The following is a 72,089-nucleotide window of genomic DNA, read 5'->3' on the forward strand; positions in this document are numbered from 1 at the left end:
CGGATTCAATAGTACTCCCAATTCTCACATCTACAAGTATTGAAATTAAATAATGTTGTTATTAAAAGGACTTTCTTAAAAAAATACATAAATATGAGAGACAAATTGGATTTGAGTCTTATATTTAGGATCAAAATAAAAGTCAAATCAGATCTTATATTAAGGACCAGAAGTAGTATTTTCAATTTCTTCTTAATAATAATTAATTCTTTATTTTTAATGATTTTATTTTCATTTTTTTTACAATTATCACATTACATACATTTAACATTAAATATGTACTCCATTCGATTCTTAATATATGAGTTAATTAATTAAGTTAAAAAAATTAAGTTAGTTAAATTAGTTATTTATAATAAATAAGTGTTGTTTTATATTTATAATCAAAGTTAATGTTAAACTAGCTCTTATATTAAAGACTGAAGGTAATATTACTTAATGAAATTCATATCTTTTATTCATTTTACATATAAACTAACTTTTCTATTAGTCGTCTTTAGTCTCTCAAACGGATTTTTTTACAAAATCTAATCTAAACATAAATCATATTATACAATCTGACTTTTATAAAAGTCAGGTTGAAAAAACTTATTTCTCTTACCGTTAATCCAAACACACTCTTAAAATGTACAACTCGTATCACATGTTGGCCAAAAAAAAATTTAGAAATTGTTGCAAGGGCTGAGGTGAATCATCACCCCAAAAATAATTTTTTTATACATCTAACATTTGAAATATTTTGTGATGTATTTATTATTTTGAAGTTTTTTTACTTACTATTAGATGCATTAAAAAATATTTTAGATTACTGATCGCATAAAAAAATATATATTCTAGAATGCTAGATGCACCAAAAAATAATTCAAAGTGTTGGATATATTTAAAAAAATTTTAAATATTAAATATACTATAAAATATTTTAAATTACTGAATGTGTCAAGAAGATACCTAGGCGACAGTAAATTCACTTTAAGTCTTGTTCCACTCACTTGGCCTTGTAAGATTTCACCTTACCTTCGCTTAGTTAAATTTTTTTATGCATATTTTCCAAGTAATGCATGAATTAGGTTGGGTATATCTGGTCAAAAAAGGGTTGGGTATATTAATATACTCCCCTCGAGTCTCTTGGAATTATATGGTTTGGACTGGTCACATATTATCAAAACATTTAATTATTATTCATATGGTGCATGGAAAAGAAAGAACGTATAAAGCGATTGAAATTTTGTAAGATTATACTTAAAATTTTTGTTAGGAATTAAAAAATATTTAATTAATTTCAAATACATGAATATTACTTTTGATAATTAAAAGCTTTTATTCATTCGACAATAGAATTGAAAATTATCAATAATTAAATTATTCTAATTTATTTATTCCCAATATTAAAAATCATTATTATACTATTTTCCCTGCATACGAATGATTATCTGGTAACCATTTTTTCATGAAAAAACTGAACCATTTTTTTAGAGTGTGTATTTTAAAAAGAAAAAAGAAAAACACCTTGCATATATAAGAATATGTGAACAAATTTCCTTTAAAAAAGTGTGACCAAGAGGCTATGTTTCCAAAGCTCATAAAAAAAATTCTAGGGTTAATACAATTTTTGACCATTTTAAATTTGTCTTCATTTTAATTTCAGTCCCCAAATTTTAAACCACAGATTTTTTGGTTTTTCAAGTTTCTTTTTATTTAAAATATTAGTCTTTATAATTCAATAAAAATCTAGACCATTTTATCTCTTAAATGACCAAAGCTTATGATATGAAATTTGATAGACCAAAATTAAAATGAGAGTAAATTTAAGGAATCAAAATATTATATTAACCCAAAACTCAATAAGTATTATTGAAGGCACATTGCAAAATCCTCAGAATCATCTAAAGAATCTTAAAGCTTGATAGCAGTCATATTATACAAAAGTGTCAAGTCTGAGTAGTATTATACAACACACAAAGGCGCTTGAAGAAATTATAAAGTATATGTAGAAATCCTTCCTAAGATTTTTTCAGGGCAAGCTCCAGGAAATTTCCTAATCAATACATGTTATTTCTAAATAAATTTTGTCATTTTTAAATGATGTACATATTATTTCCTGTTATGTATCAAGAAAAGTAGCGCTGTTAATATCAAATTTAGACTTGTCATTTTTCAATTAAGACTTGTAATTCTTAGATAAATTGTTGTCATGAGCTAGAACTAAAGTAAAAAAGTCAACTTATATTCTTTTTTGTATTATAAAGTTCACAAATTATTAATGGTTCAATAGTCATTTTCTTTTTGTTGGCCCAAATAACCAAAGGTTAGTAGGATCAAATCCTACCCCTACTATTTTCTTTAAATAATTTCTCATGTTGTCCAAAAAAAAAATTCCATTAGCAGCCACCACACCTATAACACCTCATTTGACTAACCAATAAACTTATCTTTTAATCATTCAAATCACACAAATGCTCAGAGACTTCGTTCCAAACTATACAGGATCTCAATTGATAACATACCAAGAAGTGTTCAATATGGAGGTCTTGAAACCCAAGAAATGATCATCCAGTTAGAGGCCCAACCAGCCCTCCAAAGTGTTCAAAGGATTTATAGCTTCAAAATGCTTACATGGAGGATGATATGGATCATTGCTTGGACAATGACATAGATACATACGGAGCTTAACGTGACATATGGAAGGCTGTCCCGAAAACCACCATGATATATAAGTCATCGGAATATGAACATTTGGACTTTGAGAAAGATAAGAGGACATTCTAAGAGATCAAAAGGAGCATTTGAAGCCAATTTTCAAGTTGTTAAAGGCCCAACACAATTATATATGCATGGAGGAGTCCATTGGAGCTATAATCTCTTAAATTGAGGCCTAAATGTATTGTGCTATGGACCGTGAGGATTTCAGAACGTGATTCAACCACATTCAAGCCCAAATAGATGTCTAAAAGGCCCATTTATGCTTTTGGACGTGAATAGCAATGAAGGTCCAAGAAAATTCAAGAAGCATCAAGAGTGATATTATTGACATTAATTAGAATTCTATTTGTTTTAATTAGTTTCCTATTTTCAAATAGCAGACTTATTCTTGAAATTTAAGTTATTTCCTTTTATTTCTATATAATAAATGATGTCTCCCATTGTCAAATAATCATTAATGAGGCATCATCCCTAGCATTTATGTCTTAGGATGCTGATTCTAGAGTGTTCTATTGTTGCTTATATATAGGTTATATTTTTTGTGATTGAATTAAGATTTAGATAAATGAGAATTGAGTTTATTTCTCTCAGTGTGAGCTTTGCTTGCATCCTTGTATTCTTGTGAGAATACTCGACAGTATCAAGGGATTGATCAACCTTGTGGTGTCTTCATGGCTAGGGTTGTAAGAGACAGGTTCTCTTAAAGTCCTACCTAGATCAACAATCCATTCGTTACTTGATTTTAGCCGGTCCGTACATCCCCCCATAGCATCAATACTCTTTGCCTTAGGGGTCTCACTTCAACACAAATTATAACTACAAGTACTAATATAAAAAGTAGCCTTAAATAAAAAAAAATTAATGAAAACCTACTTTTTCGTTTTTTTTTTTTAGAATCAGTCCCTAATAGCATGGCAATTAAATATAATATAACATAACATACTGAATGAGTACATTAGAGCTTTTAAGGCTCACCATTTAGTACGTTCTCTTGATCCTTATGAGACTGTTCACCCGAAAAATATTAAATAAATGGGATAAACACTAACGTCTCAGTAACCCTGAGTTTAACCATGTACATACAAACCATCAGACACAAGTAATCATTAACTCACTTATGTACAATTACAAAAATAATTTAAATAATCAATAACAAATAATATCACTAAAGTTCATAATGAGCATATGCATATCATGTCTAACATGCAATAGATGCTCCCTCCCTTATTGCTCCATCTAACCTTATTCTGCTAACTGGAGCCATAAGCTTATTTGTAGGCCGGCCCACACACTGAACCAACCAAAGCTACTCTAGTATTCAAGATGTACCCGGCCAAAAGTACAGAGCCCAAACCCAGACTATGGTCCCCCTCCTTCAAGAACTAAACCATGAGGTGTCACTGTCCCACATTCCCCTCTACAAACCTGGCCAAGTAAGTATTAAGGAACAAGCCCCTAAAAAGGCCAACCATTGTGCGCATAGTGGAGGCAGACCATATGGTTACTATATATCATATCGATAAATATCATAAACTCCTCAACTCAACCACTAATGCATGTCATGCATAAGCAACAATTCCAGTACATGCAAGCATGCTTGAAAGAAATAAATTACCATAAATTTTAACAACTACAATCCTAACATAAACATGCTTAACAAGAGAATCCAAATAACACATATAGTGATACAATCGTATCCCTTTATCTTTTTATAGTCTCAACAATTTACCTGCATTTAAGCAAATAGAGTTATATATATATATATATAAATCAATATACATTTGATCATGACACACACACAAGCCTTGCACACACATGGAAAAACCTAAATTACTTGGTCTTCTCAAGTTCCCAAGCAGTCAAATAGCAATTTCACAATAAAATCTCTCAATAAGAGTCTACAAGAATAACACATATACAAAAAAAAAAAATTAATTTATAACTCAACACTGACTAGAATCATCTTAAGGCTATTCTAAAGTAACTCAATTATTCTATTGTTTCACTGCTACTCTAGAGGACCCAAGATAAAAATCATTAATTTTTTGTAATTAAAATTCTATGAATATTACTACCCGTTTTTTTTCAAACAATTCTAAAGTTACTTTGAAACTTCAAAATTATTTTGAAAGATTAAAATTTCATTATAACGTCAACATTACACGCACCCACGTGTGTGTGTAAATATCTATATTAGCTATTTCAAATTAAATTGTTTCCTATTAAAAGAATATCAATTGAATATATAAATTACCTCAGGAAGATCGACATCGGAGCATGAGAAAAGTATGCATATTAATGAGTGAATGACATTCTTGTGGGTTTCTGATTGTTTCAAGACCAAAGGAAAGAAGAAAAACATGAGGAAAAAGAACGGATGGAAAGAGAGAAGGAATGATGGTGTGAAATAAGATGGAAGAGGGTTGGTATATGTGTATATTTATTGTTGAAAGGCAACCAAAATGCTGACAAAGAAAGAAGAAGATATGAACGATATATACATAATTGAGAAAGGAAAAATAATGTATTTGGTAGATACGCACACTTCTATGATCGAAAGGAAAAAAACCTTGAATTGATCAAAGAAAAAAGAATATGAAGGAAAGCAAAAGAAAGAGGAGGAGGAGGCAGTTGCAAGGGGAGGAAAGAGTTATAGCACGGTAGATCTATCTTTAGGTTCTCTTCATTAGGTTAATTGAAAATGGATGTGTGTGTATAAACAGAGACAATTATATTTATTTGTTATATATATATTTATAAAATTTTGAGTGTATTGATTTTAAAATTCTCCATTTGTGCAGATAGTATCTACTAAATTTATCTAATTCTTTTGAAAATCTTAACAATCTTCTAATTATTACCCTAATATAATATTTACTTATTTTTCATAAAATAACGTCCAAGTCTATATATATAAGTATTTGCTTCAATAATATTTTATTTGATATTTATTTTTTTACATACTAAGGGGTAAAAATTAATTTTACAACATATAAAACTTAGAAACTATAATGTATATCGTTCTTATATTTTAAATTAGACTTAATCTCTAAATTTGAAAAAAAAAAAAAAGGATGTTACAACACCGGTGGATGGTGCCAGCAAGGGATTGAGCCTTTAAAAAAAGAAGGAAAAAAAAGAAGACAAAGGGTATTTTTGTTATTTTTACTGAATTTTAAAATTTTAATTTGGAAATAACTTCCTTCTCCATCATTTCCAGCCCTTAACTTTCCAAATTGGGATATCCTAATTTCAGTCTTCTTTACTTGTCATGTTCCCTATTAATAAAGATGATTATAATGCTTTAAATATTTCTTATACTTATCTAAATTACTTAACTTTTTTAATATAATCAAATTAACTAAACAGGTTTTATATTAAGAATCAGAAGAGTATTACTTAACCCCTTATTCTTACGAATGATCCTAGTCCCATTCGTTTCTTCCTGTTTCTTTTCCCTCATTCTGTAATATATAAAACTAAAAAGCTAGCTTTATAATCCAAAGAATATGTTTTGCGGATAGTTCTCTGATTGATGCAGGCGAGACTGATTTATTCTGTGAATTAATTTAAGCCATTCTGGTTAACGTCATTGGAATAAAAACATTAACTAGGCCTAAATGACCTTTCAAGCTCAACTGGCAAAAACAAAACAAAAATGTTCAGCTTACTCATTTCTACCTCTGAAGTTCGAATACCTTCATTCTTTTAACTACTTTCAAATAATTCAATAACATTTAGCAAGGACAACAAGCAGCTTTATCTCTTTAAGTCAACTAGATGGATAGCACAACACTGCTAAACTTTAATATCTCATTCATCATAACATCTCATTCTATAATTTCTTTAAGTGCTCTTCTTGGTTTCCTTTTACATCCTTTCAGAGTTAAAGACCATCAACTCAACTTTTTTCACCTGCACTTCAAGTGGCCTTCTTTGCACACGGACAAAGTAAGCAAGCTAGTCTTTCTTGAGCAATGATGATACAAAGTTTCAGACGTAAGACTTCTTGAAAGTTTTTCCAGGCCCTCGCCAGTAGAGCGAGCACATTGTTCAATATTGATTCGGTATGGAACCAGAGTCACATCAGACACGCTTCAAATCAATCTTTTGCAAGTATAAACTGACTTAAACTTCAATGCAAGGCATTATACTAATGAAATAAAAGAGGGAAATTAGAAATGCAAAGCCAGGGTTTTTTTAATTCAAAAAACTTTTATATTATACATCTTCTGAATGATGATCATGGTAAAAACAGGAAGGTTTCGTGGTACATCATTCAGGCTTGTCAATGCTGCTTGATCTAAGCATCCAACGAGGATTCAGGGTCACCTGCACTGTGAACAGATAGATTACAACAGATAATGGTCATTGAAGAGTGAGAAGGGACCAATGCATATTAACTTCAAAAGGCATTATAAGTCGTCCTCTGTTGGGACTGAAGAGCCTTTACTTGCAGTGCTTACATGCAATGCTTTGGGAAATACAATCAAGAGATCTAGCCTCTCTCCCAAAACAAACAAAAGGATCATGATCAGCAGCCTCGTACCCTACTACTTTTAACAACATTGGAATAGCATGAATAGGAAACCAGTCACTCTTATGACAATTTTCAATCCAAATGATAAATGAAGGGTAACTTACTGATACATATCATGCCCCATTCAGGCGGCGATGAATTTTCATCTTGAAAAAGTCTGAAGCACAGAACGATTAATGGGCTGCTGCTATTGCATCATATTTGTGAAGCAGTGAGAATGAGCTCCTATTTTTGTGCAGATCCGCCTAAAATTCTTGCCTTTGCATCCTCTTAGAGATAAATGCAGCTTTATCTGATCTTCCTTCAGCCCCTAGAGCAGATACTAGTTCATCTAGACATGTCAATTCCAGATGTAAGCCTTTCCCCACCAATAAATAGCATGAACCAAAAGATTCTGAAACCTTGCTCCTTTTACAAACACCCAAAATAACAGCATTGTACAAATCAAGATCAACATTTTGATGATTTTCAATACAAAATGCCAACACTTTGCGTGCCTCTGATAGCTTCCCTCTGTGTATAAGAAATTGAACTAGTTCATCTATTTTAACACACTATCCATGCTTATAAAGCAACTCTAAAACCTCGAATGCTCTGTCCTTTAGTCCACGGCCAAAAAGTAGCTGTAAGCTCATGGCTGAAAATTTTATATTTTGTCTAATATTTTTATCTAGCATCATGACCATAAAACTGGCAGATTCGTGGATACAACCTTTTTCCAAAAGCTTTGCCAGTATAGAGTGCCAAGTCAATGTTTTGGGAAGATAGGAACTCCTTATCATTTTCTCCAATGCCTCTTTTGCAAGAAGAGGTTTCTCCTTCTGAAGAAAACCATCAATCAAAGAATCATATATCTCAACATCTGGAAGAAAATTTTGTCTCAATATCCACTTCAAAAGCTCATATGCGTCTTCATAACATCCTTCCTTACAGTGCCCCATAATCATTGTCTTGCAGGAGGGGGGCTCTTGTGTTCCCCTTTTCATTAGCTGTCTAAACACCCTCTATGCCTTCTTAGTCTTCCCATGTTTACAAAGATACTGAAACATAGGGTTATCAGCAGCAGCAAGAGGCTTAGAGCCAAAATTACTCAACAAAATTTCCTTCTCATACAACTCATCAGATAGCTTTTCTGCCATAACGTAGTCCTCTCTTTGACACAGGCTAAGCAACAGAAAACTGTATGTGGTTGAGTCTGCACCGACCTGCAAGTTTTTCATCCTCTTAAAACACCTTTACTGCCTCGTCTAAGTTTCCTGCACTGCAATGTGCATGAATTAATGTGTTGAAGGTACATGTGTCTGGACTGAATTCCCTATCCCCCATGGTTTGTTCCAAAATATCTTTTATCTTATCTAGGTTCTGGGCTTCACAAAGTCCTTTTATTAGAGTATTGTAAGTAATTTTATTTAGCTTGAGCGCTTGACAAGGCCTCATCTAATTTTTGTTGCATACAATGCCCTCCGATTAAAGTTGTACAAGTCACAACATTAGGATTCAAATTCTTACTTTTCTTACTCATACCCTTCGCTAAATCATGTGCTATTTTGACCTTTCCTGCTTTACACAAGCCATCAAGAAGTGTATTATATGTAATAATATCAGCATCACAATTGAAACGTGACATTTCATTGAAAAATCGAAACCCTCCATCAACCATGGAATTCTTACAAAACCCTCTGATCAAAATATTATATGTGCATGTGTCCGGTGCTACTCCATACGTTCTGAGCATTTCATCATAAATATCGTTTGTAATATTTGTCCGACCTATAGACAAAAGACTGTTGAATGTGATCACAGAGGGTGAAACGGCCATCGTCTTCATAGTCTGAAAAAGCTGCATTGACTCTTCAAACAACCCAGCTTGACCATAACTCCTAATTGAGCTATTAAATAATCGATCATTAAGCTTTACAGAACCATTGGATCTTAGCTCAAGTGAAAACAAAAAATTCCGAGCTACATTAAAGTTTTTGCCACAGCCCAAAATTACAAGCATTAAGAAGTATGATTGGTCATTGTGAGGGAAACCCATATCGTGTACCCACTTGAAGAATTGAAAGGCTTTGGATGAATTTGTGAGGAGGCGAAGAGTTTGAAGCACCGTGGTTTTCGACAGAGCGGGAGAAAGTGAAGATAAAGAGGATGCCAGTTCATTTGACAAAGGTTTGCTATTGATAAGCCTAGCCATGGCTTTGGCTGTTTTCGATTTGGTGGATGATTTGGGTTTATCATCTTTGCCTATTTCCGTCATCCTCGCTAGTAGTTTCGCTTTGATTCGAGCAACATTGCCTCAATTTCAAAGGGGATTATGAGAACCCACTACACTAGGCATACAAAATGGAGGAAAGGGAAAATAAAATAAAATAAAATAAAATTCTCAGTAGTGTGCCTGCGAGACGAAGAAGGCAATCAATCAATTATCAACTAATCAATCAACTATATCAACTATATTTTTTAAATCTTATAATACCCAATCCGTTTAATCAACTATCATTATCAACTATATTCTTGGAATCTTATAATATACGAATGGGTCAACTATAACCTTTACAATTTGAATATATTCAATTAATAAGATTTGAATAATATTTTAATTGAGATTTAAATTAATCAATCAATTATCAACTATCAATCAATCAATTATATTCTTAAAATCTTGTAATACCTGATTCGTTAAAAATGAGTCGAGCATGACAATATGCAGTTTGAATACATCAATCAATAACTATCATCAACTATGTTCTTAAAATTTTATAATACCCAATTCGTTTAAAAATAGATCAGGTATGATAATGTGTAATTTGAACACATTCAATTAATAAGATTTGAATAATATCTTGATTAAAATTTAAATCAACTAATTAATAATCAACTATCAACTATCAACTAATATCCTATTCGTTAAAAATAGGTTGAGTAAGACAATGTACAATTTGAACATTTTCAATAAATAAAATTTGAATAATATCTTGATTGATATTTAATTATATTGAATTAAATGGGGAGTATTATAATTAAATGAGATTTCAATTGGAGCCTCAAATAAAAAAATTAATAATTAATTTTAGATTTGAATAATATCTTAATTAGGATTTAAATATATTAAATTAAATGTAACTATTGTCTAATTATAAATCTAATCAAATACACTAGTTCATGCGATTTATAGGGAAAAATTTTTAGTTTTATCCAAATGCTGTGAAGAGTAAAAAATAATTATTCAAATGTTACACCATGTGAATTATGCACTCACATACTACCCTTCTTTGAAACCCGTTCGCCTTACGATGAATTTCTACTCTGACAATCTGTTTTCTAAAATGAAAAAGTAGAACTCCTACAGGCCATGAACGAGTTCAACTCTTTATTTTTATTTTGGCAAAAATTACAGCTAATTTCTCCAGCTTCTGTCACGTCTCCAGATTTGACTTTTGAAAAAATTATAATTGATATCCTGTCCCTTCATATCTTCTAAAACTTTATTTTCTTTTATTCTGCATCTTTTATAAATAGAAGTATGTTATGAATATTATAACATATTGATGTCCATTTCCCCTTCTTCCTCTTCCTCTCAACTTCATCATCAAACTCCCACTACTTCTACTAGGCATTAATCTTCTACTATTCCATTACCTTTCCATTAAGCCTTTAATCTTATAACTCTCCCTACTTATATTCATGTGGTTTATTGTCCACTATCTATCATTTAAGTTCCAATGTAACTTATGTGTAAGACTATGCCTATAAATAAGGCATGCCATTGTATTGTGAGGCAAGTGAAGCAAGTGAAGGAATACAATATCATTATCTCATTTTCTTGTTTACTTCTCTTCTCCAATCTAATTTCATTATTAGTTAATTTCATAACACGTTATCAGCACGAGACTCTACCATCAGAATTCATGGCTCCTAGTTGATACAAGTTGAAGTTTTGTTTGTTGAATGAAGATAGTTTGATCCAAATAGTTTGGTAAGATTTCTCTAATTTATTTAGAGGAAATGGTGGTTTTGTATATTAATCTTATTGATTCATTGGTAGCTGAATATTTTATTTATCGTATTGAGATATGAAAATTTTTATTTTTATTTCTTACTTTTCTTATATTGTTATGATCCTACTATTCTTATACTTCTTGATTTGCTATGAAGTTTATGTTCATCTATAATATTATTCTATATGATTATCATCCTCGATATTAGTAAATTATTGTCTTAGAAAGTAAAATGTTAAATATATAAATGAATAGCTAATAGCCATTGTACTCTTGATTTTGTAATTAGATGGCCAGAAGCCACATCACATTTTGATGATTATTTGATAAAAGACCATCATGTAGTTGTAACAGATGGCATAACAAGATTGTCATAATTTGATAATCTATATCAAAGTTCTAAAGAGTGATGGTTTAAAAAATTAAACAATACAAAAGAATTTCGTAGTTTTGAAAATTTTGTTATAGTCCTGAAAACTAATATTTGAGAAAAATGATGGTATGCTATTGAAAGCAAGGAATATATCCATAAGAGTGATAAAGAGTATGATCACATTGTATCAGTGGAACTGATAACTAAAAGGGCAATAATCTTAGGGCTTGACTATTGAATCATAACAGAAGAATTAGTAATAGCCTTATGATCAATATGATAAAATTATGAACAAATGTTATAATATGACCAGAAGTCATATAGACAAATATGTATCAATTCATTGAAAAGCATGTTAAAAAAATGGTTGTGGAATCAAAAAGACCATGTAATATTATGAAAATATCAAAGGTAATTATAATGCCTGAAGGTGATAAGTTGTGAAGAAAGATAGATATCCAAAGTGTATATAAAAATATAAAACATATAAGTATATGCCTAGAAGGCTATATGTATAATGTTTAATTTTTATCAGTCTTTAAATTTATTGTGATTTGTAAAAAAAAAAATTTGTTATAAGAATTTGATATTATGATATTCATAAGTGTGTGATATAAAACTAAATAGATCAAATAGACCCAAAAGTTATTAGTTATATTTTGTTTATTTATATCTTATTTATATGATCTGATTCAATATTAGTTTTGAATATTTTAAATGTCTATAGTACCTTGATTAATATTGAGAAGTTTTGAATATTAAGTCTTATTTGTACTTTATTTTTTTAAAAGTTCATTTTAAATGTTCTTCATATTTTTGTGTGTTCTCTACGTGTATTGCAAGTTAAATCTGTGATATTCATAATTATTTGTTATTATATTAATGATATATTGAAATAGAGTTGTCTTTCATATTCCTCCTAAATTATATAGTTCTTGAAGAACTAGATGTAATAGTATTAATATAGTTCTGGAAGAACTGATACTGATTTTTCTTTATGAGCAGACGAAGTATTGATGGTGGAAAATATAACCCATAGATCCACATCACAACTTTAGTTTTCCAAAAAGTGTAAATGTTATAGCATAATTAAAATAAAGTCTGTAACTATAGATGAATTAGGAAGTACTTGGACTTCCAAGTAAAAGATAGGTTATTGGCTTTAACCTATTATATGCTAGCAACTGTTTATGAAATATATGAATAAAGAAATCATGTTTAAATGACTCGATTTTAAGGGGAAGACTATTAGAATATAACTATGAGTTGATATTAGATATATTTTTCATATCAATTTCATAAATGGATATCATCAATCATATATTATATTGAAAAAAAATTTATTGTTGGTAATGAAACATGGTACAGTAAACCAGAAGTTTACTGATATATTTAGATTTATTATTGGTATGACTTGTTTGATCATCTTAAACTATATGATCAACAAATTATTAAAGATTATGTATTGATATCCATTGAAGAACCAGAAGATTCTTCCGAATAACCAACATTTTTAAGAATTCATATGTGCTAATTAATCTATAAAAAATTAATTATAAAATATCACTAGTTATGTTTTGTTTTCGAATAGTTCACTATATTTTTGGAAATATATATAGGCCCATTTAGAAGCACATAAGCGATACAAGCATTCACTATTTGATAGACGCATCTATATAAAATGGTAAGATGTGTGATTGACACTAATTTGCAACCTGAAGTTTGCAAGATTATTTAGATAAATATTTCCAGACTATGTGACTCCCAAAACTTGATTTTAAAGATGCTAGTGAATTTATATATCAAGCTTTTAATGTTGAAAAGCCTGCTTAACAAATTGATCTAGCAAAATCATTTGTTAATGCCTCTGTGAATAGCTTTATCAATATTTATGAGAACAAATTTTTTTCATTTTAGTGTTGGCATATTTGATTTAATATATTGCAGCACTTATAGATATCAAAGCAACAAAATTCTCCTAATAAAATTGGCTTTTAGTCAGAAGTCAGATATTTTTCATCTAAAAAATTGAAATGTGCAATATTTATGCCTACCAATCCACCACAATGCACATAAATGAATATTAAAAGAAAGTTGGGACATATGTGGGGTAAGAACCTCCTTCTTCTTGTTTGTCTCTAAATAGAACAAAACAATGTTCCTAAATGAAACAAATGGATTTAAGAGGCTTATACTGCATAATTAGTTGATTGTTATTCGACAAAATTTTCCTAACATGAGGGGGAGAAACTGAGTAGTTGGAAAAGAGAAAGCATTGAATGCATTATTACTATCAAATATAAATCTTCAAATATATCAGTATAGACTAGAAGTTCAATTAGTATGGACTAGAAGTTCAGCAAAATTGCATTCATGAAATGCTACAAAATATTTTACTGACCTGAATGAAAATTTTTAAATCTCTTATTCTAGCTGAAAATACTCCAATTATTATAAATATTAAGACATGCCAGAAGCATGAGAGGTTAATCGGTTCCAATATAAATATCTTGAATAAAAAGGAGCATACAACTTAGAAGTTGTATTGAGGAGGCATGTACTCTAGAAGAGTGTCAAGAGATAACTAATTGTAAAACCTCAGAAGAGGTTTAGGTACCTGAAAACGAAGAAAGAGATCTCAACAAGTTATGTCATAAAAGAAAAAATAGAACCAAAAAGATAAAGTTGTTGACAATAATTTTCATAAGAATATCATGTGATAAAAAGAGGATCTTACACATAGATCTATCATACAAAGTAGATATAGATTTGGCCAAGAAGAAAAGGAAAAGGAAAAAGATGTGATGAAACTATTATTTCGATATGTGAAAATAGGCTTGCAGTCCCAACACATGAAATATAAAACTTCTATAGAATATATGTACATTTATGTGAAAATATAGATTTTCACAAATAATTATGATGAGACATATTACTTTGTAGTGGATATAATTTAAAATATTTGAATAGTCTGGCAGTTATGAAATGTGCCTGTTAGATATTATTATGACCCATGGATGAGGATCATTAATAGTGAAATTTACATAATAATCCTTAAAGGATCAAAAATATGCCAGGAGCATATATAAGAAAATCTTTTAGTATATAAAATATTATGAAGATTAAAATAATTTCAGTATGTATGATCCTTTTTATAGTTTTGAATCAAAATATATGAAATTTCCTGAAGGATTTCACTTGCCAGAAACATACAATCCAAGTTCTTGAGAACAATATTTAATTAAGTTAAGTAAGTTGCCAGAAGCAATCAGGACGTATGTGGTATAACTGATTAAGTAAATATCGGTTGAAGAAATGATATAAAAATAATCTAATTCACCCATGTATTTCTATGAAAAACTTTTTAAAATGGGTATGTTATAATTTTAGTTTGTATTGATGACATAAATATCATCAGAACTCCTGAAGAGCTCATAAAAGTTATATATTGTTTACAAGAAAGAATTTGAAATGAAAGATTTAGAAAGAACAAAGTTTTATCTCGGATTGCAAATTGAATGCATTAGAAATAAAGATTTTTGTGTATCAAATAATTGATATAAGAAAGATCTTAAAGTGTTTTTATATGGATAAATCACATCCATTATATACTTTGATAGTTGTGAGATTTGTAGAGGTAAATAAAGAATTTTTTAGATTTTGAGAATGTGATGAATAACTATTTAGTCCAGAAGTACCATATGTTAGTACAGTTGATGCATTTATATATCTTGCTAGTTACATATGACTTGATATATCATTTGTTGTTAACTTACTAGTAATATATAGTTCTTCACCAATACAAAGACACTAAAATAGAGGTTGTGAATTCCTTTTTGATCCACATGTTGGTAATTCCAGATAAAGTATTTCATAATATTCAAAAGATAGTAAAATATATATCTAGCAAATCTGTTCAAATAAAAATCTAACAGATTTGTTCACCAAGTCACTTCCTATTACAATATTTGAAAAGTTTATTCATGATATCGGATGTCACAGACTCAGGGATATCAATTGATGTTATCAAGAGGGGGAGTTAATACATGCTGTACTTTTTGTTCCTTGTCTATGGTTTTTTCCCACTGGGTTTTCCTAACAAGGTTTTTAATGAGGCAGCACCAAATAGTATATCAATGAATGTGTACTCTTTTTCTTCTACTAGGCTTTTGTCCCATAGGGTTTTTCTTAGTTGAAATTTTTTAATGAGGCACATATCTTATATAATGGATATCCAAAGGGGAGTGTTATGAATATTATAACATGTGGATGTCCATCTCCTTTTCTTCCTCTTCCTCTTCCTCTTCCTCTCAACTTCATCATCAAACTCCCACTACTTCCACTAGGCATAATTTTCCATTGGGCATTAATCTTCCACTACTCCATTATCTTTCCATTATGCCTTTAATCTTGTAACTCCCCCTACTCATATTCATGTGGTTTATTGTCCACTATCTATCATTTAAGTACCAATGTAACTTATGTGTAAGACTATGCCTATAAATAAGGCATGCCATTGTATTATGAGGCAAGTGAAGCAAATGAAGGAATACAATATCATTTTCTTATTTTCTTGTTTACTTCTCTTCTCCAATCTAGTTTCATTGTTAGTTAATTTCATAACAAAGTAGATTTTTGTAGAAAAATTACTTTTTATCTTAATACTTAAATTTAGGAGAAAATATGTAACTAAATTAAATAAATATAAAATATTTACCAATCTTCTATAATATATCTAAATCAACACATATTTAATTATAAAATATACACTTATCAATTTTTATCTTTATTATCCCAAAGATATTAATTTTCTTATTTTTCTTCAATACCCATCCTTATCTATTTCCCTTTTTTTTTTTCCTTTTATTGTTTGAGGTGACATGAAGCTCTCACTATGAAAGAAGGCTCAATCTTTTATAGTAACTTTTACTTTTATGTGATTAAAATAATAATTAAGAAATATCACTTAATAAATTGATTAGTTTTCAGTATTTGTTTATTAAATTAATTTAAGTGATTTTGTATACATAAAGTTTTCAATATTTTTATTTAAAAACTATTTCATAAATTTATGAAGCTATTAAACTTTTTTTTTTCAATAATACTCTTGATTTAAATATTGCTGAATAATTAGCATAAATATAGAAATTAATAAGTATATATTTTATGATTAATATGTGTGGATATGGATACATTAAAAAAACTCATAAATATTTAATATTATTTAATTTATTTATATATTTTCTTCTAAATTTAAGTATCAAGATAAAAAGTCATTTTTCCGCATAAATCTACTTATATTTAAACTATCTAGAAGAAAAAGTAGAATAAAAGAAGAATGAAGTAGTAGAAGATATGAAGGGACGGGATATCAATTATAATAATTCCTCCAAAATTCAAAAGTCATGGACACGGGACAGAAGATGAAGAAATGGGATACTTAGCTGTAATTTTTGCCAAAAATAAAAATGCAAAGAGTTTGAACTCGTTGGCATTTTCCACCTTTTATTTTAAAAGACAGATAGTCAGAGTGAAAGCTCATCATGGGATGAACAAGTTTAAAAAAAATGCAGCATATGAGTAAATAGTTCACAAAATATAGCATTTGATTAATTATTTTTACTGTTTACAGCATTTAGCAGCATCGAAGACGGCGACGAGGTAATGCTTTGCGAATACTACTGATGAACGGCTACGAGACTGCAAAACGAAGGCCATCAAACTTGCTGCTTCAGTCCCTTTCGGCAAATTACTTCAAAATTTTCACCCACTTCAGTTCGTCCAAAGTTACACTACCTGGCCTTTCCCCCCCTCGTACGCAACCCAAATTTAGATGAGGGTAAGGGTATTTTTTTTGGTCAATTTCACACTTCATGACAAACTGAAAAATAAATTTAACAAAATCATTCCCTCCAAATATGACTTCATACCAAATATAATTTTAAAGTCTCAATCCCAGTTTCAATCTTCCGTCCCAATCCATCAGAATTCAGGCTTAGGTACCCACCATGTTATATGCAATAAGCATGCATAATATTTAACAAGGTTCTGAAAATTGGGATGGTTCAAGACTTAATTAACCGGTTTGATCGATGGTTTGATGGATTGTGATTAAAATAATATAATTCAATTAAAAATATCCAAAACTATCCCAAAAACAAATTAATTTAATATATTACATAGCAGCTAATGTAAAATACACAACAAACCAGAGTTGATCATTATTTTTACCCCACCTACGCACGACCGGTTCTTTTTACTTTTGGCTATCAGTGAATGCAGTTGAAGAATACTCTATCACAGAGCAGAGGTTCACTCCGATCTTATATTTAAAGTTCATATATCGAAATTATTAAGAAGGGAGAGCCTACCTGGGAGAAGCCACACAAAGAGGGAAATTGAAGATTGAACTCTGAAGTCTCTGATTCTCTGCAAATTGACAGAGTTAATTACCCGAGCTACACGATAGGCAGCAGACTGCGAAGCACGAGGATCAAAAAACGGATAAGGAGCACGAGGATCACGATAGTGACAGGGTGGGTTTGGGGGTTCAGGGAGACGCAAATGGGGTGAGGGTGAGGACAGAAGTAAAGCAGTCAGTGAAGGAATTGCGAATCAGAGGATACAAGGTAGGACGTATGAGAAGAGTAAGAATGTCATTTAAATTTGTTAATATGATATTTTAAAAAAAAATTCTAATTATCTTTTTTAGTTTCTTCCTTCGCTCTATTGTTATTGAGAGAATATTAATAGAATTAATGTGAAAAAAATTCATAAGCATGTAAAATAGATGTTATACTTCTCCGGTTCTAAATATAAGACTCTTATACACGTGTCTTATATTTAGGACCGGAAGAGTATATAATACCAATACCAACTTTCAAATTAAGTCTTACATTAAAAACAAAACAAGTAATAAGAGGCAAACCCATGTTGTTTCCTCGTTTGCCAGACTGAAAAATATAATTGGAGTCAAAGTAATGTCAAGTTTAAGATTTATTTATATTATTCCTCGTCAGATTATTATTTTGCTGCTAGATTTTATAGCCAGCGTGAGTGGTTGATGTACACTTGTTTAAGACTCGTAGGAGAAATATTTATTTAGTGCAAGGTTTTACAATTTCATGATTTTATATGTTTTGATAAATATATAACTTTTTCTTTAAATAATTGTTCATTAAGAACTAATCTGCTATGATACCAGAAATGTATCTAAGTAGCACTATATTATTCCCATACTAACCAAATACACTCGTACAGACTCTCATGACTGGAGCTTATACATATTTGACCTCACAAATACACATCAAGTAAATAAGACAAGAAGAAACGAAGTCATGATATCTCTTTTGTTCTGGCAAAACCAACAGAAGAAAGTACAAAATTTTTTCCAAGAATGGACTGTCCCAGATGCTAAGCAGTTTCACTTGTATCAAACTCCTCATTGGAGAAAACTTCAAGCAACATGCAAGTTTAGAGCAGCCAGCTAGATTTAGGACTTCCAACGAGTTCAGACAAAACATGGAATTAGGGATACTGACAAGATTGATGCAACCTTTCAAGTTCAAGAATCTGAGCTTTGGAAGTTGAGCAACAGATGGATCAAGTTGCAACAATCCAGTACATCCTTCGAGCTCTAGCTTCTCAAGATTTGGAACCCCACCAAAATCTGGCGTCTTTGTCAAAGCTTTGGAGCCACTTAGATTCAGTTTTCTCAAAGTAGGGAGCATCTGTGAATAGAGAATATATAGTACTTTTTGTATTAAAACAAGACACTTGGGGGATATTTAACAACAGGTAAAAGGTATCTATATTTGTTTAGGAGTTTGATTGAATAATTTCTAGTCATTTAAATATTTAAAAACTAAAAGAAGAACATGAACATACCATTCTGCCCTTCCACACTTCTGTCATGTTGCTTTCAGCCATAATCAGTTGAACAAGTGTGTCAGATTGAAAACCCGATGGCAAAGAAGTGAAAGGATATTGATGCCACGAAACATATCGCAACTTGCTTGAAAGATTACTAAGGGTTCCAGAAAATTCCACGTTATGGAATATCAGCAATCTGAGGTTGATCATATCTGATAAAGCATCAACCCTCAATGAGGCCATTTTTGGCTCTTCCAAATCCAAGGCTATAGCTTCAACTTTTTCCACCATCTGGGATTATAAATGCATTTGTATATAGAGATGCTGAAATGTCAGATTATTACTGTAACTTCTCATTTTGTAATGGAGTGCTAAAAAGGGTTATCAAAACCTACCCATGTGTATCTATATCTCTCAAAAACAGCGTTGACGTGAACTGGCAGAGCCTCAACTTTCATCACCTGGGAGTATAAATGCATTTGTACACAGAAATAATGAAATGTTAGATTATCATTTTAACTTTTCATATTGTCATGTGCTAAAAAAGGCTATCAAAACTTGCCCGTTCGTATCTCTCTCTCTTAATATCAGATTCGCTGTCATTTGACCAAGCTTCAACATTTTCCGTCACCTGGGAGTATAAACGCATTTGTACACAGAAATAATGAAACGTTAGATTATTATTTTAACTTTTCATATTGTCATGTGCTAAAAGGGCTATCAAAACTTGCCCACGGGTATCTCTCTCTCTCAATATCAGATTCGCTGTCATCTGGCTGAGCTTCAACTTTTTCCATCACCTGGGAGTATAAACGCATTTGTACACAGAAATGATGAAATGTTAGATTATTATTTTAACTTTTCATTTTGTCACGTGCTAAGAAGGGCTATCAAAACTTGCCCATGCGTGTCTCTCTCTCTCAATATCAGATTCCTTGTCATCTGGCTGAGCTTCAACATTTTCCATCCCCAGGGAGTATAAACGCATCTGTACACAGAAATACTGAAATGTTAGATTATTATTTTAACTTTTCATGTTGTCATGTGCTAAAAAGGGCTATCAAAACTTGCCCATGCGTGTCTCTCTGTCTCAATATCAGATTCGCTGTCATCTGGCTGAGCTTCAACATTTTCCATCCCCTGGGAGTATAAACGCATCTGTACACAGAAATAATGAAATGTTAGATTATTATTTTAACTTTTCATGTTGTCATGTGCTAAAAAGGGCTATCAAAACTTGCCCATGTGTATCTCTCTCTCTCAATATCAGATTCACTGTCATCTGGCTGAGCTTCAACATTTTCCATCAGCTGGGAGTATAAACGCATTTGTGCACAGAAATAATGAAATGTTAGATTATTGTTTTAACTTTTCATGTTGTCATGTGCTAAAAAGAGCTATCAAAACTTGCCCATGTGTATCTCTCTCTCTCAATGTCAGATTCGCTGTCATCTGGCTGAGCTTCATCATTTTCCATCACCTGGGAGTATAAACGCATTTGTGCACAGAAATAATGAAATGTTAGATTATTGTTTTAACCTTTCATGTTGTCATGTGCCAAAAAGGGCTATCAAAACTTGCCCATGTCTCTCTCTCTCTCCCCATATCAGATTCACTATCATCTGGCTGAGCTTCAACATTTTCCATCACCTGGGAGTATAAACGCATTTGTACATAGAAATAATAAAATGTTAGATTATTATTTTAACTTTTCATAATGTAATGTGCTAAAAAGGGGTATCAAAACTTACCATGTTTCTTTTCTTCTCCATAACAGATTTAATGTCACTATAAAGGTATAATCGGCTTTGTTGATACGGATATTGCTGTCGAATAATATCTCGCCCCATTGCTTGCAGCATACTATGCATTTGTATCCTCTCATTTGCAATTGTGATGACCGACTTCTGAAAAAGAATTTCTACATCAACAGAGCAATCGATGCAATCATGTAAAATTTCCTTCACACAGTTAATGTCCTTCCCAACAAAGAAGCATGCTATGTCCAAAAACATTTCCTTACTCATGTCATCGAGTTCGTCAAAACTTTTTCTAAGCACCCTTGTGATCTCATAGGGAGGAATAATTTCTTCCCTATCCAGGAAACTTCTCCATTCTGCAACGCCTTTTCCAAAAAAGGATGAACCCAATATTTCAATTGCTAATGGAAGGCCATTAGCATATTCCAACACCCTATATATCATCCCTTCGAAATCATCAATCGGATATCCCCCTAGAAAAGCTTTAGAACAAAATAGTTTGAAACCTTCGTCCCTGGACAAGAGTTTAGGTCTATAAATGGTATTAACCTCATATTTTTGAAGGACTTGTTCATCTCTAGTTGTTATAATGATTCTACTGTCCCCGCCAAAACAATTGGATTTTTCAACTAAGTTCAACTCCTGTAGATGTTGTACAAGATCAACACCATCAAGAACTATAAGAAACTTGTGCTTTCTTAGCCTTTCCCCTAGTAAGAACTCTTTGTCTAGAAAATCCTTCATCTCTGAATTTTCTGTCCTCAAATGTCTATGCAGAAGTTCTTGTAGGGTTATGTCACCATGCTTTAAACGTCCACTCAGATTGGGAAGGAAACAAAAGGCATCAAAAAGGTGAAAGGTCTTAAGATATAAAACAGTAGCAATAGAAGATTTCCCCAATCCACTCATACCACAAATGCCAACAACTCGAACTTCATCATCTGCATTCAAATCCAAAAGCTTTTCTACTTCTTCCACTTGAGATTGCATCCCAACAAATCCGAAGAAGTCATAAAATAGTTTATCTATTTTAGACTTGACTTCTTTAACAGTTTTTGGAATAACCTGTAACCCTGAGCTGAAAAAGAGAAAGTGGAACGCCCAATCAATCAAATTTGTTTCCTCTTAAAGATCCTCTGCTATAATTGGTGTGTGGCTTTTATCAAGACAACTTAGAAGTGACATCTAAAATTTTTAAAGTAGATATATATACACAAATTATATAATATCCATATTGCATCTGGAGTTGAGGTCTGCTAGTAAAACAGTTTGTTGTTTCTGATATATGTGTATATATATATATATACTCTCCTCCTATCCTTAATATATGACCTAATTGTTAAGTTGATTTTAATCCTAAATATAAAACCTATTTCTCATATTTATCAATTTTTCCTAAATTATCCCTATAAATACTCTCTCAACCATAATCAAATAGAAGAGAGAGGGAGGATATTATGGTATTTTAGGAAAAATATGTCATATTTTTTTTTATAATTAACTAACTTACCTAAATTTTTTAATCTAATTAAATTGGTTAAATAGGTCTTATATTAAGGATCAGAGGAGTATATAAGAGTGTGTGTAGATATATATATATAGAGAGAGAGAGAGAGTAAAATTACGTACTCATTCCGCACTTGCCAGCCAGGGGAACTGGCCACTTGTTCGATATCTTCCCATTGGGTTATCTCAAATGAATCTTGTGTGCATGCTTGTTGAATATGTTGAGGAAAGGATTTTGGATCCACATCGTAAAAAACTGCTATAACCCTATCTGATGCACTCCAGCGCCCAGAGACACGGAACCCTCGTTTCAGAGCTTGCCTCCATCTGTTCACCTTGTCTATGTCTGCTTCGCACATTTCTTGTCGTTCAGCATCGACAGCGTACAATGGATGCGCAAAAACTGATGATGATGAGTCCGCACAAGACAATTGAGATTCATCCTGAGAAAGAATGATGCGCAAAACCTGTGACAGTTCCTTTAAACACCAACATGAAGAAGCATAGTTCTTGGAGAAGACAACAATCCAAATCCACGACTCACGAATTGCTTGAAGAAGGTGAGGTGGAAGATTGGAGCCCGGCGTTTCAAGCTTCTTATCATCTCCAAAGATTCTGAAGCCTTCTGCTTTCAGAGCAGCCAAAAGGCTATGCATGAATTTACGAGTCTCTTCATCACCTCTAAAGCTGATATATACATGACTCGGTTTCAACGATGAGGAGCTGCTCTCCAAATACTCCATGGAATAGAAATCGTTATCATCACCCTGTAAGTAGTCAACAATAGAAGCAACAAGCAAGTCATAACCGACATGAAAGCTCCATGCAAATAGGAGGTAGCGACTGGACCCTGCTTGTGACATCAGGTAAACCCATTACATTCCACACTTAGCTATAAACCCTTCGATATATATTTATAATCATTAGTTACCATAGGTTACAGTCTAAAGCTTTATGCCTAATCAATGGTGCATGTCTGGGAGAACTTTGAAAACGAAAGTTAGGATTTTCCCCAAATCATAATTTCAAAAGCAGAGGACGACTGGGGATGAATTCTTAAAGTACAGTAATAGCTTCCCAAATCAACACTGAAAAAAAAAGGGGTTAAATAGCTATGTTTTGAGGGCCTATTCCCCCACTCAAATTATCTACACAAGATTCAATTAGGTCCTATTTTGTGAGTCAAAATCAACATTTTAATGCCGTCTATAACACCTTAGCAAATTTAACACCGTTATACCTCTAAATTCTAAAACATTAAATTTTAGAGACCAAAATCACCGATTTGCAATTTGATGAACCCAAACTGAAATAGGAACAAATTTTAGTAACCAAAAATTATATTACCCTGATTTTTAGTTCTCATATTGTCATTTGTCCCGGAATATTATATTGTTACTAATCATAGTCGGCTTTGTTGGTATTTTTTTATTTAGAAATTCCAACTTATACAAAATGCACTAAGATTAGATTACTCGAAGCACGCTATGTCATGCCATAGGCATGCCTAATATATAGCAAGGTTCTCAATGGGGAATGTTCGAGAGTCTCCGGTAAGATCGGCAAGGATTAAAATAATATAATATAATTAAAAATATTATTTATCTGCTAATGTATACCGGTACTGAATATAAATATAAGCCCCATTTTGTGTGGGGTAATACATAACAGACCAGAGTTAATCATTATTTTCACCTCTGGCAATGAGTGAATGCAGCTGAAGAATACTCCATCACAGATCAGAGGTTCAGTCACATCTTACGTTTACAGTTTAAAAATCGAAATTATTAAGAAGGGAGAGCTTACCTGGAAGAGGGAGCTCTCTGCAAATTGGTGGAGTTCGCCGAGCTACGCGACAGACGGCGGACTGAGGATCACAAAGCAGCGATGAAGGACGGCGACGGGTTGAGGAGCACGAGGACCAAGATGGCGACAGGCCAAGGAGAACGTCAACCAGTCAAGGAAAAAGGTAGTGAGGGGATCCATCTGACATTTGCCTGGCCCGTTTCCGCGTTTGCCAGATTAATTAATGGTGTTTGGATAAATCCAAAATTATTTTTTAAAAACTTTTTTGTATATTTATTTTAAATATATCATAAAAATATTTTTAAGACTATAATTTTATTTTTATTCAGACACCATCTAAAAGGTATAATTCGAATCCATGTTGTGACAAAAAAAGAAATTGTTTGGAGGTTAAAATGCATCACCAACGCAGACTATTTTCTTAAATATATCTAACATCTTGAAAATATTTTGTAATATATTTGGTATCTTAAAATATTTTTTAGGTATGTCTGACATTTTAAAACATTTTTTATTTGATATTAGATGTACCAAAAAATATTTTGGGACATTAAATACATAAAATATTTTAAAATACTAGATACATAAAAAAACTTCAAAATATTGTATATACTTAAAAAGTATTTTAAAATATTAAATACATAATAAAATATTTTAAGATACAGAATATAATATGCCCCGGACGCAAACGCACTTTAACTCTTGTTTCACCCACGCCTCGTAAGATTTTCAACTTGCCTTCGCTTTACTAGATTATACACACACATACGCGCGCGTATACAAACACTCTTCTAATTTTTAATATAAAATCTAATTGTTAAATTAATTTTTATCTTAAATATAAGATTTATTTATCATACTTATCAAATTATTTCTAAGTTACCCCTATAGATTTCCCCTAACCATAATCAAGTAGAAAATAGAGAGAGAAGATATTAAGGAAAATGATTATGGTGTTTTAGAAAAAAACATATTATATTTATTATAATTAATTAATTTATTTAATTTGTTTAATCTAATCAAATTAGTTAAATATGTCTTATATTAAGAATTTTTTTTTTATATTCCAGGTTAAGCGTGAATTAGGTTGGGTATATTAATATACTCCCCTCAATTCTCTTGGAAGTATGTGGTTTGGAATGGCTACGCATTATCAAAACATTTAATTATTATTCATATGGTACATGAATAACAAAGAACGATTGAAATTTTCGTAAGATGATACTTAAAATTTTTGTTAGGAACAAAGTTTATGACGCAATATGATATTTTTTGACCAGAACACAGTATGATATTAACCAGATTAATTTTTTAAAAAGATTTCATTTCAATTGAAGTAATTAAAAAATATTTATTTAATTTCAAATGCATGAATATTACTTTTTATAATTAAAAGCTTTTATTCGTTCGACAATAAAATTCAAAATTATCAATAATTAAATTATTCTAATTTATTTATTTCCAGTATTAAAAATCATTATTATACTATTTTCCCTGTGTACGAATGATTATATGGGAACCATTTTTTCACGAAAAAACTGAAGCATTTTTTTTTAAAGTGTGTGTGTTTTTTTTTTAAAAGAAAAACACCTTGCATGCATAAGAATATGTGAACAAATTTCCTTTAAAAAAGTGTGACCCAAAGGCTGTCTCAAAAGCTCATAAAAATTTAAGGGTTGATACAATTTTTGTTCACTTTAGACCTGCCTTTATTTTAATTTGCACCTCCCAAAATTTAAATCATATGTTTTTTTTGGGTTTTTTAAGTTTCTTCTTGTTTAAAATATTGGTCATTATAATTCAATAATAATCTGGAATATTTTACCCCTTTAAAGGATAAAAAGTTATGGTTTGAAATCTAAGAGACCAAAATCAAAATAAGAGCAAATTTGAAGGATAAAAAATTATATTAACCCAAAATTCAATAACTATTATTGAAGGCACATTGCAAAATTCTGAGATCATCTAAAGAATCTTAAAGCCTGATTGCAGACATATTATACAAAAGTGTCAAGTCTGACTATTATCATACGACACGCAAACGCGCTTGAAGAAATTATAAAAGTACTATAGAAATCCCTCTTGAGATCTTTTCAGGGCAAGCTCAAAGATATTTCCTCCTTGATGACCCTCTTATTCAAAATCTTGCCCCATCGCATGAATCGGTGAAAAAGGCTTTAGATGGTGATTAGTTTTGCAAATTTTGTGTGTGTTAACTTACAGTCCTCAATGCACGTTTTGCTCGGTTACGGATTGAGGAGTTTTGTTAAAAAGAAAAAAGAAAAGGCCTTAATATAAGATCTAATCATCGAGTTGACCTTGATCTTACATATAAGACTTATTTCTTATATCAAACAATTTTTCTTAAGTTATCCATGTTGATACTCCTTCAACCATAATCAAATAGAAAAGGAAAGAAATATATTAATAAAGATGATTATAGTACTTTAGGGAAAAAAACATGTGATTTCTTATAATTAACTGAATTACCTAACTTACTTAATATAATCAAATTAGTTAAATCGATTTTATATTAAGAGATATGGCTTCTCTTGCTTTAGGCATAGCAGGACCCCAGCGGGAGGCTCACATGACGGGTTATTAGCTTAGTGGTAGGGCATGCCTCTGATAATCACGTCATTGCACCTAGACTATGAGGCCTCTCACTCCATAGACAGTTTAATGTGCTTATGATCCTGAGATGTGGATCATCCAAGGCACATTGGCATGAGTATTGTTTAACCCCTTATTTTTACAAATGATCCTAGTCCAAATCGTTTCTTCGTTTCTTCTTGTTTTTTTCTTCACCTCCTTCTGTAATATTAAAAACTAAAAAGCTAGTTCTATAATCCAAAGAATATGTTTTGCGGATAGTTCTCTGATAGATGCAGGCAAGCCTGATTTATTCTGTGAATTAATTCAAGCCACTTTGGTTAACGTCATTGGAATAAAAACGTTAACTTAGCCTGAATGACCTTTCAAGCTTAACTAGGGGGAAAAAAATGTTCAGCTTACTTATTTCCACTCCCTTCATCTCTTATTATAAGATCCTTTTAATTAAATTGTGCAGTTTAAGAAAACAGTTAAAAGCAATTGATATGTAGCAAATGCAATTTTTTTTGAAATATCTTATATATAAACGGGTAAAATAGTAGGATAAATAAAGAAAGAGAATGTATCAAATGTATTAACCCAACTAGATGGATAGCACAGCTAGATGGAGTACTTTTGAAGTTCGAATGCCTTCATTCTTTTAACTACTTTCAAATAATTCATTAACATTTAACTAGAAGAACAAGCAGCTTTATCCCATTAGGTCAACTGGATGGATACCACAACGCTAATAAACTTTAATATCTCATTCATCATAACATCTCATTCTATAATTTCTTTAAGTGCTCTTCTTAGTTTCCTTTTACGTCCTTTCACAGAGTTAAAAGACCATCAACTCAACTCTTCTCCACCCGCACTTCAAGTGCCCTTCTTTGCACGCGAACAAAGTGAGCAAGCTAGTCTTTCCTGAACAATGATCATACAAAGTTTCAGGTGTAAGACCTCTTGAAAGTTTTTACAGGCCCCCGCCACTAGCCTGCCCACATTATTCAATATTGATTCAGTATTGAACCAGAGTCACATCAGACACACTTCAAATCAATCTTTTGCAGATATAAATTGACTTCAAACTTCAACGCAAGGCATTATACTAATGAAATAAAAGAGGGAAACTAGAAATGCAAAGCCAGAGTTTTTTTAATTCAAAAAACTTACATTATACATCCTCTGAAAGATGATCATGGCAAAACCAGGACGGTTTCGGAGTACATCACTCAGGTTTGTCAATGCTGCTTGATCTGAAGCATCCAACGAGGATTCAGGGTCACCTGCACTGTGAACTTGACCTTGATTTCCTTGTAGCAATTAGGAGATAGATTACAACAGATAATGGTCATTGAAAGGTGAGAAGGGACCAATGCATATTAACTTCAAAAGGAATTATAAGTCGTTCTCTGTTGGGACTGAAGAGCCATTACGTGTTAACTACTGGCATGTTGGCCAAAAAAAAGAAAAAGGAAAAAAGAAAAGAAAACTGGTATATAAACATTTCAACCCTCATACGGAAACAAAGGAAGAAAGCTTCTTTGCATTTGACTTCTCTTAGAAGGTTATAATGATGAATATTAGTGTTAGACCTAAACTGCCTTCAACGCATCAATCAATTTAAACATGTACACTAAGAAACGCAAGACCCTGCTTCTAAACTTGCCGTAATTTAGCAGTCATAGTAAATATGAGAGTTACACTGATCTCCTTAATAGTGATACGTTTAAATCAACCAAGTTATAGTATTGGTTTTCCAAAGCACATAACATAAAGGCATCTTTTTAGGTATTTGTAATTAGGATTTTCAATAAATTTATGAAAGTGAGAGTCAAGGATGTAGCGTACAGTTAGAAAAACACGTCCATGATCTTTTTTTTTTTTTATTGAAAAACCTAAAACGCAAATTATCCAAAGCATTGCATGTAAGCTTTGTCTTCTTCTAAATATCAACATCATATGGCAGTAAAATCCAGTTCTTTGGGAAATACAATCAATCTAGCGTCTCTTGCCAAAACAAATAAAAGGATCAGCAGCCTCGGACTCCACTATTTTTAACAACATTAGAATAGAATGAATAGGAAACCATTCACTATTATGACAATTTTCAATCCAAATGTTAAATGAAGGGTAACTTACTACATATCATGCTCCATTCAGGTGGCGATGAATTTTCATCTTGAAAAGTCTGAAGCACAGGACGATTAATGGGCTGCTGCTATTGCATCATATCTGTGAAGCAGTGAGAATGAGTCCCTATTTTTGTGACGATCCGCCTAAAAATTCTTGCCTTTGCATCCTCTTAGATATAAATGCATCTTCATCTGATCTTCCTTCAGCCTCTAGAGCAGATACTCGCTCATCTAGAAATGTCAATTCCAGATGTAAGCCTTTCTCCACCAATAAATAGCATGAACCAAAAGCCTCTGAAACTTTGCTCCTTTTACAAACGCCCAAAATAACAACATTGTACAAATCAAGATCAACATTTTGATGATTTTCAATACAAAATGCCAACACTTTGCATGCCTCTGATAGCTTCCCTCTGTGTATAAGAAATTGAACTAGTTCATCTATTTTAAAACGGTATCCATGCTTATAAAGCAACTCTAATACCTCAAATGCTCTGTCCTGTAGTCCACGGCAAAAAAGTAGCTGTAAACTCATGGTTGAAAATTTTATATTTTGTCTAATATTTTTACCTAGCATCATGACAATAAAACTGGCAGATTCATGGATACAACCTTTTTCCAAAAGCTTTGCCAGCATAGAGTGCCAAGTCAATGTTTTGGGAACTCCTTACCATTTTCTCTAATGCCTCTTTTGCAAGAAGGGGTTTCTCCTACTGAAGAAAGCCATCAATCAAAGAATCATATATCTCAACATCTGGAAGAAAATTTTGTCTCAACATCCACTTCAAAAGCTCATATGCTTCTTCATAAGATCCTTCCTTACAGTGCCCCATAATCATTGTCTTGTAGGAGGGGGGCTCTTGTGTTCCCCTTTTCATTAGCTGTCTAAACACCCTCTATGCCTTCTTAGTCTTCCCATGTTTATAAAGATACTGAAACATAGGGTTATAAGCAGCAGCAAGAGGCTTAGAGCCAAAATTACTCAACAAAATTTCCTTCTCATACAACTCATCAGATAGCTTTTCTGCCACATCATAGTTCTCTCTTTGACCCAGGCTCCGCAACAGAACACTGTATGTGGCTGAGTCTGCACCGATCTGCAAGTTTTTCATCCTCTCAAACACCTTTAATGCCTCGTCCAAGTTTCCTGCACTGCAATGTGCATGAATTAATGCGTTGAAGGTACATGTGTCTGGACTGAATTCCCCATTCCCCATGGTTTGTTCCAAAGTATCTTTTATCTTATCTGAGTTCTGGGCTTTGCAAAGTCCTTTTATCAGAGTATTGTAAGTAATTTTATTTGGCTTGAGTCCTTGACCCGTCATATCCTTAATTATAAGCAAGGCCTCATCTAATTCTTGTTTCATATTAAAGTTGCATAAGTCACAACATTAGGATTCAAATCCTTACTTTTCTTACTCATACCCTTCACTAAATTATGTGCCATTTTGACCTTTCCTGTTTTACACAAGCCGTCAACGAGTGTATCATATGCAATAATATCAGAATCACAATTGAAGCGTGGCATTTCATTGAAAAATCGAAACCCCTCATCAACCGTGGAATTCTTACAAAACACTCTGATCAAAATATTATATGTACATGTGTCTGGTGCAACTCCATACGTTCTGAGCATTTCATCATAAATATCGTTTGTAATATTCGTCCGACCCCGTCTAGGACATATAGACAAAAGACTGTTGAATGTGACCACCGAGGGTGAGACACCCATTGTCTCCGTAGTCTGAAAAAGGTTCATCGACTATTCAAGCAACCCAGCTTGAACATAACTCCTAATTAAGCTATTAAAGAATCGATAATCAAGCTTAACAGAACCATTGGATCTTAGCTCAATTGAAAACAAAAAATTCCGAGCTACATAAAGGTTTTTTCCACATCCCAAAATTTCAAGCACTGAGAAGTATGATTGGTCACTGTGAGGGAAACCCATATCGTGTACCCACTTGGAGAATTGAAAGGCTTTGGATCAATTTGTGAGGAGGCGAAGAATATGATGCACCGTGGCTTTCGACAGAGTGGGATAAAGTGAAGATAAAGAGGATGCCAGCTCATTTGACCAAGGTTTGTTATTGATAGGTCTAGCCATGGTTTTGGCCGTTTTCGATTTGGTGGATGATTTGGGTTTATTATCCGTGTCTATTTCGTCATCCTCGCTGGTAGTTTCGCTTTGATTCGAGCAACATTGCCTGAATTTCAAAGGGGATTACGAGAACCCACTACATTAGGCATACAAAATGCAGGAAAGGGGGGAAAAAATAAAAGAGAGAAAATTTTCAGTTGCGCAGCTGCGAGACGAAGGGGGGAATTTCATCACAATGCCCTGAACAATAAAAAATAATTATCCAAATGTTACCCCCCATGAATTATTTACTCACATACTACACTTTTTTGAAACTCGTTCACCTTACGATAACTTCTACTCTGGCAGTCTGTTTTCTAAAATAAAAAAGTAGAACTCCTACAGGCCAGGAACGAATTCAACTTTTTTTATTTTCATTTTTGCCAAACATTACAGTTGAGTGCCCTATTTCTCCAGCTTCTATTACGTCTCCATATTTTTGACTTTTGGAAAAATCTATCTATATATCCTGTAAATGTTGTGGCTATTCTGTCATTGGTCCACATGGCTCTCATCTATTAGCTCATATCTTTTAATTGTTTGTTTTAGCTGTTCCGTCATTGGTCCACATGGCTCATGACTATGTTTTGTTGTTGGCAATTAATTGTTAGCATTTTATTTATTGGGACGCAACAAGGCAACAAATGAATTTTCGCTTGCTTGTATCTATGGGTTTGCCAAGTATTGCTCATCCATCTATTGGTGCATTAATGTTTCATTAGACCGAATCGTCTCTTCTCACAAAATCAAGAAAAAATGGTTTGACTTCTGCATGGTTCTTCAACTTCTTCCTTTTCATATCACATATTTCCTTATTATGATCTATAGATGATAAGTCCCCAAACGTCTCTTCCTCATGAATCACTAAAAGATGGATCGACTTCACGCTTCTTCGACTTTTATCCTTCATTTTCACATAATATATTGGCTTATTTTGATCTTTGGGGGCTAAACACGATCATCTTCAAGTTTTCTCTCCCCATTTTGCTTTTCGAGTATTCTCTTCGCTTCTTCTTTGATTTCTTTTCTTTTATATCATACTTTATGTCTTAGGTTCAATCCTTTGATACCAGAAGTATTTTATTCTTCTCCAAATGAACACGAGAGTTGCCACATGTTGGATGATGAAACAACCCCAGTTAAGACCCGTGGGGATTTGGCCTACCATGTTAAGAACAGTGGCAAGAGAATATATTGTTCTTAGGTTTTTTTTACTATTGTTTTTGCTTTCCTGATTTCAGTGAAGCTGAATTTCAGTTAATCTTAAAGGAGCCAGAGGAATGTAGGGAGACCTCCTCTCTATTTCTTTTTTTGTAATAGGGAGACCTCCTTTCTAAAGTGACGTAGGATGCTCCGGTTCCGCCACAACGATGTGCATGTTTCTCTACCCAATGAAGACATACCTTTAGCGTATTTGAAACTGAACGTCAGTGCTAAAATTTTTTCACGAGTGGCTTACACACTGACAGAACATTGAATGGTTCAACTCCTCTGCAAGAAGACTCTGAAAATCACTCGCTTTTTTTGTTTGAATGAGGCATAGTTACTAGATTGATGTTCTATGCAAAATATTTAAATGTTGTCAGAAATAAATTTAGTTATTAATTTTGTTGATTGGAAGAAAAATACTTCGACCGATGACTTGATGTGTTTTTTGCTTATTTCTGTTAGAGGTATATCTCAAGCATTTAGGATGAAGTTGTGCTATCATCAGAACAAGGTTCCTCCTTCAAAGACAGCGTGTATGAGAATTTTGTGGCTAGGGGTATGATTATCAAGCAACTTATGATCCTGACCATCATGATCCGCTCACAAAAATGAGTTTAGGTGAGTTCCTCCAACTTTGCTGTCATGAAAAAAAAAAAAAAGCAGAGATTTACAAGTAACAGACTGAGATGGTAATTCAGTTAATATTGAATTATTCAGGGTCAATTTGGCTGTTTGTGAAGAAAGTAATATTTAAATTTGATTCTCATCTAAGTAGTAAATGATTTTGTAGAAACAAATTGTTTTATAAAAATAAGTGACTTATTAGTGGAAGAGATAATAAATGCGTGGGCAAAAAGAAAATTATCTTATATTTTCAGCCACAAACAACTTATATTTTACAATAAATATATTATTTAGTATTTAACGCTTTTATTTTAATGCTGTGACTTTTGGATTTAAAATTTTCATATGTTTCTTTTCATTCTATTAATCCACATCATTCCATTATTAGTGCATGAACAGTTTGTTTCGATTTTCTGTTAGTGGTCTGTGTTTTGGTTTTTGCTGTTTGGGATTGACTGCTGGTTTTTTCCTTTGTTTTACTTTGTTGCAAAGAATTGAATGGGAGAATGCGTTGCTATGGAATTTCCTTGGCGGCAATAAGGTCAGACTGCCGTGATAGGCATCTCAGCGTGTCTGTTCGAAGCCTTTCAGCACTTTTGCTTTTGATTTAGTTTCTTTGCTGATTTACTTTCAATCTTAGTTGACATTATAACGAGATTAAATGACAAGGCGAGTTCAGTTTCTTTGCTGGTTTCATGCTGACTTCAAAGCCACATAATTGATGCCACGCAACCTGTGACGGCTTCTATACGATGCTCTGCATTCTCAGTATCTTCATTTTCACAGCTAGATTTTATGTATGTTGCACATCAGCTTTGAGATCTTACATTTTGCTTCTTAAGAAAAAAAAAAAAAAAACAGACACTTGGTTTGGAAGTATTCCAATGCTGGGCTGTTTTAGGCTTAGTTATTAAATTTCTCCTCACTTGCTCTGGCTTTGCATGGATAAGATCTTTGGTATGCTTAATCTTATCCATTAAAAATCGTTTTGTGCTTTTATTAGATATTAAGTCTAGAAAATTTGTAGATCTTGCAATAATGGTCATTGGCTTAAAAAAAACTAAATTCTAAGATTATTGGCTTTATTATTTTTACTGGTGGCTTTCTGGGAGTATTTTATTTTCTAATACTGTCATTTTCTGCTTAAATCTTACTTGCTGTCTGGTATTCTTTGTTGCTCATTTTAGTAAGAATCTGTCTTTTGTTTTGGTTCTTTGAACACCAATACCAAATATTTTCTATATGAGGAGAATGCAGTCACATTTTGTATCATTGAATGCCCGTTAGATCTTGGAAGTTTTCTATGTTTGAGTCAATATTGTTTTTCTGCATTTTTGTTTCTTTCGTCCCAACAATGAAAAATGCTGTCTAAAAGTCTCTCGCATATTGCCCAACCTTTTTTAAGTTTACCGATATCTCAGTCTCAGATCACAGTAAGTAAACAAAAACGTAGCACTTCGGAGTGTCGACACAATTTTAAGGTAACAACCCTACCCCTTCCAATCTAATAATTGGAAGCTTCTGACAGTATATGACTACGAAGCTGTGAAGGCAATGATTTGATGTCTCTGTTTTGCCAGACTTTCTCATATGTTCCTTTAATGTATTTGGAGAAAGCCCATCTGGATTTGGATGCCTCTTAGTGAAAAAATCTGCCATTTCCGTTCTTGAAGCCTCTTATTGTGGAGGAATTTTCAATCTTTTATCAGAAAGGAGGCTATTTCCGCTGCCAGAGGATTCTTCTAGTGCTGCATTAGTTTATAAGAGATTTGTACTGTCTTTTGAAGGGTAAGAGCATTGGGGCGGCTCTTCTAAGTCTTCTTATCATTGTGGAAAAATCAGCTTTTTTTTCTTCAATTTTTCAGATACATAGAATCATATTTTTGGAAACCAAATAATATTTGGCAAATATTGTACTTTTTTGACCAAGAAACCCAAATATTGTACTTAACTATATACATATACTGCTTAATAAAAGCCCAGGACAACTGGTGAGAGGATTTGCTTTTCTGGCAAAAATGTTAACAATGGCCGAAGTGTTATGCTAGATACAATGGGGGAAGAAACTGGAATTTGTGGTATTTGTCAGGTGAGAATACAACAAATGAGACAAAAACAAAAACGAATGATCGTGTCAAAACTACTGCTCTGCCAAAACAAATTGGATTGGGAGAATTTCGTTCAAAGACCGCAGTACAGAATTAATTTCAAAGAGTCCCCAAAACTTTCTGAAATTTCACTGCAGGACCAAGGGGGCAAACTGATATTAATTCCACAAAGAAAATGACCCTATTGCCCCTCATGTGAACAAGTATGGGAGAACCCATTTGCAAGTGAGGTTAGATAATTTACAACATGCATAGATATATTTACAATTAAAATTAGTCTATTTACATATTACCTTCTTCACTTAAAGAATGTGTCTGAGTGAACAAATGTGGGACAGCCCATTTGCAAGTGGGATTAGACAATTTACAATATATATATATTTATTTACAACTAGATTAGTTCATTTACATGTCACTTCCTTCACCTGAAAAAGGTCTCCGTCAGTGAACAAGTGTGGGAGCGTTCATTTACAAGTGAGATTAGTCAATTTGCAACATACATACATTTATTTACAATTAGAATTAGTCTATTTACATATCACCTCATTCACCTGAAAAAGGTGCCTATAAGTGAATAAGTGAGAGAGCCTATTTGCAAGTGGGACTAGTCAATTTGCAACATACATATCTTTATTTACAACTGAAATTAGTCTATTTACATGTCACCCTGCAATAAGTATTATGAGGGGCAATAGCGTCATTTTCTTTGTGAAATTAATATCAGTTTGCCCCCTTGGTCCTGCAGTGAAGTTTCAGAAAGTTTTGGGGGCTCTTTGAAATTAATTGTCTTCTGCGGTTCTACAGTAAAATTTTCCCAATTGGATTCTTCGATTGCCATGAATTTTTTTGGTAGGGCCTTACATTCACTCCTCTGACTAGCATGGTGGAAAGTGGAAACTCTTAACTGTATGGACGTGAATAACAAAAATTGCTGCCATGAATTAAACTAAAATAAAAAGAGAAAAGGGCAAATAAACGATGAGTTAGAACCATAAACATGGAGATCTACAATAATGGAAAAATCACCCCGAAAAAATACTTGCTAAAATTTAAAATGACAATGCTTCTTTGATCTTTATAAGACAATTCTAATGTGTTTTACACAAATCAATGAAAATACTAATGGTAAGACTAAGATTATGATTTTGATAGATTTTTACATGTTCAAATCATTATAAGAGTAGTAAAAACTACTCCTCCGGTCCTAATTATAAGACCCAATTGACTTATTTGAGGAGATTAAGGAAGTAAGTTAAGTTGGTTATTTATAATAAATAAGTGTTGTTATTCCTAAAATATCCTTGCTAATTAAGTATATTGGCTAAAACTATCATTATTAGAAGGATTATCTTGGAAAAAAATACATAAATATAAGAGAGAAAATGGATTGGGTCTTATAATTAGGACCAAATAAAAAGTCAAATTGGGTCTTATAATAAGGACCGGAGGAGTATTAAAGGAATAGTCAGTATAATTTATTTGTCATGTTAAAATTTAATAAGTATTTTTTGTCATTGTTTTCTGTATTAATTACTATGTTGCATTAACGATACAAGTTAAGAAAGACGGATGACTTATGTCCTATGGAAGAGGTTTCATACAAGAGAAATGCATTTATAGCATGATTGAAAAGGGTGCAAGTTATTCCCGGTCACTTCATTTTCAATCATTGAAAATGGTGCAAGTCTGTATAATTATACAATTTTCTGAATTATTTCACAAAGTAATTTAAAGGTCTTTTTTTTTTCATCATGCAAAAAGTGACTTATGGTCTTTTCATTTTTCAATGGTACAAATTTGTGTAATTATGTATAGTTCTCTAAATTATTCCACGAAGTAATTCAAGGTCTCTTTGTTTTCATTGTTATTTGGAATCTCTTTATTTTCCCAGATATTAAAAAGGTGCAAGTCTTTGTAATTATATAGTTCTTTGAATTATTCTACAAAGTCATTTAAGGTCTTTTCATTTTTCAAGATAGATTTTTTTCCTTTTAAGGTGAGTTTTTGTTTTTAAGAATAAATATGAAATGATGATGAAAAGTAAACAAACTATAAAAATTGAGGCTAGGTGGCACATGTTGATGGAGGATTAGATGAAGTTGATTACGAATGTTTGCGTTGATTATTTGAATCCTATTTTCATTCATTTTACATTTTGTTTTATAATTATTCTTCAAATTTTTATCATAAATTAGACACTATAAATTTTGGGTAATGAAACAAGACCGTGAATTACCTTACTTGAAAGGCACTTTATCAAAACAATCACATTAAATGGGACAAGTAAGGATGAAGAAGTGCTAATTCACAAAATGGATCTAAACCCATCTAAATTCATGCTTCTATTTTTAATAACTAGAAGACAATTTTTAGTAATGGTATCATTTGCAATAACAATTAACAAAAACTAGGGACAATTAGTGAAAAGGGTAGGGCTTTATCTACCCACCCCGTGTGCTCGCATAGACAATTGTATTTAGCAATATCAAAGGTAAAAAGTATTAATGACTTCAAAGTATTGGTATTAGACACCAAAAAAAAAAAAAAAAAGCCAACAGACCAAATAATAAATGTTGTTTACAATGAGATTTTTCAAAATGTCATTTTGACCTGATATACAAACCCTAACAATGCTCTTCTAATGTTAAAAGCCTTAATAGTTAATTCTTCTAATGAAAAAAGTCTGATTCAATAGCCCGTGCAATGCGTACGGTGTCGAGTTACAAGTGATATTCCGTCCCTTCATATCTTCTAATACTTTTTTTTTTACTCTACACCTTTTTCTAAAAAGTATAAATATAAGTATTTTTTTTATAGAAAAATGACTTTTTATCTTAATACTTAAATTTAGGAGAAAATATGTATATAAATTAAATACATGTAAAATATATACAAATCTTCTATAATATATCCAAATCTAACATATTTAATTATAAAATAGACACTTAAATTTTTATCTTATTAATTTTCTAATTTTTCTTCAATATCCATTCTTATCTATTTCATTTTTGTTTTTTTTTCCTTGAATTTTTTAAGGTAACATAAACTCTCCCTAATGAAGAAGGCTCTATCTTTTATAATAACTTTTATTTTTATGTGATTAAAATAATAATTAAGAAATATCACTTAATAAATTGATTAATTTTCAGTATTTGTTTATTAAATTAAGTTAAGTGATTTTGTGTACTTAAAGTTTTTAATATTTTTATTTAAAACCTATTTCATAAAATTATGAAGCTATTAAAATTTTTTTTCTCAATAATACTCTTGATTTAAATATCGCTGAATAATTAGGATAAAGATAGAAATTAATAAGTATATACTCCCTCCGTTCCTTATTATAAGAGACAAATAACTGAAATACGTTGATAAAAAAAATAGTTAAAATTAGTTAAGAACAATTAATGTGTAAAAAGTATAATTTTTTTTCCAAAAATGCCCTTATTAATAAGGAGAGAGAGCATGAGAGAGAACAATTAAATTATTAAAAGAAAGAGAAGTGAGAGGGAGAGAGAGTGTGAGTTGGAGATAATAAATATGGGTAAAATAGTAAATCAACACAAAAAAATAGAGACAACTTGTAAATGTCTCTTATATATAGGAACATACCATAGCATCAAATGTCTCTTATAATAAGGAACGGAGGGAGTATTTTATAATTAATATGTGTAGATTTGGATATATTAAAAAAATATAAATATTTTATATTATTTAACTTATTTTTAATTTTCTTCTAAATTTAAGTATCAACATAAAAAGTTATTTTTCTACAGAAATCTACGTATATTTATGCTGAAAATGTAGAATAAAAGAAGATGCAGTAGTAAAAGATATGAAGGGACGGGAGATCAATTACAATTTTTTCGAAATTCAAAAGTCATGGACACGCGGCAGAAGATGATGAAATAGGATATTTAGCTGTAATTTTTGCCAAAAATAAAAATGAAAAGAGTTTGAACTCGTTCGCATTTTCCACTTTTTTATTTAAAAAACATATATCAGAGTGAAAGTTCATCATGGAGTGAACAAGTAATAGTTCACAAAGTGTAGTATTTGGTTAATTATTTTTACCGTTTACAGCATTGAGAAGAATCGAAGACGGGGACGAGGTAATGCTTTGCAAATACTACTGATGAACGACTGCGAGAATCCAAAACGAAGGCCATCAAACTTGCTGCTTCAGTCCCTTTCGGCAAATTACTTCAAAATTTTCACCCACTTCACTTCGTCCAAAATATGATTTTAAAGTCTCAATCCCAGTTTCAATCTCCGTCCCAATCCATCACAATTCAGGCTTAGGTACCACTATGTTATATGCAATAAGCACGCATAACATTTAATTACTGTAATATATAATATATTCTGAAAATTGGGATTGTTCAAGAGTTAACCGGTTTGATCGATGGTTTGATGGATTATGATTAAAATAATATAATTCAATTAAAAATATCCAAAGCTATCCAAAACCAAATTAATGTAATATATTATATAGCAGCTAATGTAAAACACATAATAAACCAAAGTTGACCATTATTTTTACCCCAGCTACGTACGACCAGTTCCTTTTACTTTTGGCTACCAGTGAATGCAGTTGAAGAATACTCCATCAAATAGCATAGGTTCACTCAGATCTTATATTTAAAGTTTATATATCGAAATTATTAAGAAGGGAGAGCCTACCTGGAAGAAGCCACACGAAGAGGGAAATTGAAGATTGAACTCTGAAGTATCTGATTCTCTGCAAATTGATAGAGTTACTTAGCCGAGCCACACGATAGGTAGCGGACTGAGAAGCACGAGGATCAAAAAACAGCGGTGAACGACGGCGACGGGATAAGGAGCGCGAGGACTACGATTAGTGACAGGGTGGATTTGGGGGTTCAGGTAGACGAGAATGGGGCGAGGGTGAGGACAGAAGTAAGGGTCTGTTTGGTACGAAGTAGATGGAGAGAAATGGAGGGGAGGAAAAATTTTAATGAGCTCATTTTAAAAACTTGAAGAAGTGGGGTTAAATTTTTTTGATTAATTTTAATTACTCTTTTATTTTAGATTTTTTCCTTTTCAAAATTTGATAACCCCACTTCTTCAATTTTTTAAAATAAGCTCGTTAAAATTTTCCTTTTCCTCCTTTTCCCTTTATTTTCCTCATACCAAACATATCCTAAAGCAGTCAAGGAATTGAATGAGAGGATACAAGGGAGGACGCGTGAGAAGATTCATAATGTTATTTAAATTTGTTAATATGATTTTTTAAATATTTTATTATTATTTTTTAGTTTCTTCCTTCACTCTATTATTGTTGTGAAAATATTAATAAAGTTAATTTGGAAAAAAAAATTAATAAACATGTGAAATATTTTAGAATAATCATAGGTATTTTTGCAGCCAATGTTTGTTTATAGTGTCAGGTGCACACTTGGAGAAAGTTCACAGGTATATTTGCATAGTCATTCTTTTTCATCATACCCTCTAAACCATATGAGCATCTATGCCAGTGTCTTTGGTTAAACAAATAGTCAACATTGTTATAGTTAACGATCATGACATTTTTGCAACTTTTTGAAATCTTCATATAAATTTTTGTATCAAGTTTTGTTTATAGTGTTAGCCACCTATTTGGTACAAGTTCATAGGTATATTTATACTTTAATCCTATTTTAATTTAATGACTAAAACAAATTAAATTACCTAATTATATCTGTCTCCTCAAATGTCTCGTTTTAAAAGTTGAAACATATGAGTTTCGAATTTTTCATATGAATTAATGTCGAATTTCAAAAGGTCGGTAATAATTACAATTATATGTAGTGTTAAATTCTTACGCTTGTATGCATTGGTTAAATAAGATTTATTTTAATATTTTGTAATAAAAATTAAGATATCAATTGCAAAATTTTCACACTTTGTGAAGTTTCGAAATGTCATTTGTAAAATTACTGCACAAGACATGCCGATCGGTAACTCAATGGGAAAATTGGCAGTTCATTTATGTTGGCTTGCGTTGGCCTATTGTTGTTGTGTTAGCTCACTCTTCTTCTTGACTCTTTAAATTAGGGGTGTTCAATTTGTCCTGTCCTGGTCCTCATCACTTTGGGACAAGATCAGAAAAAAGAAATTTCCAGGACAGGACAATTTCGGGATAGGACAAGTCACTATATAGGACAGGATGGGATGCAGGACAAGGTTGTCTTGTCCTGGTGCTGTGTCGGGATATGTAAAAAAAAAAAAACAACAACAACAACAACAAGCCTTATCCCACTAGGTGGGGTCGGCTACATGAATCACACGACGCCATCGTACTCTGTCAACAACCCAATCCTTAGATATGTTATTGACTAGGAGGTCTCTTTCAATGACCTCATTCAACATTCTTCTCGGTCTTCCCCTGCCTCTTTTTATGGGACTCCATCTTGTTTGATCCACCCTCCTCACCGGGGCCTCCAAAGGCCTTCTCTGTACATGTCCAAACCATCTTAAGCGATTTTCAACCATTTTCTCTTGGATAGGTGCCACACCAACTCTTGTCCTGATCTTTTCATTTCGAATCCTATCTTTTCTTGTATGACCACACATCCATCTCAACATCCTCATTTCTGCTACTCCGACTTTGTGTTCTTGTTTTCCCTTTATTGCCCAACATTCACTACCATACATCATAGCTAGTCTTATAGCAGTCTGATAAAATTTTCCTTTAAGTTTCTCAGGTACCTTCTTATCACAAATAACTCCGGTAGCTTTCCTCCACTTTAACCAGCCAGCTTGTATTCTATGAGAAATGTCTCCATCAATTTCCCCATCCTCCTGTATAGTGGATCCTAAGTATTTAAACTTTGATACTTGAGGAATAATTTGTTCTCCCATCCTCACCTCCAAATCCCCATTACCTTGCCTCCCTCCAAAATCACAATGCATATATTCTGTTTTGTTCCTGCTCAAACAGAAACCTTTCGACTCCAAAGTCCTTCTCCATAACTCCAAACTAGTGTTAATCTCTTCTTTTGATTCTGCCATAAGGACAATATCATCTGCGAAGAGCATGGACTTAGGGATTCTTTCTTGAATAGGTTCAGTTAGAACATCTAGAATAATGTTGAACAAGTACGGACTCAGAGAGGATCCCTGATGTAGGCCAATCTTAATAGGGAAGTCCTTTGTTTCCCCTCTAGGCATCCTTACATTGGTAGTTACCGCCTCATACATATCTTGTATGGCTTTGATATAAGCAACCCGTACACCTTTCTTTTCCAAAGCCTTCCATAATACTTCTCTTGGCACACGATCATAAGCCTTTTCCAAATCAATAAAAACCATATGTAAATCTCTTCTTTTACTTCTATATCTTTCCATTAACCCCCTTAGTAAATAGATTGCTTCCGAAGTGGATCTCCCTGGCATAAATCCAAATTGTTTTCCGAAATAGAAGTCTCCAACCTCAACCTATATTCCATCACTTTTTCCCACAACTTCATTGTATGACTCATAAGTTTTATCCCTCTGTAGCTTGCACAGTTTTGAATGTCTCCTTTATTCTTGTAAATAGGAACTAAAATGCTTCTCCTCCAATCATCCGGCATATTTTTAGAGCGTAGAATTTCATTAAAAAGCTTGGTTAGCCACACCTCCCCCTCATCGCCCAAACATTTCCAAACTTCAATAGGGATACCATCAGGCCCAACGGCTTTTCCATTGTCCATTTTCTTGAGAGCCGCCTTAACCTCTCCGATACGTATCCTGCGGTAGAAAGCCAAATTCCAATCATCTTCATTAATTAACAGGTCCTGCAAGTCCTGAGTCGCATAATTGCTTCCCTCATTAAACAACTTGTAAAAGTAAGCTCCCATCTGTCCTTAATATCACCATCAGTAACCAACACTTTACCATCTTCATCCTTTATACACTTTACTTGGTTCAGATCTCTCTTTTTCCTCTCCTTTTGCTTCGCGATCTTGTAAATATTTCTTTCTCCCGTCTTTGTTCCTAACTCCTGATAAAACCCTTCATAAGCTTTAGTACGTGCTTCGCTCACTGCTCTCTTTGTCTCTTTTTTAGCCAATTGATACTTTTCCTGGTTCTCTACACTATTGCACAAGTGTATGGCCTTAAAACAATCTCTTTTCTATTTGACTTTCTCCTGCACACTCTTATTCCACCACCAAGTCTCCTTATCTCTTTGACCAGGACCTTTGGACTCTCCCAAAATTGCTTTAGCTACCAAACGAACCCTCGTAGCTATCTCTTCCCACATCATGTTTGCGTTTCCCTGCAACTCCCAAATCCCTTCCTTCAAAAGAGTCCTTTTGAATAACTCCCGCTTTTCTCCTTTTAACTGCCACCACTTAATTCTGGGTTTTGCCACTTGATGGTACTTTTCCCTGGTACTCTTAAACGCACATCAAGGATAAGTACTCTATGTTGGGCAGTCACCCCGTCTCCTGGAATCACTTTGCAATTAGTACACAATCTTCTGTCCAGATTCTTAACCAAAAAGAAATCAATCTGTGATTTCGAGACACCACTTTTGTACCTGATTAAATGCTCCTCTCGCTTCTTAAAACAAATGTTGACAATCTTAAGATCATATGCAAGAGAAAAATCGAGAATAGATTGTCCTCCACTATTAAGCTCCCCGAAACCAAAACCACCATGGGCCCCGCTGAATTGTCCTGCTTCCTTACCAACATATCCATTAAGGTCCCCACCGGTCCCAACATATTCTGGGCAACGACCTAGCATTAGCATAATTACTTTGTTGATCCATGTTCATGAGATTCGACGGGTTTTTACGTTGGCTGTCGAGGGCCTAACATAACCCTCCTCCTTTATCCGGGCTTGGGACCGGCTATACAATTGATATTAAAAAAACAATTTGCAAAAATTAAAAAAAAATAGAAGCCCTATTTCTTATATCGATTACCGTCTCCCTCAGTCCCTCTCCAGCATCCAGTCCTCCACACTCCACACAGTACATGATTTATCTCCTTCTAGCCTTTGCTCTGAAATTGCCTCTCCCCATGCTATCGCGTAGCTGTGCTATATTCCTTCTTGCGTTTGCTTTGAACTATCTCTAAAGCCTTTAATGCGTTGCCGTGGACTTCTCCCCTTCACTTTGAAGTCTCTCCCCGTGCCGTTGCCCTAAGAGTCATTCCTTCTTGCCTTCCCTCTGAACTTTGAAGTCTCATTGCGTCACCGTTAATCCTTCTCTCCAAATTGCTTTGTCTCTCCCCGTGTCGCCGTGAATTGCCTTCTCTCTGAACTCTCCTTGTGTCGTTGTTGTGAGACTCATTCTTTCTTGCCTTCGTTCTGAACTCTGAAGTTTGAAGTCTCATTGCATTGCCGTGAATCCTTCTCACCTTCATGTCTCTCCCCACATCACTGTGAGTCATTCCTTCTTGCCTTCACAGAACTCTCCCTCCAAATCCAAAAAAAAAAAAGACAAAAAATAAATCAAGGTCAGATGAAATTACCATTGTAAGCATGCCTTTGGTTTGATTGAACACCAGAATCTTACTTTTCATTTGTTAAAAAAAAATGTCAAAATAACGTTAAGGTTGCCAAAAATCCACACAAGTGTCAAAGAAGTTTCAAAGTCCATATTTTTTTCCTTGGCCACAGTGACGGTGTTAGGCCCAAAAAAAAGAAGAAGAAGAAATTTTTTGCGACACTTCAGGCCCCAACAAAAAAAATTGAATTGACTTAGGCCCAAAACTAAATTTGAAAAAAAAGGGATAGGACGTCCCGGTTTTGTCCTGGTCCCTTTCGTGATGAGACAGGACAAGGACCAAAATCCTGTCTTGTCTCTATTCACTAAGACAGGACTGGGACGGCCCTGTTCCGATCTCGTCCCGTCCCACGAACATTCCTACTTTAAACAGCCAAAGTTCACATCTTAGCATATAACCCCCCCCAATAAAAACATTTGAACAATTTGGGACTTCTCTTAATACGCATTAAAATTTCAACATATCTTGTTCGAAGCATCGTTTTTCCGAAAGGGTAAAGATATTGATGGTATGCTAATGTTGTTGGGATGTCAAGTTTGAATATACATATTTGGTTTAGTTTGAGGAAATGTCTTATATCAGATGTAATTTGGCTAATCATAAAAAAGAGCCATAAATTCAACAACTTAGGTTCTTGGGTTAAAATATGATATTATAACTATTTATGTATGCATTCTCTATTTCTCTTGATGTGACTTCAATTTGATTCTCCGTCCAATTATATACGACTGTTCTTCATTGTCTTTGCAATTTTTGCATCATTTTTGTTCCCTTAATGGTCGTAAAAAAATATATATATATTTGAAGGGTCCATCCTGTGGGAAATATATTTGAAAAACCCATAATCGTAACCAAATGAAGTCATAATTCCATTTCAAGCGTCAAGAAAAAGCGATCAATTTGCGAGGGCTCAATGGCATAAATACAATGAAGTGTGTTTGTAGATTAGCTCAAGTAGTCAAAACAATAATAGACTCGATAATTTTATATATGTTAGTTTGTTATATTTCAAGACAATAGTAATTATTACTACCTTAAATGCCACATACAGAAAGGGAGGGAGAGAAGGGGATGAATTGATTTATTTGAAAAGAAATACATGGCTATATATAAAGATTGCCAAAAGATGATGTTACTTCATAGTAATTCTCCCTTCAAGTAATAACAAAGACTCGGTAAAAGGTAATAGGAAACACGATGAGTTGAAGTTTGCTCTCGTTGGCGGACTTTTCGAGCTTGAATGATTCTGGGCGGCACACGGCGGAGGAGGCAGATCTCCTGCATCGTAACAAGAAGAAAGTAAGGAATGATGATGGGAGAGCAATGGACATGGATTTTGAAGGCCATACCAAATCGTTTAGTGATACTTTAAAAGGAGTAAACTCGAATGGGAAGGAAGAATCGAGCAGGGTGCGGTTGCAGAGAGAAAAGATCAAGGAAGGGATTCGGATTATTGATCACAAGAGAGGTAATACTACTAGTCCTGAATTCATTCTTTCCGAAGAAGTAGTAGATTATATCTGTCGGCCATTTGAGTTGAGCCTAATTGTTAAATTGTTGGGCTGGAAACTTGGATTGGGCAAGATGGAAGAGAGGTTGCAAGGAATGTGGGCTAGGGATGGAGCAGTTTCAGTAGTTGATCTGAGAAATGATTTTTTTTGTGGTAACTTTCTCTAACAAATCTAATTATGAGCAAGCTCTAGCGGGAGGTCCTTGGATGATCCAAGATCATTATTTGACGGTTAGAAAGTGGAGGAGGAACTTTGATCTGTTGAAGGAATCAATTGAGGATGTTATAGTATGGGTGAGGCTAACAGATTTTCCTCTGGAAGCATATGAGGAGACGATTCTGGCAGCAATAGGAGATAGGATTGGTAATACTATGAAGGTGGATCTAGCTACTTCCTTGTTAACCAGAGGAAGTTTTGCGAGGCTGGGGGTTCAAGTGAATTTAAGAGAGCCCTTACTGCCTAGGATCATTTTTGAAGGGAAAGAATATGATGTAGAATATGAAGGTTAACATCTTCTTTGTTATAAATGTGGGAGGTATGGGCATTTTGAGAGAGATTGTAGTGAAAAGGCGGGGGATGAGGCTAATTCACGAAGGGAGGAGCATATGGAGGAGGATGGATGTGGGGAGACAGAAAAGAAGGAAAAACTCTATGGAGCTTGGATGATGGTGAGGAAGGAAAGGAGGACTAGGCATGGAGGGACTGGTAGTACTGGAAGGGTACGCAAGAGCTCAGGTTCCAGATTTACAGCATTGGTAGTAGAAGAGGTAGAGGAAGAGAATCAAACCTCTGAAAATGTGAATCCTTTACTGATTACTCAAGGAGAAAACCCTAAGTCTTGGAAGGAAGTTAAAGAATGAATCAAGCGAAATAGACGACAACAGGACTTTGAATCTTTGAAGGGGCCTGAAAAGGAGAATAATGAGGTTGGAGACATAAGGGAGGATAAGGAAAGAAGAATGGTGGTGAGAAGAAGGGAAAGAGAAGCCAAAGCAGGAACTGAGTTTATTTCGGGCCAAAAAGAGGTTGTGAGACGATTAACTTGGGAAAGAGAATGTTTGAAAGAAGTTGACAATAATAGAGTGGCCATGGTTCCAATTTCAGGAGACAAGGATACACTAATGGAAGGAACAACAAGTGGAAGACCCTTGGATTTGGAAGAAGTTGTGTTTGAGGTGAGTATTGGGCAGTGTGACCTGGAGTTTGATGTGGAGAAGGCTGTGATGGCCCTTGACTGATTGTCCTATTCTCTTGAAAAGTTTTTTAATGTTTATGAATAAAAAAATTTTGGTGTGGAATTGCAGAGGTGCTGGAGGAAGGGGTTTGAAGAGAGATTTGAAATTTTTTTGTGAAGGAGAAAAATCCAGATGTAATGGTTTTATTAGAAACAAGAGTAGAGGGTGGTAGAGCAAAGGGAGTGATGAGGAGTATGGGCTTTAGAAAAGTGACAGTCATCCCGAAGGCTGGGTTTTCTAGTGGGATTTGGATCGCTTGGGTGGAGGACAAGCTGTCTATAAAGATGGAGGAGATGGATAGACAGTTTGGGCACTACGAAATCCAGTTTGCCAATGAGGATTCGTGGAAAGTTACTTTTTCCTATGTTTGCCTAAGAGAATGCAAGAAACAAGAGTTTTGGTGCAAAATGATAGAGGTTGCTGAAAGAGAAAGAGGGCCGTGGTTGTTGATTGGTGATTTAAGCGATATAAGAGGGGAGCAAGAAAAGAGTGGGGGAGCTCCTGTGAATGTTGGGAAATGTGGTAAGTTCATTGAAAGAATTGATCAGTATGGATTGATGCATGTACAGACGTATGGAAATCAGTTCACTTGGAAGGGGCCTCTAATCCTGGGATATGATAGGGTGTTTGAAAGATTGGATAGGGGGCTTTGTAACATAGCATAGAGGATAAAGTTTCAAGAAGCTGGAATCAGAGTGCTACCAAGGCTTGAGTGCTCTGATCATCACCCTTTTTTGCTAGTCTTAAAGGAGGATAGGGAGTGGAGGGGAGAGAAACCATTTAGGTTTGAAGCAGCATGGCTCTTACATGAGAAGTTTAAGTCAACGTTAAGGGAAAACTGGAAGAAATGGGGGGTAGTGAGTAGTAACCTTGAGGAACTAAGGGGAAAGCTGCAAAGTTGGAACAGGGAGATGTTCAAAAATATTCAAAAACAGAAAAGATCCCTATTGGTTAGATTGGATGGAATTCAGAGACAGCTAAGTGGAAGAAGTGACGGAGGACTGTTTAAATTGGAAAAGAAGCTACAGAGAGAACTGGAAGAGATATTGAAACAGGAAGAGATCCTTTGGTACCAAAAGTCAAGAGGTGATTGGATCAATGATGGAGACAGAAATACACGGTTCTATCATATTAGAACTATAAATAGAAGGAGAAGAAGTACAGTAGTTATGTTGAAAAAAGATGATGGTGAATGGGAGGAAAATCAAGAAGAGTTGAAGAAGATGGCAGTAGACTTCTATAAAAGTTTATTTTTAGTAGACGCTGTAAAGGAATCAGTTGGGGACTCAATGGAATAGGGAGTTTGCACTTTTCCTGTTCTTAAGAATGAGGAGGTTAGGAGGTTGGAGAGACCGCTTGTGGAAGAGGAAGTGAAGAATGCTATGTTCAACATAGGCACCTTTAAAGCCCCAGGCGTTGACGGATACCCAGCTTTTGTTTTTCCAAAAGGAATGGGAGATTGTAGGGAAGGAGGTTTGGAAGTTTGTGAGAGAGGTTTGGGCAGGAGAAAGGGCAATGGATGACATAAATAAAACACTTTTGGTTCTTGTTCCAAAGATTGATAGGCCAGAGAATTTACGACAAAGGAGACCTATAGCACTTTGTAATGTAATATACAAATGCATCTGTAAAGTAATTGTAGCAAGATTGAAGAGGGTAATGGATAGATTGGCTGCCCCGAATCAAGTAAGCTTTGTACCAGATAGGCACATACAAGATAACATTGTTGTCGTGCAGGAGGTATTACATTCGATGAAGGGAACCCGAGGAGGAAGAGGGTATTTTGCTATGAAGTTAGACCTTGAAAAAGCATACGATAGATTAAAGTGGGAATTCATCAATGTAATGTTGGAGGAATTAGGGATGGGAAGTAAGATGAAGGGCTTAATTATGCAGTGTGTTAGCACTATGTCAATGCAAGTTTTATGAAATAGGGAGAAGACAGAAGTGTTTTGCCCAGAAAGAGGTGTTAGACAAGGGGATCCTCTTTCCCCTTACATTTTTGTTTTGGCTATAGAGAAACTTACGCATATTCTTCAGAAGATGCAGAGTAGTGGAAGGTGGAGTTCAATCAGGATGGGTAGGGAGGGTCCTGTGGTTACTCATCTAATGTTTGCTGATAATCTGATGATATTTGGAGAGGCTACTAAGGAACAGATGCAGTGTACAATGGAATGTCTAGAGTCCTTTTGTCATCTAACAGGGCAGAAGGTGAATTTTGCCAAGTCGGCTATTCTTTTCTCCAAGAATGTCGGTAAAGAGTACGGTAGAGAGCTTGCAGGTGGGACTAGGCTCCGTATAGTGGATGACTTGGGAGATTATCTAGGGCTACCTCTAAGCTATGGTAATGCAAAAAGTAGGAAATTTGGTGTCTTTGTTGAATAAAGTAAAGAGCAGACTAGCAGGATGAAAGGCGAGATGCTTGAGTATGGCGGGATGTGTAACCTTGGCTAAGTCTATGATTGGTGCCATACCGATCTATCCTATGATGGTGACTGAGATTTCAAAGAGGATTATTGATGGGATTGAGAAAGCGCAGAGATGTTTTGTGTGGGGGCATGATAGTGAAGTAAGGAAGATGCACTTAGTGAACTTGAATCAAATGCAGAGGCCAAGATAGTATGGGGGGTTGGGCATTCTAAACTTGAGCAGTATGAATAAAGCGTGTCTGATGAAACTTGCATGGAAACTGAAGGCTCAAAGTGGAGGATTGTGGAGGGAGGTATTGTTAAATAAGTATAATGATGGAAGGGGAATAACTGGTTCCCCCATAGTCAGAGCTTCGACGTCAATGTTATGGAAGGATTTGGGAAGAGTTTTGGAAGAGGTTAGTAATTTTAGTTGGAAAGGTGTGCGGAATGGTCAAAACACGCGGTTTTGGAGGGATAGATGGGTTGATAATGAGACTGTACTACAGGATTTCAAAAGGGGTGAAGATTTAGTAGAAAGTGATTGTAAGGTTGCTAATATGGTAACTGAGGAGGGACAGTGGAATAAGGAGCTAATTGATCTCATTGTTTTCCAAGAAGTTGTTGGGAAGATTTGGGCAAAAGCCCTATCAAGAGGGGATGGAGGAAGAGATAAGGATCTATGAAGGGGAAATAGAGACGGCAAATTCACTGTGAAGAGTGCCTATAAACTCTTAGAAGAGAGGAAATAGGGAGTTAAGGGGAAAGATTGGGACCTAATTTGGAAATGGAAAGGGCCGGAGAGAGTAAGGTTGTTCCTCTGGCTAGCTACCAATAACAGATTACATACTAATGCGTTGAGGAATCAGAGGCTCGATGTGTCAGGGAGTTGTGATGCGTGTCAGGAGTTAGAGACTACCAGTCATGTTTTATGTGACTATCTGAAGGCAAGGGAGGTTTGGAGTATGATGGATGGGTTAGGAAGAAGTATGATGGATGGGTTAGGAAGATGTAGTAATAACCAGCAGATAGACTAATGGATTAAGTTGAATTTAAAAAACGAGGAGAGATTTCGAGGAATACCTTGAAATATTTGCTTTGGGGTGATTTGTTGGAACCTATGGAAATGAAGGAATGCGAGAATCTTTAACCCAGGTAAGGTGCGAGGTGATGAAGGGGTGTTCCGCCTACTCCTCAGATGCTTGAACTCGTGTCGTGAGATTATGAAGGCGAAAAGATGTGACCTTGTGCTGGCAATGGAGGTTGATCCGAAAGGAGAAGGGCGACAAGTTTGGAAAGCCCCGAAGCAAGATGGTTCAAGCTTAACATTGATGGAGCTTGTAGGGGAGAGCAGGAAGTGGCGAGATGTGGTGGTGTGATAAGGGATGAAGAAGGGGAGTGGGTTTCTGGGTTTGCAGCGAAGGTAGGACGCTGTACACCAGAAGAGGCAGAAGCTTGGGGTATAAGGAGAGGTCTAGAAGTAGCTTGGAATTTGGGAATCAAAAAGGTGATATTGGAGGTTGATGCGAGAGAAGCTGTCACAAGGTTGAAGGGGAAGTATAAAGAAGGAAGCTTTACCTATTGTTTATGGAAGGAGATTGCTGAATTAATGGATCAAAAGTGAGAAGTCAAAGTAGAGTGGATTCGGCGAGAAGCGAACACTGTGGCGGACGCTCTTGCGAAGTTGAGTTTGGAAATGGTTGGTTCTTTGCAGATCTGGAAAGAGGAACCTGAGATCTTAAAGGGATTATGCGAAGAAGACAAAATACGAGTAATGGGGGGTAGCTGTCGTGTAAATGGGGTAGGAAGAGTTGATCATGAGTAGTGAGTTGGGCTTGGGCCCTCTTTTGTCAACCAAAAAAAAAAAAGACTTGGTAAAAGGTAAAACTTATTCCCATCGAATTTTGCTACTATTACTATAAAATAAGTGAGAATTTTAACGTTTATTGTTTTACAACACAACAGTACAGGTTAGAATGTAGGGTCAAGTCTGAAAAGTAAGCGAGAATTTTAACGTACTAATTGCTTTTCTTAGTTTTTGAGCAAAAACCATAAATGCCAAATAACACAAAGGGAGCGAGTGAGGTGAATTGATTTTTTTAAAAAATAAAAAAGATCAGTTATATAAAACGAAGACTATACCACTAAGGTTCGTATTGTAGATTTAAAGGAATATGGAATTAATAAAACGTCTATTTTGAAAAAGGAGTGAGTAGAAAAGGATTTAAGCAACATATTAACGCCATTTTCTTCTAAGGGACCACTGGATAAAACCTGGGATTAAGAAGTTAGAATCGCATGAAAGGCCTTGCCAATTGCATATTTTCATGATATGTATTGGAAAGAGCCTGGAAAATGTTGACCCTTTTTTTGTTCGGGGTTGCTGATAAGACCTTCGCAAAATGTCACTTCGCTTTGTTCATATGAAATTTATTAAAGATGATATATAATCCTTTTTAGCATAGTAAAAAAAGGATGCTACTTACAAACCACTAGAATAAATGATTCTATCAACTTATAATAGCCATCGATATTCGACAATATCGCAATCTCACTTCCCAAGCACAGCAGAGACATTTGCTTTCTCGCTGCCGTGGAATTTTAGATATTAACAAATTATTCTCAAATACTGATTAGGGTTTAAAAACTGAAAAGGAGGTTTTATCAAATTAAAATATTATGAATCATAAGAAATGTAATGTAAGAGAATAATTGTCACAGAGTATTTGTATGTTATGGGGGACATTATGGAATGAAATTTATATTTTATCCAGAAAAAATAAAAATATCAGTTGTTCCTTTTGCACGAAATTATTATTATTTGTGCAATTGATTTATTTCATAACAACCCAATTTATATCAAGGTCAAAAAAAAAAAAATAACAACCCAATTATAATGTTTGATTATTAATATTCTATTCATTAAATTGGCTAAGACAGTATGGATCAAGAGTCAATGGGTTAGACTAAAGTCAACCCAAGGATCAAACCTCTGAGAAATAAAAAAATAATAAAATTTAAATTTTTATTAAGAACTAAATATCAATTTAATATTTTGAATCACTAATAAAATAATCATATATCTACAATTTTTCCAACTTTTTTACAACTCCTTTGGCAAATTGAAATCATAATATCATATTACTAAAATCACTAAATATTTATCCCAATAAAATATCAAAATAGATATATGATAACAAAATATTTCTTCCTACAGTCATTCAATCACTAAGTTCTAATTATTAATAGCTTTAAAAAAAATCATCAAAACTAGTTTTTTTCCTAAAAATAATAAAGGCAATTGGGTTAATCGACCAAACTGATTTGCTGGGTTACTCAGGTTATTACCAAGTTACCTGAGTTGATCTAGGTCACATCAAGCCAACTCAACACCTATTTCAATGCTCAATTGAACCGATTATCAAGCTAGTCTACCGATTTTCCAACTGAGCTAGCCAGTTTGGTCTAGCTTTCAATACGGTGATTCTATTTCAATCATGCTCCCGCGTCCATTGAGAATATGAGTTGTTCTTTAATACAAATCAAATTCAACTCTGCCAGTATTTTTCTTATATAATGCATTTGATTGATGTTGGTTGGTCTTTATCATGCCTTGTCATTTGCCACAATATAATATTGAGTGAGGATAAAGTGAGAAATTTAATGTAATGGAATAATTGTTACAGAGTATTTGTATGTTATGTGTCACGTCATTCCTTTTACCTCTTAAAGTACGAGTTTGTAAGCATGACAGTTCAAGCAGATCACGAAACAAGCCTGTGAATTTAAAATTTTAACATAATTATTCGGTTACTATTCACTGTTTAAATTTCAGATTACAGGTCTAATTTCAAAAATTCATAACTAATTTTATAAAGATTGTGTTGAGGTGCTCCAAAATTCTGCTCAAAGCTCTTTCAGTTCTCTATAGGAGAAAAATATAGAACTGGACTTATCCTCATCCAATTCGTACAATTTATTCATTAAACTTTACTATTTATTTGGTAAATCTGGAACTTTCAGATTTCTTGCCTCAAAATAGAAAATTCATATCTCCTTGTGTACATATCCAATTGAGGCGATCTACCTCTCATTTTGAAGCTTGGGATGTGTACTATATGATCACCAAATTTTGTGATCAGCTTCCACCATTTACTAGGTAAAAATGGAGCTACAAACTCACTACCCTATGACCTATGTTTTATCTTTCATTAACTTCTTGCTTTTAATTCTCTCTTAATTCAAGCACGCAACAACTAGCATTATGATTTCCCATTTATTCTTATACTTTGAGTTACATGCCGTTAACGTCATATATCATAATATTACATCACAACTCATGCTCAACATATCCACAATTCATTACATTACTAGCAACTTCAATTATTACATTGAAGCTCACGTAAATTCTCCCCTTTCTTTGCTTCCATCTTCTTGCCCTTGTTCATGCATGCTTTCTTCTTATCATTTGACCTAGTATGGTTGGTTAAGGGAGGGGTGAGATTCGGGAGAATCTCAGTAACAAACATTACCACATACATGTACCAGATGGATGTTAATATATGGTCTGTAATTTTTCATAAACTTAGGTTAACTAGTGACATGTCATCATGCTTTATGCTTGGTATAAAAATGCATAACCATGAAAACATAATAGTTAATGCTAATATATAGATATATGTAAAAATTATTCTCTTAGGCCAATCCTACACAATTTTGTCTATGGAATCCAAATATGAGCTTGGATTTATGAAAATCTAACTCCTTCCCTTCCAAACTGTTTTGGCCAAAAGGTATGGATTAAAAATCCTAACTTTCCAACTTTGATTCTAATGCTTCCAAAGCTTGTGCTTTAGGTTTACCCTACACAATTTTCCATTTCAAATCCATTGAAAGCCTCAAAATCATCCAAATCACATCCTAGGGTACCAAACCTAAACTAGCCGAACAGCACACACAACATTCCAATCAAGCAATCTTTCAAATTTCAACACAATACCACTTGAATCAAGCTCTAACCAATGACTTTAGATTATGTTTGATGTAAAAATCATCCTCCCCTATTTCTTATACATTTTGGCCAGCACCTTGCCTTAGGGGATTCCACATACATTTTGGCCAGCATCTCACCTTAGGGGATTTCACATTTTTCAACCATCAAACTCAAGAATACAAATAAAAATGCAAGGTAGAACATAAAACTAATATTGTATCGAAGCCTATATGATCAAAGTAGATGGTTTCCTCTTGATTGATCTTCAAGAATCAAATTGGCAAGAGTTTTCCAAGGTGGCCAAAACATTGGTCTTGCAAGAGGGGGAGATGGCTATTTATAAGCCAAGTCTTAAACATTTGCCATCCAAGTTCACCTGAATTACAATACTTAGGTGTCATAATCTTATGGCTTCTTGAACTATTTTCCACCCTTAAATTAAATCCAAATAAAATTGATTTTCAAAGTCAAAATCCTCTTCATAGGTAGCTTGACAAGTGGCATCTTTATCCCTTCCATTCATAGCTTGACAAGTGGCGCATTTCAAGCTATATAAAAGGAAAAAAAAAGTGTACTTTACCAATCTCTTTTCTCACTCCGATCTCTTGGAAGACTGAATATTTGTCACATCACTTTTGTTTTATTCTACTACTTCTTTCCTCCTCTTTAATGCCTTCATATGTGTCATGATTACCCTACATGATGCATTAACAAGTCATCATTATTTTTGCCTTTTCCTTAGATATTTTTCTCTATTTACTTGGCTCTCATTTTTTGGGATTCCTTTCTGGCCTTTTGGAGCTCTAAAAATTATTCTGTCTACTTCAAAAATTCTTTTTACTATTAAAGAAAATTTGTGAATTTTCTCAAGCCATGATTCATCCTATAGGCCTCACTTAAAAATCAGTTTTTAAAATGCCCTTTTATCGACATAATCGACTTTCTATTTTATTAAAACCATTCCACTAGCCGTCTGGGAACAGGACTAATTTTATAAATTAGTACAACCTTTTAACAATTTAACCTCATTTTTGCGTACATTTTTGAGGTCTCTTGCTATTTTAAATAATTATCTCAACTAGTGTATTTATTACTGGTCATAATCTTATAAATTCTATTTAAACTGCTTCAGGGGTAATTTCATCATTTCTCTTCACAAAAGAGTCTTAAGATATTATTTTCTATTTTCTGAGATTTTTCTGAAATTTTTTGTACACTTTTCATTTTTACCCCTATTGGTCTGTACCTTTTTGAATTTACGGTTTTACCCCTTACTTGAGCTCAACCTCACAAAACCATCTCCTTGAGGCTCCTAACTTAATCTTTAGCCTGTATCTAGCTTCTTTTCTCTTTCTGGGCCTTTGAAACCTTACTAGAGCCTCTAACTTTGATTGCACTTTAGCCCCTGAAAACTTTCATTTTGTAGTTTAGTCCCTGAAATTCCTTTGACTTCTTTTTTCATCTTTAGAATCTTTGCTAAAAAGGGTCTAATAGCCTGTTCAATTCAGGCTACTTCTGAAACTTCTAGACTTAAAAGTCGGGATGTTACATTATGGGGACATTACAGAAATGAAATTTATTTTTTATCTAGTGAAATAAAAATATGAGTTGATCCTTTTGCATGAAATTATAATTATTTGTGCAATTGATTTATTTCATAACAACCTGATTTAGACCAAGGTCAAAAAAAAATAACAACCCAATTATAATGTTTGATTGATATTTTATTCAAGGTATTGAAAATTGAACCGGTCATTAAATCAGTCAAGACAGTGTGGATTAAGGGTTAGTGGGTTAGAATGGAGTCAATTTAAGAATCAAACCTCTAAAAAATAAAAAAATAAAAAAATTTAAATTTTTATTCAGAACTAAATATCAATTTAATATCTTGAATCACTAATAAAATAATTATATACCTATAACTTTTTTCAACTTTTTCACAATTCCTCTGACAAATTAAAATCATAATATCATATTACTAAAATTACTAAATATTTATCTAAACAAAATATCAAAATAGATACATGATAACAAAATGTTTTTAACTGCAGTCATTCAATCACTAAGTTCTTATTATCAACACCTTTTAAAAAAAATCATCAAACTAGTTTTTTTTGGGGCAAAAAAAAAAAATGAAAGGCAATTGGGTTAACCTACCAAATGGATCGGTCGGGTTACTTGGTTATTACCAAGTTACCCTAAGCTGATCAGGTCACATCGAGTTAACTCCACTCTGATTTTGATGCTCAATCAAACCAATTATGAAGCCGGTTCGGTCCGGAAAACCATACTGAATTGGCCAGTTCATTCCAGCCTTCAATATCATGATTCTATTTAAATCAATTTCCCGCGTCCATTGAGAATTTGAGTTCTTCTTCAATACAAGTCAAATTCAGCTTTGACAGTATTTTTCTTATATAATGCATTTGACTGACGTTGGTTGGTCTCTATCATCATGCCTTGTCATTTGCCACAGATATAATATTGAGTGATGATGATAAAACAAGACGAGACTGATTTATTATATAATGCATTTGACTGACGTTTGTTGTTTGGTCTCTATCATGCCTTGTCATTTGCCCCACATATAATATTGAGTGAGGATATAGTGATAAAAAAATAAAGTGATTTACGTACGTAAATAATTTTTTAATTTACATCAATAATTAAAAGCTTGTATTATAAAGGATTAACTTATATTTTTAACTATGGTTGCGGATTGAAATTGAGGGTGCCATGTTGGGTTAGGGGTTGAGAGTCTTCGCACTTGCATGTGTTTGAGCCTGACAAGAAGAGGCGTGAAGAGATTAATTTTGAACAAATTAAACTACTGGATTAAATTATGAATTTTTTTATACATGTTGATATTGATATTATAAATTTCGTTATAGATAAAATTTCGTAAAATTCGTGATTCAAAATGTAAAGGAAAAATAATAAAAAATACTTATTGAATTTTAAAAACATAAGTAAGTCATGCTAACTATTTTTATAATGGTTTTGACTATTATTATAATCAGGTCTATATCAGGTCTATATGTCATTTTGAAATTCAACAATTATTTTTTTTCATTTTTCCAAACATAAATACTAGTAAACTAAAATTACACAAATGCCTTCTCTTTTTTTTTTTCTTATAATGATTATTGCTAGCCATAATGGTTATTGTTTGACTATTGCCCCTTTTTGTAGTTGTGAGAAAGAGCATGCTCAACTACTCAAGTGCCACAAATTTAATCAGATAATAAATCTTGTAAACTTCGACAAATTGCTTGTGGGTATTCTTTACTTACTTTGTCTAAGTTCTGTGAAAAATTTAAATTTGGCTTGTCGCAAAAATTTCATCTCTCGCCTGAGTTCCTTCACCGTTTCAAGACAAGTGAAATACTCCGAATTCCTTATCAAATTTGCGCACACTTCATAGAAATCACAACCCCTTGTTCAGAACTCTTTTCAAGGCAAGCTCCCAAAAATTTGCACCTTAATTACCCAGTCTTCTACCTATTTTAAGGTTCTTATTTATTGGTTTTTCCAACTCACAGGAATAAAACAAGTACTGGATAACCTATCTGGTTAGGATTTACCATCCGAATGGGTGGTTGGTGAACAAAATGTGCAGTTATGTTGCATCAATAATGTTGCAAAATTTGTACTACAGTCATGTTTTGATCTGACTTTGCTTATCTAAGAATACATATTTCACATAATATATCTTACCCTTTTGAGGCCAGGGTGTTATAGGAAAAATCAAACATAATTGAAAAAAAGACAAGTATATTATATTATTCCCAAATTTACCAAACACACTTGTAGAAACACCTTCAACCTCCGGATTCATGACTTGAGCTTTATGCTTATTTGACCTCACAAATACACATAAAGTAAATAAGACAATAACAAACAAAATCCGGCCTGATAACTTTGTGTCCTGGTAAAACAAACAAAAGAAAGTACAGCAATCTTTCTAAGTATGGACTACACCAAATCCCAAGCAGCTTCACTTCTACCAAGCTCTTCAAAGGAGAAAACTTCAAGCAGTACGCAAGTTTAGAGCAGCCAGCCGGATTGAGGACTTGCAACGAGTTCAGAGAAAACAAGGAATTAGGATACTGACAAGATTGGTGCAGCCTCTCAAATTCGAAGTTGAGCTTTAAAAGTTCAGCAATAGATGGATGGAGTTGCAACAATCCAGTGCATCCTTCAAGCTCTAGCATCTCAAGATTCGGAACCCCACCAAAATCTGCGTCTTTTTCAAGGTTTTAGAGCCACATAGATTCATTTTTCTCAAATTAGGGAGCATCTGTGAATGGAGAATATATAGTACTTTTGTCGGGGGATATTTAACAACAGATAAAAGGTATCTATATTTGTTTAGGAGTCTGCCGATTGAATAATTTCTAGTAACTCAAATATTTAAGAACTAAAAGAACATTAACATACCATTATGCCCCTCCATACTTCTGTCATGTTGCTTTCAGGCATAATCAGTTGAACAAGTGTGTCAGATTGAAAATTCCAGGGTAAAGAAGTGTAAGGATATTAATAAAACGTCTATTTTGAAAAAGGAGTGAGTAGAAAAGGATTTAAGCAATATATTAACGCCATTTTCTTCTAAGCAACCACTGGATAAAACCTGGGATTAGGAAATTAGAATCGCATGAAAGGCCTTGCCAACTGCATATTTTCATGATATGTATCGAAAAGAGCCTCGAAAATGTTGAATTTTTTTGTTCAGCGTTATTGATAGGACCTTCGTAAAAAGTCACTTCGCTTTGTTCATATGAAATTTATTAAAGATCATATATAATCCTTTTTAATTAGCATAGTAAAAAAAGGATGCTACTTACAAACCACTAGAATAAATGATTCTATCAACTTACTGATAGCCATCAATATTGCGTATTTATTACATGAGTGCGGTTCAACATGGAATAGATGAATCTATATAGATACAGTGAAAATACCAGCAAGTTATAGAGCCTCTTCTAGAATCGCTGAGGTAAGCTTGCAACGCATTATTTCTACAGAAGCTCACTAAGATTGCTCATTGGGTCCTCGAGGTCCTTGGAAGTTCAAACGTTGTGCGAGTTTTAAACAACCAGGAAGGTTCAGAGTTTCAAGAGAAGTTGAAAGAAATATGGTGTTTGGGATACTGATTAGACGATCACAGCTTTTCAAATTCAGGAATGTTAGCTTTGTGAGATCTCCAATAGATGCATCAACCTCCAATAATCCACTACATCCTTCAAGATTTAGCTTCTCAAGATTTTTCACTCCTTTAAGGTTTGGCGTCTTTATTAGATTTTTAGAGCCGCGCAGGTCAACGGTCTTCAACTCTGTCAAAGCCTACGAAGGAGCCAAAAAGACAATCTTAAAATAATGTAATTAATACCCCATTTGATGGCACTCAATTCTTCTAGAAGAACAGTACTACACCTTTACACCTTCCCATAGAAGTCTTATATTGCTATCAATCAGGACCAATTCAACAAGTTTAGCTGGTTCAAAACTTGGTGGTAAAGTACTGAAAGGAAATTTCTGCCAGGAAAGAAACCTCAAGTCATTGGAAAGATTATTCAGCTTTCCTGAAAATTTCATAGAAGGGAATATGATTAGCCTTAGGCAATTCATTTGGGATAAAACTTCAGCCCTCAATGGCAGCATCTCATTCACATCTACATCTTCCTCCTTCAAGACGATGGCTTTAACTTCATCTGTTCCCTACGACCAATAATGAACACAAACACAAAGTAAAAGGAATATGTTGGGTTCTTCGAATAATATAGGACTGCTAGGATAATGAAATAAATAAAAAGAAAGCGAAAAAAAAGTCAGTGATAAATGATCAAAACATTACTCACTGTCCTAACAGCTTGAAGATCTCTGTACAACCAGAGTCTGCTCCACTTTGCTGGCTCTTGAGGGAAATCTCCTTTCGCAATTTTCCAGCCCACTTCTTGCAGCAAATCATGCATCCGGAGTGTTCCATTGACGATGACCAAGAGTGATCTTTCACACAGAATGTTGATTCCAAGCTCGGGATTAAATCCACAATGATCTAGAATTTTTTTGGCATATTTCTCATCTTCACCCTTGAAGAAACAAGCAACATCTACAAATATATCCTCGTCCCTTTGGTCTAGTGAATGTACACTCGTTTCCAGCACTTTCATAATCTCTCTGTCGGGAATTTCTTTCAATCTATCTAATAGTGCTTTCCACTCTGATTGTTTCCGGGTACGCAAAGAGGAACCTAACACTTGGATTGCCAGTGGAAGGGCTTTAGCATATTGTAGAAAACTATGGGTCAACTCTTCAAATCCATCATCAGGAACATCATTTTTGAAGGCTCTAACACAAAAAAGTTGAAGAGCTTCTTCATCATTCAAAAGTTCAACCTTGTAAACTTTATCTTTACCCACCCCACGCCTCTCAAGGATTTTATCATCTCTAGTTGTTATGATGATTCTACTCCCAGGACCAAACCACTCGTGCTTTCCAACCAATTTCTTCAACTGATCGAAATGGTCAACACCATCAACAACAATAAGAGTTTTAGTTTCGCGAAGCCTAGTGCTTATTAAATTGGTTCCTGTGTGTTCCTCCCAAACCTCTTGATCTTTCCCCACTGTTTCACAAAGAAGTTGTTGTTGTAAACGGACAAGACCAGAAGGCTTGCGAGCTTTACTGACATCAAGAAGAAGACAGGAAGCATCGAAGTGGTGGGAGATTCTATCATATACAACTGCAGCAAGAGTGGTCTTCCCTGCTCCGGGCATTCCCCAAATCCCCACAAATAGAATATCATCGGATGAATCTAGATTTAGAAGCTTTTCAAAAGCTTCTGCACGAGATTGCATCCCCACTAGATCATCAGCCAGACTTGAGAATTTATGCTTCAGTTTATGGATCACATCCATAACGATTTCATCAATAATACCCGACTCTGATCTGAAGAGAAGGGAAAAATGAGCATTCCATACAGATTCATAATAAACGAGAACGAGACAAGATTACTTACTTATTCCTTACATCATAACCGGCGAGCTGGCCTACCTGTTCCAAAGCTGACTTCCATCCTGGGACCTTATCACTTGAGCCTCGCTCATGTTTATCAAACGGTTGTTTGAAATCGCCCCTCTGCTTTCGTACGTCAGATGGATCAACATGGTAGAAAATTGGTAGAACAGTGTATCCCGGTTGACCAATTCCCTCGCAAATCTTGGCCAGTTCGTCCAAGCACCATGTGGAATCTGCGAAGCTTTTGGATAAGACGACAAGTGAAATCCGGGATTGTTCAATCGCTTTCAGTAGCTCTGGCCGAATACTTTCTCCTCTCTGGAGCCTTTTATCATCCTTGAAAGTGTATATACCTTTTCGTTGAAGAGCAGCATGAAGATGATCGGTGAAACTGTTGCGAGTATCCTCACCTCTGAAACTCAGAAACACTTCGTATTTCCAGGTCCTCCGAGAAGACGAGCTGCTTGGTAGGCTAAGGTAATTCATTTCAACAATATCACAATCTCACTTCCTAAACACAGCAGAGACCTTTGCTTTCTCGCCGCCGTGGCTAACGACAGTGGAAAGTAAAGCCATCGTTGATTGGATATTAAAAAAAGAGTGCATGTATGTTTCAATTCCACACAATACTTTACTGTTGTCTCTTAATTTTATAAATTTATAAAGCGAAGTCCTCCAACTCCAATATAAGCTTCATTAACCAAAAAAAAAAATGCTGACACCGAAATTTTAGATATTAACAAATTATTCTCAAATACTGATTGGGGTTTAAAAACTGAAAAAGAGTTCAATCAACTTAAAAGACTACGAATAGTGAGAAATTTAATGTAATGGAAATTGTTGCAGAGTATTTGTATGTTATGGGGACATTAAAGAATGAAATTTATTTTTTATCTAGTGAAATAAAAATATGAGTTGATCCTTTTGCATGAAATTATAATTATTTGTGCGATTGATTTATTTCATAACAACCCGATTTACATCAAGCTCACAAAAAAAAAAAATAATGACCCAATTAAAATGTTTGATTAACATTCTATTCAAAGTACTAAAAACCAAACCAGTCATTAAACAAGTCAAAACAGTATGGATCGAAGATTAGTGGGCTCGACCGGAGTCAACTCAGGGATCAAACCTTTAAGAAATAAAAAAATAAAAAATAATTTAAATTTTTATTAAGAAGTAAATATCAATTTAGTATTTTAAATCACTAATAAAATAATCATACACCTACAATTTTTTCAACTTTTTCGTAATTCCTTTGACAAATTAAAATCATAATATCATATTACTAAAATCACTAAATATTTATCCCAACAAAATATCAAAATAGGTATATGATTACAATAAGTTTTTTTCCTAGGCTTATTCAATCATTAAGTTCTAATCATCAAACTAAGTTTTTTTTTTTGAAAAAAATGAAAGGCAATTGTGTTAATCCCCCAAACCAATTGGCCGGATTACCCTACCAAGTTACCCCGAATTGATCCAGGTCACATTGAGTCAACTCAACCCTGATTTCGATGCTCAATCAAACCAATTATGAAACCGGTTCAGTCTGGAAAACCGGACTAAATCGGCCACTTCATTCCAGCCTTCAATAGCATGATTCTATCTCAATCATTTTCCCGCGTCTATTGAGAATACGAGTTGTTCTTTAATACAAGTCAAATTCAGCTCTTGCAGTTTTTTTTCTTATATAATGCATTTGATTGATGTTGGTTGGTCTCTATCATCGTCCCTGGTCATTTGCCACAAATATAATATCGAGTGAGGATAGAGTGATAAAACAAGACGAGACTGATTTATTATATAATGCATTTGATCGACGTTGGTTGGTTGGTCTCTATCATGCCTTGTCATTTGCCCCACATATAATATTGAGTGAGGATATAGTGATAAAACAAAATAAAGCGATTTACGTACGTAACTAATTTTTTTAATTTACATCAATAATTAAAAACTTGTATTATAAAGGATTAACTTATATTTTTAACTATGGTTGCAGATTGAAATTGAGGTTGGTATGTTGGTTTAGGGGTTGAGAGTCTTCCCACTTGCTATGAGTTTGAATCCGACAAGAAGAGGCGTGAAGAGATTAATTTTGAACAAATTAAACTACTGGATTAAATTATGAATTTTTTATACATATTGATATTGATATTATAAATTTCGTTATAGATAAAATTTCGTAAAATTTGTGATTCAAAACGTAAAAGGAAAATGATAAAAATATCTATTAAATTTCAAAAAGGTAAACAAGTCATGTTAACTATTTCTATAATAGTTTTGACTATTATTATAATTGTCTGTGTGTCATTTTAAAATTTAACAATTATTTTTTTTATTTTTTCAAACATAAATACTAGCAAACTAAAATTACACAAATGCTTTATCTTTTTCTTTTTCTTATAATGATTATTGCTGGCCATAATGGTTATTGTTTGACTATTGCCCCTTTTTGTAGTTGTGAGAAAGATCATACTCAACTACTCAAGCACCACAAACTTAATGAGATAATAAATCTTATAAACTTCGACAAATTGCATGGGGGTATTCTTTACTTACTTAATTGTCGAAGTTCTTTGAAAAGTTTAAATTTGGCTTGTGGCAAAAATTTTATCTCTCGCCTGAGTTCCTTCACCGTTTCAAGACAAGTGAAACTACTCCCAAATTGTTTCCTTATCAAATTCGCGCACACTTCGTAGAGATGACAACCCTTTGTTCATAACTCTTTTCAAGGGAAGCTCCCAAAAATCTGCACCTTAATTACCCTTTCTTCTACCTATTTTAAGGTTCTTATTTAATTTATTGGTTTTTCCAACTCACAGGAATAAAACAAGTGCTCGATAATCTCTCTGGTTAGGATTTACCATTCAAGTGAGTGGTTGATGAACAAAATGTGCAGTTATGTTGCATCAATAATGTTGCAAAATTTGTACTACATTCATGTTTTGATCTGACTTTGCTTATCTAAGAATATATACTCCAAAGAATATATCTTACCCTTTTGAGGCCAGGGTGATATAGGAAAATCAAACATAATTGATAAAAAGACAAGTACATTATATTATTCCCAAATTTACCAGATACACTTGTACAAACACCTTCAACCTCAGGATTCATGTTTACTGACCTCACAAACACGCATAAAGTAAATAATACAGCAACAAACAAAATCCTGATAACCTTTTGGGTTCTGGTAAAACAAACAGAAGAAAGTACAGCAATTTTTCTAAGTATGGACTATACCAAATGCCAAGCAGCTCCACTTCTACCGAGCTCTTCAAAGGAGAAAAGTTCAAGCAGTATGCAAGTTCAGAGCAGCCAGCTAGATTTAGGACTTGCAACGAATTCAGAGAAAACAAGGAATTAGTGATACTAACAAGATTGGTGCAACCTCTCAAATTCAAGGATTTGAGCTTTGAAAGTTCAGCAATAGATGGATGGAGTTGCAACAATCCAGTGCATCCCTCAAGCTCCAGCCTCTCAAGATTCGGAACCCCCCCAAAATCTGGCGTCTTGACCAAGCTTTTGGAGCCACATAGATTCATTTTCCTCAACATAGGGAGCATCTGTGAATAAGAAAATATATAGATATGTAAATATTAAATAGTTATAGCACTTGAGTGGTAAAACACGACACTTGGGATATTTAACAAGAAGCAAAAAGGTATCTATGTTATTAGTTTAGGGATTTGGTTGAATAATTCCTAATATTTTAAATATTTGTTATACCAAAAATAATAAGAACATTGTCATATACCATTTTGCCCTCCCATCCTTGTGTCATGTTGCTATCAGGCATAATCAATTGAACCAGTGTATCTGACTGAAAACTTGATGGCAAACAAGTGAAAGGATATTGATCCCAGGAAACATATCGCAGCTTGCTTGAAAGATTGTCGAGGTTCCCATAAAATTGCACATTACGAAATATGAGCAGTCTAAGATTGATCATATTTGGTAAAGCATCGCTCCTCAATGCAACCCCTTTCGGCTCTTCCAAATCCAAGACTATAGCTTCCACATTTTCGATCACCTAGAATTATAAATGCATGTATATGGAAATGATGAAATGTTAGATTATTACTTTAACTTTTCATACTGTAATGTTGTGCTAAAAAGGAATATCAAAACTTACCTCGTATATTCCATCCTCCATAGCATATTCGATGTCACCATAAAGATATAACCGACGTCGTTTAGCTGGCTGATTTGGACATTGTTTTCGAACAATTTCTCGTCCCATTGCTTGCAATATACCGTGCATTTGTATCTTCTGATTTACAATTGTGATAAGTGATTTTTGAATAAGAAGTTCTATATCCACAGAGCAGCTGATGCAATCATGTAAGATTTCCTTCACATGATTAACGTCCCTCCCTACAAAGAAACATGCTATGTCCAAAAACATTTCCTTACTCATGTTATCGAGTTCATCAAAACTTTCTCTAAGCATCATTATGACATCATAAGGGGGAATAATTTCCTCTCTATCCAGGACACTTCTCCATTCTGCAACGCCTTTCCCAAAAAGGGTTGAACCCAATATTTTAATTGCTAGCGGAAGGCCTTTAGCGTATTCCAATGCCTTATGTATCATCTCTTGGAAATCACTAACAGGATATTCCATTGGAAAAGCTTCAGAACAAAATAGTTCGAAAGCCTCATCATCAGACAAAGGCTTAGGTCTATAAACTGTGTCAACGTTGATAGTGTTAAGTAGTTACGTTGTTAATTAAGTTATAACTGAATGTAGTCCCACTTGTCCACTTGCGTCAGTATTTCTCTTGTATAGCTGTCACGTGTAGTGGTCCCACCTCTATAAATAATGTACACCTCTGAATATTCAATATAACGTATCATTCACTCCTTCCTTTGTCCTTTCTGCTCTGTTCTCTCTGACTTCCTTTATGGTATCAGAGCACGAAAATCCTGAGGCAATGTCTTCCGCTTCTCAATCCTCTACTTCTCACTCTTCTGCTTCTTATCTCTCTCAGTCAAAAAGAGATATAGTGACTTTTTCGCATCTAGTCTCAGTAAAACTAGATGAAACTAATTTTTTGATTTGGAAACACCAGATCGCTTCTGCCATCCGCGGTCATGACTTACAGAATTACATTGACAAAACCGCCAAGGTTCCACCGAAGTATCTCCCGGACGAGAAAGATCCTGAAGATGTCCGTCCAAATCCGCAGTACCAAGATTGGGAAAGGCAAGATCAGCTTCTTGCCTCATGGATGTCATGCTCCATGAGTGACGCGATGCTCATGCGCATTGTGGGTTGCAAGACCTCTCTACAAATCTGGGAGAAGGTCCATGGTCACTTTGCGTCACAAACGCGTGCGAAGGTGCGACAACTCAAATCACAGCTCAAGAATACCAAGAAAGGTAATTTGACTGCCAATGAGTATCTCCTACAGATAAAAAGCCTTGCAGATGCGCTTGCTGGCATTGGTCATCCGATCAGTGAGTCGGATCACATTGAAATCATTTTTGAGGGTCTTACTGAAGAATACGATCCTTGGATCACTGCTGTTACAACAAGATCTGATCCGTATACTGTTGAAGAAATTGAAGCTTTGCTCCTGGCGCAAGAATCTCGTATTGAGAAGAATCAAAAAGCTGTTATGGCAGCTACAGCGAATCTTGCTCACACCAAACCTTCAAACAGGGGAGGTGGTCGGTCCAGAGGAGGTGGCCGCTATAATCGAGGACGTGGTCGTTCGACTTCGGGTGCTCATTTCTCTAATACCTCATCCACCAGCACATTTTCTGAAATATGTCAAATCTGTGAAAAGAAAGGTCACCGAGCTCGTGAGTGTTGGTATCGCTTTGATGAATCCTTCCAAGGATTGAGTCTTGCTGACAAGAACACCAAGAAAAACCAGAGTGCTTATGTTGCTACGGCTGAATGTGTTGGTGATCCGGATTGGTATCTCGACTCTGGAGCCACCAGCCATGTTACTAAAGATGAACACAACATCTCAGAGAAATCAGGTGATAAAACTATTGATCGATTGTTTATTGGTGATGGTAAAGGACTTTCAGTTCATTGCACTGGTTCTTCTAACTCCACTCTCCCTTACTCTCAATATACTCTTAAACTCAAAGACATTCTTCATGTTCCTGAGATTTCTAAAAATCTATTGAGCATTCCTAAACTTTGTCTTGATAACGATATACTAATTGCATTCTTTTCTAATGTTTGTGTGATCAAGGATCTACAAACTAATCGGGTCATCTACCAAGGTCGTCTCAACCGTCAATGCTCCAGACTTCATGGTGTCTCCTTATCAATCCAACCTCCTGTCTCTCAGTCTTCAGCACAGTCCTCCAGGTCATCTTCCCAGCTTGCTTATGTGTCTACAGCTTCTGCTCGTAATACGTCTGTTTCTGATTTGAATAACACTGGTCTATCTTCCTTTCGCATTTGGCATAATAGATTAGGCCATCCCTCCTCTCCTATTGTAATCGATGTCATGAAATCTTGTAATCTGTCTACTAGTAACAAGAAATCTATGTTTGATTTTTGCAATGCTTGTTGCCTTGGCAAAGCTCATCGACTCCCTTACTCTTTATCTTCTACTCAATACACCCATCCTCTTGAACTTGTTCATTCAGATATTTGGGGTCCTGCTCCCTATACATCTCGTGATGGTTTCAAATATTATGTTCATTTCACAGACGCTTATTCCCGTTTTACATGGTTTTATCCCCTACACACGAAGTCTGAAGTTTATGATGTGTTTTTGGAATTTAAGAAGATGGCTGAATTACAATTTAATTGTCAGCTTAAGGCTTTCCAGTCTGATTCTGGTGCTGAATTTCTCAAGATTGGTTCATTTTTAAAAGATCATGGTGTTATTCATAGGCTGTGTTGTCCATATACTCATGAGCAGAATGGACTTGCTGAGCGAAAGCATAGATCAATTACTGAAACAGGGTTGACTTTACTAGCTAATGCATCATTACCTTTTAAAATGTGGGTTGATGCCTTTTCAACTGCTGTGTATCTGTTCAATCGCTTGCCCAACAAGACGATTGGTGGAGTTTCTCCTTTTGAAAAATTATATGGAAAGGCTCCTAGTTATTCTCACCTTAGAACCTTTGGTTGTGCTTGTTTTCCTCTTACCAGACCGTATAATAAGCACAAGATGGACTTCCGGTCAATTCCTTGCATCTTTATTGGTTACAGTGCTACTCATAAAGGCTACAAGTGTTGGGACCCAAAAGGCAGAATATACATATCACGAGATGTTTCCTTCAATGAGTCTGATTTTCCTTATCCTATACTGTGTCCTTCTTCCTCTACTCCTGTCATGTCTTCTAAGTCCTCCTTTGTCTTACCCCCTCCACCTGTCCTTTCCTCTGTGTCTTCTCAGTGCAATGCTACTAATAGTTCTATTGCTTCAGCTGTTCATACTTGCAGGTCTCCATCAAGTATCTCGTCTTCTTCTGCTACTGAACCTTTGTCCTGTGAATCTAGTCAACCACCTGTAGCACTAGAACCAGAGAAACGAATAGTGACAAGGTCTATGAATGGCATTTTTAAGCCTAAAGCATATGTTGCTGAGATAGAACCCACATGTGTTCGTGATGCTCTTACTTCTCCTGTCTGGAAAAAGGCAATGGATGAGGAATATGAGGCTTTATTACGAAATAAGACGTGGCACCTAGTTGAGTTACCTCCTAATAGGCAAGTAATTGAGTGCAAATGGGTCTGGAAGAGGAAGACAAATCCTGATGGCAGTACTGTAAAATACAAAGCTCGCCTTGTTGCCAAAGGTTTTCATCAAATACAAGGGTTTGATTTCAATGAAACCTTCAGCCCTGTTGTTAAACCAGTCACTATTCGAGTGGTTCTATCCATTGCAGTGTCCCAAAATTGGACCTTACGGCAAGTTGATGTGAATAATGCGTTTCTTAATGGCTCTCTTCAAGAAGAAGTTTATATTCAACAACCTCCTGGTTATGAGCACAAGAACAAAGCACTTGTATGCAAGCTTGACAAAGCTTTGTATGGTCTTAAGCAGGCTCCTAGGGCCTGGTATGAGAAGCTGTCCAGTGTCTTTCATAAATTGGGTTTTCATAGCAGCAAGTGTGATCAGTCTTTATTTGTAAGGATCACAAAATCTGATATTATATATGCCTTGGCCTATGTTGATGATATAATTTTTACTGGTACATCCTCTGCGTTAATTACCAACATTATCGGAGCTATGAATAAGGAATTCACACTCAAGGATCTTGGCAGTCTTCGTTACTTCCTTGGTATAGAAGTGCAAAGGCCCTCTGCTGGTTTACTTGTATTATCCCAAACTAAATATTAAAGATGTGCTTAAGAAGGCAGGGATGGCTTCAGCAAAAGGTGTTGCAACACCAATGGTGTCCAGTTTGAAGCTCTTTAAAGAAGGACCTCATCTATTTGATCAACCTGCACTTTATCGATCCATTGTTGGGGCTCTTCAGTATGCTACCATCACACGTCCTGAGATCAGTTTCTCAGTGAATAAGGTTTGTCAGTTCATGCAAGCTCCATTAAAGGAACATTGGGTTGCTGTCAAAAGGATTCTAAGATATCTTGCAGGAACAATTAATCATGGGCTATGCTTCACTCCTTCTGCCACCAGATCTGTTGTGGCCTTCTGTGACTCAGATTGGGCTGCTGATTGTAATGATAGAAGGAGTACAAGTGGATACTGTATTTACCTTGGTAATAATCTCATTTCGTGGTCATCCAAGAAGCAAACCACTGTTGCTAGATCAAGTACTGAAGCAGAATACCGCTGCATGGCATCCACCGTCTCAGAGGTCTTATGGTTGAAGTCTTTATTTTCTGAGTTGAAACTCAAGGTCCCTGGCAAACCTCAGATCTTATGTGATAATCTTGGTGCAGTTCTTATTACTGCTAATCCAGTTCTACATGCCCGTACTAAACACTTGGAACTTGATCTACATTTTGTTCGTGAACGTGCTATTCGAGGAGAAATTTGTGTTACTCACATCCCTGCAACTAGTCAAATCGCTGATGGTTTGACCAAGCCCTTGTCCAGCTCAAAGTTTGCAGAGTTCAAAAGAGGTCTTCGGATAGAAGAGTATGTCAAATTGAGGGGGAATGATAGTGTTAAGTAGTTACGTTGTTAATTAAGTTATAACTGAATGTAGTCCCACTTGTCCACTTGCGTCAGTATTTCTCTTGTATAGCTGTCACGTGTAGTGGTCCCACCTCTATAAATAATGTACACCTCTGAATATTCAATATAACGTATCATTCACTCCTTCCTTTGTCCTTTCTGCTCTGTTCTCTCTGACTTCCTTTAAACGTCATAGTTTTGAAGGACTTGTTTATCTCTAGTAGTTATAATGATCCTACTCCCCCCGCCAAAGCAATTGGATTTTTCAACCAAGTTCAGCTCTTGGAGATCTTGTACAAGCTCGATACCATCAAGAACTATAAGAAACTTGTGGTTTCTTAATCTTTTGCAAGCCAAGAACTCTTTGTCTAGACAATCCCTCACCTCTGAATTTTCTGTCCCTAAATGTCTCTGAAGAAGTTCTTGTAGAGTTATGTCACCTTGCTTTAAACGTCGACTTACAGAGGGAAGAAAACAAAAGGCATCAAAATGGTGAAATATCTTAAGATATAACACCATAGCAATAGAAAACTTGCCCAGTCCTCCCATGCCACAAATGCCGACAACTCCAACCACATCATCTGAACTCAAATCCAAAAGCTTTTCCACTTCTTCCACTTGCGATTGTATCCCAACAAATCTGAATATGCCATAAAATAGTTTATCTATTTCTGACTTGACTTGTTTAACAATTTTTTGAATGACTCGTGACCCTGAACTGAAAAAGAAAAAAATGAAACACCAAATCAATCAAATTTGTTTCATCTTTAGGCGTGAGGGTAAAAGATCATGTGCTTTTATCAGGACAATCTAGAATTTACATCTAAATTCTCTAACAATTTTTTTTAATCATAAAAAAGTAGGATACAAAATAAAAATTAATTTCTGATTGTAGATTATAGTATCTGTTGTGTAA

The 72,089-nt window shown here is 34.2% G+C and overlaps 5 protein-coding genes and 2 pseudogenes across 5 annotated transcripts in view; all 7 read right to left on the bottom strand.

Annotated features, from left to right (window-relative positions):
- Positions 1-7,485: 7,485 nt before the first annotated feature.
- LOC114728433 (pentatricopeptide repeat-containing protein At1g02060, chloroplastic-like) lies at positions 7,486-8,379 on the bottom strand (annotated as a pseudogene).
- A 266-nt stretch (positions 8,380-8,645) lies between these two features.
- On the bottom strand, positions 8,646-9,497 carry LOC114728531 (pentatricopeptide repeat-containing protein At1g02060, chloroplastic-like). Its single transcript, XM_028915473.1, has one exon. It carries the CDS (start codon positions 9,495-9,497, stop codon positions 8,646-8,648), a length of 852 nt encoding a protein of 283 aa, XP_028771306.1.
- Positions 9,498-17,230: 7,733 nt separating this feature from the next.
- LOC114728625 (disease resistance-like protein DSC1) lies at positions 17,231-24,655 on the bottom strand. The gene is made up of 17 exons (XM_028915579.1): positions 24,556-24,655; positions 22,873-23,516; positions 21,507-22,321; positions 21,235-21,404; positions 21,065-21,133; positions 20,895-20,963; positions 20,725-20,793; positions 20,555-20,641; positions 20,385-20,471; positions 20,215-20,283; positions 20,046-20,114; positions 19,879-19,944; positions 19,499-19,774; positions 18,895-19,341; positions 18,508-18,564; positions 17,983-18,088; positions 17,231-17,349 (listed from the first exon to the last, which is right to left on the bottom strand). Exons 2-17 carry the CDS (start codon positions 23,490-23,492, stop codon positions 17,231-17,233), a joined length of 3,195 nt encoding a protein of 1,064 aa, XP_028771412.1. The 5' UTR covers positions 23,493-23,516; positions 24,556-24,655.
- Positions 24,656-29,409: 4,754 nt separating this feature from the next.
- LOC114728715 (pentatricopeptide repeat-containing protein At1g02060, chloroplastic-like) lies at positions 29,410-34,917 on the bottom strand (annotated as a pseudogene).
- Positions 34,918-60,420: 25,503 nt separating this feature from the next.
- LOC114730079 (TMV resistance protein N-like) lies at positions 60,421-62,588 on the bottom strand. The gene is made up of 3 exons (XM_028917135.1): positions 62,035-62,588; positions 60,875-61,964; positions 60,421-60,734 (listed from the first exon to the last, which is right to left on the bottom strand). Exons 1-3 carry the CDS (start codon positions 62,517-62,519, stop codon positions 60,444-60,446), a joined length of 1,866 nt encoding a protein of 621 aa, XP_028772968.1. The 5' UTR covers positions 62,520-62,588; the 3' UTR covers positions 60,421-60,443.
- A 2,525-nt stretch (positions 62,589-65,113) lies between these two features.
- LOC114730171 (disease resistance protein RPP2B-like) lies at positions 65,114-66,729 on the bottom strand. The gene is made up of 3 exons (XM_028917236.1): positions 66,178-66,729; positions 65,800-66,075; positions 65,114-65,608 (listed from the first exon to the last, which is right to left on the bottom strand). Exons 1-3 carry the CDS (start codon positions 66,667-66,669, stop codon positions 65,171-65,173), a joined length of 1,206 nt encoding a protein of 401 aa, XP_028773069.1. The 5' UTR covers positions 66,670-66,729; the 3' UTR covers positions 65,114-65,170.
- A 4,627-nt stretch (positions 66,730-71,356) lies between these two features.
- The window catches only part of LOC114729089 (TMV resistance protein N-like), a 2,094-nt gene continuing 1,361 nt past the window's right edge, over positions 71,357-72,089 (bottom strand). Inside the window, exon 2 of the mRNA XM_028916077.1 lies at positions 71,357-71,891. Coding sequence (XP_028771910.1) covers positions 71,357-71,891 — 535 coding nt within the window. The remainder of the gene's footprint in view (positions 71,892-72,089) is intronic.

The sequence above is a fragment of the Neltuma alba genome, unplaced genomic scaffold (genome assembly GCF_004799145.2).
Source record: "Neltuma alba isolate B1F8T4 unplaced genomic scaffold, ASM479914v2 tig00000377_pilon, whole genome shotgun sequence".
In the NCBI taxonomy this organism is placed as follows: domain Eukaryota; kingdom Viridiplantae; phylum Streptophyta; class Magnoliopsida; order Fabales; family Fabaceae; genus Neltuma; species Neltuma alba.

Bases quoted from the DNA above. Each gene is read 5' to 3' on its own strand.
- LOC114728531 (XM_028915473.1), bottom strand. From the start codon at position 9,497: ATGACGGAAATAGGCAAAGATGATAAACCCAAATCATCCACCAAATCG.
- LOC114728625 (XM_028915579.1), bottom strand. From the start codon at position 23,492: ATGGAGTATTTGGAGAGCAGCTCCTCATCGTTGAAACCGAGTCATGTA. The intron at 21,405-21,506 runs GTAAGGAAATGT...CTGTTGATGTAG, and splicing joins TGACGAACTCGATGACATGA to AAATTCTTTTTCAGAAGTCG. The intron at 20,472-20,554 runs GCAAGTTTTGAT...TTCTGTGTACAG, and splicing joins AGACAGAGAGACACGCATGG to ATGCGTTTATACTCCCTGGG.
- LOC114730079 (XM_028917135.1), bottom strand. From the start codon at position 62,519: ATGAATTACCTTAGCCTACCAAGCAGCTCGTCTTCTCGGAGGACCTGG. The intron at 61,965-62,034 runs GTAAGTAATCTT...CCTTCTCTTCAG, and splicing joins GGTTATGATGTAAGGAATAA to ATCAGAGTCGGGTATTATTG. The intron at 60,735-60,874 runs GTGAGTAATGTT...TATTGGTCGTAG, and splicing joins ATCTTCAAGCTGTTAGGACA to GGAACAGATGAAGTTAAAGC.
- LOC114730171 (XM_028917236.1), bottom strand. From the start codon at position 66,669: ATGGAATATCCTGTTAGTGATTTCCAAGAGATGATACATAAGGCATTG. The intron at 66,076-66,177 runs GTAAGTTTTGAT...TTATAATTCTAG, and splicing joins TGGAGGATGGAATATACGAG to GTGATCGAAAATGTGGAAGC. The intron at 65,609-65,799 runs GTATATGACAAT...TCTTATTCACAG, and splicing joins AAGGATGGGAGGGCAAAATG to ATGCTCCCTATGTTGAGGAA.